The following is a 72,089-nucleotide window of genomic DNA, read 5'->3' as shown; positions in this document are numbered from 1 at the left end:
AAAGCATTTAAAGTTTTTTTACAAATAGGCATTTCAATATTGTTTTGCATCCGGCATTTCCAATTGAGTTATGTTAACATAACACATTTGCAATCGAGTTTATGGTAACATAACATAGAGCGTAATTTTTTCTTTATCTATGGAAGCTCATTTTCTGGTCCATGAGCTTTTAAATAACAATTGTATGTAAAATTACATGTTCATTAAGATTATCTAAGTGATTCAAGTCGATAGACAGTCTGCTTGTTCCTGTATTTTGTCGGAAACCTGTTATGTGCTTTTATTTCAGATCAATTTTGAGATTAAGCTTTGTTATTTCCGTTTTTCCGATACAAGTTGACCTTAAACCTCACATTATTTGTTCTGTACAACTTGAATGGTTCTTGCCAATCCACTAGCTGAGCAAAACTAATGCTCTTTCGTTGGCATTGAATTTCAATCATCAAATTATCATGTGCCATAAATTTATCCTTAGTTTCAGCTAATTACGTATCGCTCCAGCGGACACGACTAATTCAACCCTTGAATCGCTTATCCCAATAATAATGGTTAGGGTTTGAGGTGCAATAGACTTATCAATGCATGAAAAAGCAATATATGTGCATCAAACAACCGTGTATATGCATGAAATAAGTGTTATATGGGCATAAAATAAGGTTATATGTGCATGAAATAAGGTTGTATGTGCATGAAATAAGGTTATATGTGCATTAAAAAGTTCTTCAGTTGCATCTAATTAATGTTGGTTAAGGATATTTTCGGCATAAAATAAGGTTATATGTGCATGAAATAAGGTTGTATGTGCATGAAATAAGGTTCTATGTGCATTAAAAAGTTTTTCAGTAGCGCCAGTTGTTTATATTGTGATACTAATTACTGTTGGTAAAGGACGTTAATTTTATATGTGCATGAAATAAGGTTCTATGTGCCTGAAATAAGGTTCTATGTGCATTAAAAACTTCTTCAGTTGCATTAGTTGGTTATATTATGATACTAATTAGTGTTGGTTAAAGACAATAATTTTATATGGGTATGAAATAAGATTATATGTGCATGAAAAAAAGGTTCTATGTGCATTAAAAAGTTCTTCAGCTGCATCAGTTGGTTATAATATGATATTAATTATTGTTGGTTAAGGACGTTAATTTTCTATGGCATGAAAAGGTTATATGTGCATGAAATAAGGTTCTATGTGCATGAAATAAGGTTCTATGTACATGAAATAAGGGAAATGACCATGGAGGATATTTAATGTGTTTACCGGCCTTTTTTTGTAATTACAAGGCATTTTAGTGTATCTATTACATATCTTACTAATATGTGAGAAACATTTCGTGTACTTATGTCAGTTATTTCGTATTCGTATTTGTTTAGCATATATTTAAAGGCTATTAGCTCAATGGTAGAGCAATGTGCAAATTTTGCACAAAGGTATGGGTTCGAGTCCCATATAGCCTATTAAATTGCAAATCCAATGAGAGAAATGTGTCATGATGCAAGCAATACAGTACAATTATTTAGGAGGCTATAATCATATTCGGAGAATGGCGCGCAGACCTTGATTGGACTGAAGCGAGCAGCAACAATGGCAATGATCGAGCTCGTGAAATAGCTTTGCAATTATCAGGAGTTCAATACAAGCATTTCAAAGACTAACATATATACCAAAACTATTACCATACATGGCATACTTGAATTAAATGGGATTACCAGTTACACTATTTTTCATTCTTAAGAGTAAAAGAAAGATTTGGTATTTCATGGCCAATATGGGAGTCGAACCCACATCTTGTGCATTGCACAATGCTCTCCCATTTGAGCTAATTGGCTTTCAAAATAAGTAAAACGTCAAAGAAAGAAGAGCTTAAGCTTGAGTCAGAGGACTATTTCATCAGAAACGCCAAATCTTGGATGTGACTAAGGGAGGTTCTTTTTCGGGGTCAGCTGTGGAAACAAAGACGTCGATGCCAGGAAGGTCAGACCTGCCCTTGCGGTTGCGAAGATTGAGTCAGCAGTTTTAATCATTCCAATCTCATCCTTTGGTTCTCATGGTAGTGATGCTACCTTTTCCTCCTTGAGTAGGGATTTTGGTTTTACCGACAACAGGTTTGCCTAAAAATGCTGAAGTAGGGTAGATAATTTCGTCCTCAGCTTCCTTAGGTTTCGGTGGTGGAGTGTGTATGCGCTGGTTTATATCCTTGAGGGTCATTCCTCCACTATCACCGCATGGTTTAATAAAATCAAATGGATATGCAACAGAAGAAGGAACTTTTGATGGTGTCCGCATGTAAGATTTCCTGCCTGGATTTCAAAAATGAGAATATAAAAACGGAGTACTACACAAATAATTATACACAATACTCTGACATGGCTCCATGTTTCAAATGGAGCATAGCGGTGGAGGGTCAGAAATGGCTATTTTGTGAAATAAATTAACGTTTCGGCCTAAATAATGCTAGAGCATCAAACATCCAATGTCAGCATTAGTGAGACTAAAACAAAGTAAATTGCACAAGATGGCATAAGGGTACCTTTAAAAATAACATTTCGGGAGCTTCTTACTGGTCTTTGAGCTATATGTGATCCAGAATTTGGTGTGTCATGGCATACTTCTACAGAAATAGGAAGGTCGTTCAGATAACAAACTTGTGAAAGAAAAGAACACAATTTTCCTGCTACTATACCTTTGGAGCCAATCTGCACATCAGATGAGACAGATGCATTCCTGCATTCCAGAGGAGATCCAAATAAGTAAAACTTAACCCTACGCATAAGCAAACTGCAAGTTTCTTCCATATAAAAAACAAGTGAACACTATATCCATCATCGGAGCTGATATTCAAGTAAGTGTCATTGAGACATTCAGCAAGCCAAGCTTCAGATTCTCCAAAGTCCTCGATATTATGAGGAGAAAAATCGTCTGATAAAATCATTTTCACTGTAAGATGACTTAACAATAACTATACAGCCAAATTTCAATCTTGAGACAAGTTAAATCAAAGCAAACCTTGCAAAGATTCATCAACTTCGGGAAGAATAGCACCATCTGCATCAATTCTCTCCTAACAAAGGAAACTAATGTTTTGACGATAATAAAAATTATGTAATTCACGAAATTAAATCGCTGATTTCACGATTTCAACCAATTTAGTAATGTATCAATTTCCCCATCCCTAATTTTCCAGTTCCACGAAATAATTCACGACCCCTTAATTTATCAAACATAATTCATTTTTATGACTATAAACAAATAATCAAACCCTAAATTCAACTAATTTAATCGACAATCAAAAAATTAAAAAATATAAATCCTAATTTCACAAAAATTAATTATCAATATTGAAATTTTACCTCGTCGAAGCATAAGGATCCATTAATCGTCAGGTATGGTTGCGTTAGTATCTGCGATTGAACGTATAAGGCAGATTTAGTGATGTCGAAGGCTTTGATAATCGAAGAGAGAGAAATAAAGATGAGAGATAAAAGGAAAAATGGAAAATGAGTGAAATCTGATTGTTTGGGTACCTGTCGAAGGATTTGAATTTTGGTTGAGTTAATCTCACCTTCCGTAATATTATTAGATCTAAGGGATGTGAGTGGTTCTCATGGTTCTCATTATCTTGGTGGTTCTCACCGGATCCCGACCCTATATATATATAGTTCAGGTACGAACTGAGTTACGGTGCGAACCGTACGAACTAGCTTATTTTGACCTTTTTTTTTTTTTTTTTTTTTTTTTTTTTTTTTTTCAGATACACACTTTGTGTAAAATTGTATAAAATGTATCTAACAGCTTTTAACACATACACTTTTTACACACTAAGATTCTAGATGCACTTTTACACTTTTTTAATACTAATTTTTTTTAGGAGTTTTAAGATTGAGTTCGAGATACATTTTATACTATTTGCGGATACACATATCAGTATTGTCAGATACACATGTCAATAATCCCAGATACGCATATCCCGGATACACATGTCAGTAATCCCAAATACGCATATCAGTACTGCCAGATACACATGTCAATACTTCCAGATACACATATTGTATGCGTATCCATACTTCCAGATACACATATTGTATGTGTATCCAGTAGTATTCATATACGTATCTAGTAGTATTCATACACGTATCCACCTCAAACACTACCACGCACCACCACCACCGACTGTCACCACTACCACCCCATCGCCGCCACAACCCCACCGCCACCACCACCACCAACGTCATCGCCATCACTACACCCCACCATCATCTCGTACACCAGCAGCCACCTCGCTCATCCGCTCCTCAGATCTCGAATCACCACCATCAATTGGAATCGGAGTTAGCTCGCTGGAACAAGTAGCCCACCATGAACACTCCCATAGGACTTAATCTATTGCTTGTGTGGTTAAATTCCAATAAACCATAAGCAGGATTTTATTATGTTGAATGCATTCCATGTATAACAATATACGGAGTAAGTACATACATACATACATTTCTCTACCATTATGACCAAATAAGCCACGAGACTTCCTGAGAAATGGTGATGAACCCCAATGCCTTGTTTTCACATTTATATGCTATCTTATTCTCCGTTGGATTCATTGACCAAAAAAGTAATTCATTTCTCATCTCGGAAATGTTTATACTCACTTGCAGCTTGCAGCCTCCATATACTTCCACCATTTCCACCTTAATCAACCTGTTTGTAAACAAATACCCAGCCCACAATGAACTCACATCACCACCATTGTCGTCGTCGGCCGACCAGACCATCGTCGGTGACTTTTCCGACAATGAACTCAGATCCGCAACACCGGACACACGTCTAGCCCAGCACCTCTCCACTGCCCACCGACCTCGCCATCCGCCGCCGACCTTGTCAGTTCACCGAACCACCGCCGAACCAAAGACACCCAAGGTCCGACACCACCAATAACACCAACGAAGAAATTTCCGACCAAACAATACCTTTTTCGATTTAAAATGTTCCGACAAGATCTATAATGACCTTATTTTTCATCAATTATACACCATTTTTGGTAGATCTGGAAATTGAGAATCGATTTTTTTTCCAAAATACCATTTAATTGTTAGATCTACCAAAAACGAAGTGAATTCATAAAACTAATATTGCCAATGACGGGTCCCGTAAATTTGGAGCCGGAAAATGTTATTTGTGATGTTCTTTGTTATCAGCGAAGGCGTCGAAGGAGATGTTTGCCTGACAATCGAGCTGGTTGCCGGTGGTTCGCCGGCGGCGACATCAGTTGTAGTCGGTGATGAGAGAGGATGGAGAGGGAAGTTAAGTAGGTGGTCGACAACGAAGAAAGAACGAAGAGAAGAAATAAAGGGACGAAAATAGGAGTGATTAGACGGTGAGACTGGAGTTGGGATAGCGCACCGATGAGTTTGATGCCGGATCTCCGGCGACACGACGATGAAGATGGAGTTTGGGTTTGTGGGAATAGAGAGGAGTGATATGAGATAATAGGTGTGATTGAATATAAAAGAGAGTTTGTGTGAGATAGAGGACTGTAATCTTGACGGTTGATTACTTTAATCTAATGGTATGAGTTCAGTTCGTACGGTTCGCACCGTAATTTAGTTCGTACAGGATCCTGATTCTATATATATATATATATATATATATATATATATATATATATATATACATATATATATATATAGAATTAGGATCACATGAGTCCACCCTATCTTTTTGAGTCCGTGAGTCCATGATATAATATCACACGTTATATTAAATAATATCACAGCTTACAGTATCACACGTTATACTAAACAATATCACAGCTGGAAAAAAAACTTTTTGAAAAAAAAAATTGAAAACAAAATGTTTTGTAATACAATATCACACGTTATGCTAAACAATATCACACATTATACTAAACAATATCACAGTTTTCACGAAAAAAAATTGTTAAAAAAAAATTTCGAAAAAAAAAATTTGAAAAAAAATATTTCGTGATATTGTTTTGTAATACACTATCACAAGTTATGCTAAACAATATCACACGTTATACTAAACAATATCACAGCTAACACGAAAAAAAAAATTCGAAACAAAAATTCCCGAAAAAAAAAATTTTCGAAAAAAAAAAATTCGAAAAAAAAAGTTTCGAAAAAAAAAATTTCGAAAAAAAAAGTTTCGAAAAAAAAAATTTCGAAAAAAAAAATTTGAAAAAACAAATTTTTTAAAAAAAAATTTTGAAAAAAAAAAGTTTCGAAAAAAAAAATTTCGAAAAAAGAAATTTTGAAAAAAAAAATTCGTGATATTGTTTTGTATAGTGCGTGATATTGTTTTATGGACTCAAATATTTAGATGGACTCACCGGATCCTACCTCTCTCTCTCTCTCTCTCTATATATATATATATATATATATATATATATATATATATGAGTAATAGAGTATAACTCATATATTTACGGATTGAGGATCAATCTAAGCCATCTAAAGTAATAGATCATACGTCTTATATTTAACACATAGAATTAAGGGCAGTTTGGTAATTTCAATTCTTTGTATATATACCCCTGCTTCCCTAAATTTTATCATCTTTTTCAGTTACATCATCAATTTTCTTTCTCTCTCTAAATTCATCTTCCTCGACCTAGCTTTATCCATGGATTCCTTCTTTCTGCTGCTTATTTCTTGCGCGATTTGTTGATTTCTATTTCTTATGAAGGATTATATTTGTCTTCAATCTAAATCGCTATGTCAGGTACATCTTCTTTCTGCTGCTGCTGATTTCTTCCTTGATTTGTTAATTTCCAGCTTTATTTTGATGTTATTGTTGTTTTTTTCCACATATTCGCTACGTTTATTATGAATTCATGTTTAGATTTTCAATTTTCAGCGTTATTTTTATAAAATTGTTGTTTTTGTTACACATATTTGAATTACTCTTCTTCTTACTGCTTTGTTTCGAATTTATGTCTACCTTCATAATATCCAGCTTTATTTTCATTTACTTGTTGTTTTTGCTACATATATTTGCAATTACTAGTGTTGTTACTTGGTTTCTTATGAATTTGTCTATATTTTCAATTTTCATACGGTTTTATTGGTGTAATGCACGAAATTTCAATTTTCATACTGTTTTTGCTACCTATATTTTCAATTTTCTCTTGAGTTAGCCGTCATTGTAACTTATTGTTTACTTTACATCTGTTATCAGCTGTTGTAATGCATTCTCGTACTATATTCGTTTGCAGACCTTGACACTGCTTTAGCAGTATTACAATAATAACAGATATCCAATATAATATCACACCATATTCAATACAATATCACAACTATTACAATAACAAACTTTGTCATTAGTCTTGGCCCCTTATTGTTTGCTTAATACCTGTTATGTTTTAAATTGCTTCTCATATTGCATTCTTTTCCAGATGCTGATAGTTGTATACCTTCTTCTGGATCCATCTCTCACGATACTAGTGTGTCTCAAATTACTTCTATTCCACGCATTGAAAGTCCTTCCCCACCTACGTCTAATGTTAATCATTTTGCTGAAATTACTTATACTCCATGCATTGAACAACCTCATGTTTCTTATCATGAACATCAATTGTTTTTGGAATCCACACCTGGTGGTACTGAATTGTGGACAAGGAATGTCGCAATTCAGTCTAAACCACAACTTGGTCATATTTTTGAAAAATTGGAAGACGCTATCAGTTTTTATAATGTGTATGCAGAAGCATGTGGTTTTGAACCTAGGAAGTCCTCTAAAAAAAATGTTGATGGTGCCATCTTTTATAAACTTGTTGTCTGTAATCGTGAAGGGTTTAGAGATGGTAAGAAAAGGAAAGCTATTGTTCATGATAGTGTAGTGGAGCAGCCACTTATAAAGTCGTTTGATATTAAGAACAATAAACTAACTAGGATTGGTTGTGATGCTATGATTGAATTTCGCCTTATCAAGGATGTTTATATTGTTGTTCAGTTTCGTGAATGGCATAATCATCGTCTTTGTTCCCTCACAAATCAAGAATTTCAAAGAAAAAAGAGACACCTTCATCTTTTTCATAAAAAAAGCAATTATTGATCATTCAAAAGTTAATTTAGGCCCTACATCGGCATATAGATATTCTAAGGAACATGCAGATGGTTATGAGAATGTTGGTGCTCAATTGATTGAGTTTAAGAACTTTGGAAGGGATATCAAATGTTTCATAGGAGATAAAGATGCTCAATTGTTTATCAATCATTTAGAGGACCTCCGTGAAACCAATCCAGGTTTCTACGTTGCTTATAAAGTGGATTATTTCAAATATTTGGTTCGTGTGTTTTGGTGTGATGCACAGGCATGTCGAAACTACTCTTCCTTTGGTGATTTGGTCACTTTTGATCCAACTTACGGTACAAATAAATATTCTATGATTTTCACTCCTTTTACTGGGGTAGACCACCACAAAAGATCTGTGACTTTTGCGGCTGCATTGTTGTTTCATGAGGATGAAGATTCATTTAAGTGGGTTTTTGAAAAGTTCTTAGATGCTATGGGTCAGCGAGAGCCGCAATGTATAATCACTGACCAATGTCGAGGAATAAAGAAGGTTGTACCCAAAGTTTTCAAGAAGGCTAAGCATAGATATTGCATGTGGCATATTATGCAGAAGGTCCCTGAGAAGATTAGAAGTACAATATCCAAGGAGACTGGTTTTGTGAGTCGTTTGAATGTTGTAGTTTGGGACTCTGACTTGGAACCTTCAGAATTTGAATGCAAGTGGTCAGAGTTAATTGCTGAACATAATTTGCAAGCAAATTCATGGTTGTCATACATGTATAAAAAAAGAAGGAGATGGATCCCGACTTATTATCGTGATATTCCTATGGGATGTCTTCTCCGAACAACTCAACGATCGGAGAGCCAGAATAGCTTTTTCAAGCGTTTTGAAAATATACATGGTACACTTGTTGAGTTTTGGATGCGGTTTCAAAGCGCCATGGATCAACAGCGCCATACTCAAAAGCAACATGATCGAGACAGTGATTATACTGTACCACAGTTAGCTACGTCTCTACACTTGGAAGCTCATGCGTCCAAGGTTTATACCCATTCTATTTTCAAAGATTTTCAACAAGAGGCTGTTTCCTCCATGTGTTCCCTTAGTGTTGGTGGCTTCACACCACCTGTCGACAGTATATAGGTCATTGTTGTTACTGACGCTAGAATGCATAAGACCTATCAAGTAGTGTTCAATTCTACAAGCACCGATGCAGGATGTTCTTGTAAGTTGTTTAATAGGAAGGGCATTATTTGCAGACACATTATTTGGGTTTTCTCTGGGAAACAAGTCAGGACGTTGCCTGATAAGTACATACTTATGCGCTGGACAAAGAATGCACAAAAGATCCCTTTGTATGGTTCACATGGTGAGTTACTTGACGACTTTGATGCCACTAATGTAAGGAAGCTGGAGATGTGCAAATTATGGTCAGAGTTCTACTCAATTATCAGTTTGCTGAGAACTATGCCTAACAATCAGATCACTGATCTTGTTGACACGTTGAAGCAATTGTGGGTCAAAATCAATCCACAAGCACAGCCAATGACAAAAGAGCACGAGTTGGAAATGCTTCTTGGATGTAGTTCCTCAACTGAGGTGAGGATTTTACCGCCTCGTCGGGCAAAGAACAAGGGTAGTGGGAAGAGAATGATATCGACAAAGCAATAATGCATTGCCAAAGCAGAGAAGCCAAAAAGGCTTTGCAAAAATTGCAAACAATTGGCTAACCATGATAAGCGTAACTGCCCTCATCCTTTTGTACCTGACGTCGAGAATCAGGTATGCTACCTAAATAAATATATTCTATTACATTCTTTCTATAAGTAAGATGCCATACGATTCTGTTTATGAGTTTAATTTTTGGAATTGTATATACTATTGATATTGAGCGCTGACGAGTACTCGCGGTGCTGTTTATGATTTTAATTTCTTAAACTGTATCAACTGTGTTTGTTCATTTGCTGACAACTACTTGTTGTGCTGTTTTGTATTTTTCAGGGGAGTTCGGATGATGATTGACTGGTATACTGATTCATGTTCATCAAGGTCATCCAAAACATTTTTTGTGTCGTCGTCTCTTGGTTGGAGGATTCTTTGTTGATGGAGCTCAATATATATAGGATATACATCTTATAGTTTCATTACTATTATAGCAATTACACTCCATACGTTAGGATTTACGCATTGATATAAGCGATCTTATTCGTACATTGTTTGATACTATATTTCATACGCAAAGTATTAAAAATAGTCTTATTTTGCATAGTTAGACGTGTGATATTTCATAGTTAGACGTGTGATATTTCATAGTTAGACGTGTGATATTTCTTCCATACTGCTTTCAAAACAGTATTATCAGAAGTCTTATTTTTAAATGTACATGTCGTGATATTGCATAGTTGGACGTGTGATATTTCTTACATAAAGTTTCCAAAAAAATATTATCAAAAGTCTGATATTTTATTGTACATGTCGTGATATTGCATAGTTAAACGTTTGATATTTCTTAAATAAATCTTTCACAAAGTATTATCAGAAGTCTGATATTTCAATGTACATGTTCTGAAATTGCAGAGTTAAAATGGATGACGGTGGAATATGGATGACGGTGGGATTTTTAAATGTACATATTCTGATATTGCATAGTTAGAACTATGATATTGCATTTGATATGCAATGTGATATCACATTATATCGAATACAATATCACACTTGTCTCAAATAAACACCACACATATCACAATAATTTCAGTATTCTTTACAGTATCACAGTCTATTCAATACAATACCACGCAATATTCAATCCAAAATTTTACTTTTTGGGAAATAATTATTATCCTCGCAGTTTTTACAATATCACATGATATCGAATACAATATCATACTTGTCTTAAATAAATATCACAAGTGGGAATAATTATTATCCTCACAGTTTTTTGCCATACAATATCACAAGATATCGAATACAGTATCATACTTGTCTTAAATAAATACCACAACTATCACACTAATTACAGCATTCTTTACAATATGACAACGTATTTAATACAATACCACATAATTAGACGTGTCATAGGATACAATATCACAACGTATTCAATACAATATCAGCTGTTTTGCTATACAATATCACACTTTCCAAAAAGAGATTTCTCAGTCAAGGGTGAACAATGTTTGTTCAATAAGAGTTACTATATCACATGTTTTTACCTTTTCCAAATAATATATGTCATTTTGAATGCTTTTAAAGTAACAATTTCACCTAATGTTCGATTTAAAGTTTAAATACCACGAATTACATAATACAATCTCGCAATGCATTCATTCCAATATCACACCTGTAAGATAAACCAATTGCTCAACAAATAGATGAATGAACCCTTTTAAAATAGCACATTAACACTAGTTTGATATATCTTCATTACAAAATATTACCAAACGATCTAGATTGTACCATTTTTGTCTATCTATTACAAATCAAACTCCAAACCCATTTTCCTAAGTCAGATTAAACACTTTCTATTTTCCTACATTGCTGCCTCTACCTCGACCTCTACCTCGACCTCTTGGTCTTGCATATTGTGCAACTGTTTTGATCCTCTGACCACCACTTATGTTTTGCCCATTGACAATACCACTGTAATCCCAAATATGTGCACAGATACTCATTAATATATGTCCATAGTCAAATAAAACAAAAACAAATATCTTACAAAGTAATGACATTATTATATCCTATTAGCCATTTTTTTTATTTTTTTTATTTACCTTTTAGGAGAACTACGAAGAACAGGCATTTCAGTATTCACCGGCTTTTGCACATCTTCACCCTTGCCTCCTTTTAAAGGTTTTTTGTTCATCGCTGCATCTCTTTTCAGTTTTAGTTGAGGCCAGACTTCTTCCTTTATTGCTGTGAACTTTGCTGCCCTTTGAATGAGTTGATCCCTAATTCCATTTATGTCAGCCAAGAGTAATGCTGCTGCCATTTCTGCCCAATAGTATCTGTGGCCAACCTTTCCATCAAGATCTGCTTCAAATACTTCTCCCTCATACCTTATCATGTGCAGCATTACAAAGGTGCCTGATTCATTGTTCTTTAGTTCCGGTTTTTGCCATTTGAAGCTTACATTAACAATGTTAAAACCTATTATTTCTTCAGCTTTCGGCCTTTTCTTTGCTTCCAGGTAGTCACTCATGCATGAAGCCTGACACATTTCAAGAAAACGATCGGAATGAAACACACATATATTATCCAACAATTTCTCAGATTTCCATTATCAACTAAAGCATTCAACTTACCACAATATCTGCCAGTTTGTAAACACTTGTATCTTCCCATTTATCATAGGATGTATTGTCTAGGACTTCAACCTTTTCTTTGTTAAAGTTTATACAAACACAAAAGTAATGGTCTTCAAATAGCATTGGTACGAAAACAATCTCAGCTGTCAAGTTGCATGTACCCTTGTTTGGGTAATAAAAGTATCCCAAGATTAAAAAATCCTCAATTTCTGAGTTTCATCCTGACTTTCATCACCTCTTTGTTGATATAATGCGTGAACAGCGTCCTGTTTGCAAATCAGTTGTTTAACAATAACAACACATATTCATTGTAATAATATTAAATTTACAATATTTACAATCAAATATCTAAACTACTTTTAAATAATATTGCATACCATTTGGCGAAGTCCGAGAAAGAGTAAAGTTGTTGTGCTGTGATCCTTGTACTCAATGTCATTCAGTAGGTGTGCTCAACATTCAATCATTTTGCTCGTGACATTCACCGTCTGTTGTATTGATAGTATATCCTCTCTGAGGAGTTTTGCTTCTTCGCCGTAGACAGCAACACATTCACTACAAGCAATGGTATAGGGTGGGCATTAGGCGAAATATTATTTTTATATGCTACTAAATAAATGATGAGCATCAGTTAAAATATTTGAGGATATCATAATAGTTTTCAATCTTACTCTATAGAGAATGTGTGGTCGTCCAATAAGCAGTAGTCAAGTACTTCTTTTCTTACATTCAACAAGCTTGCTAAAAGTGCTTGATTGTTCCTCATAAATTTGGATATAACCAGCACATAACCAGCTTTGCCACAGTTATATGTGCACCCAAGACCATCTGAATTTCCTTTTCGACGGCTACCCAAGACACTAGTATTGCAATCATTGTCGTCTGGTCTTTTCAACCCTAAAGAACAGTTCAGGTGATGCAGTTGTTTTAGTACCAAATACAACTATGTTGTTTAAGAAAAAAATGAGCGCCTAAGTAAAAGTAATTAACCTTTGATTTTTGACTTGGGTGTACAAACTCTCTTCAGACTGACTGCTTTTGCTTTTTCTTCCTCTTCTCTTTTTAGCCTCCTTTTTTCCAACAGGATTGGTTCCAACGATTCCTTTACTGTGTTGAAGTTTGCAACAGTATCCATTGTTTCAGTGCTGGTATGGTTATAATCACTGAAAACCAATGCTGCTGCTATCTCAGCTCGATATAATTTCCTCTTCATTTCATCATTCAAATCACAATCAAATACTTCCCCATTGTAAAACATCATGTGCAGCATCATAAATACCCCACAGTCTAAGTTAAAATCATTTGTTTGCCACTTGAATTTCTTATTAACTAAGGGAAACATTTGCACTTTTTCTCCTTGCTTTATACGTTTGTTGCACATGTAACTCCCAAATGTCTTTGCCTATAAATTTTTGACAATAATTAAGAATCTCATTAATGTAAAGAAAATTTTCTCTAATTTAATAAAACACATCAATTGTAGTTTTGCAGTAAAGTTTGAGTTTACGACTTACAGCCAACTCAGCGAGGTAAAAAAACTCTGATTCTTCGAAGTTGTCATAGAGCCTATTGTCTAAGTAGTCCACTGTCTCGTTTTCAAAGTTGATGCATATGCAGAAATAATGTTCGCTTATCAGCAAAGGCAGGAACACCTAATAAAGTTTGCGTGAAAGAATTTATCAGTTTAATCAGTAAATAAATGGCATAACACAAACAATTGCGACAATGCTAGTGTTTTACCAGATATGAATTTAAGTTCAATGGCTGCCTGCAAACATTTGTCCACGTATCCCATGCTCCAGCTATTTCTTTAGTAAGTGTTTCCGTCTTCTCAAAGACTTCTCCATTTAGCATTAATATTTTTTCTAGAGGTGTCTGTAACATTGCAATAACACAATAGGTTCCTTTCAATATTAATCAATATTACAATAACAACTGTCTTACACTACAATAACACAAACTTTTCAATACAATATCATACTAATTGAAATTTTTTTCCATGTCTACAAATACAATATCACAATATATCCAATACAATATCATAAGATATCCATTTCAATTTCACAACTAGTTTTATATTTCAACCAATACATTATACAATATCACAATGTAATACAATATCACAGCTAGTTGCAATATCACAACATTTACAATACAATATCACACTAATTGAAATAACACAAACTCTTCAATACAATATTAATCAATATTACAATAACAACTGTCTTACGTACAATAACACAAACTCTTCAATACAATATCATACTAATTGAAGTAACAATTGACTTAAATTACAATAACACAAACATTGCATTACAATATCACATATTTTTGAAACAATTTTATCAGTCATGGTTTAAATTTCTTTTGCAGTCCTGGTTTAAAAATATTTTACAATAATACATACTTTTCAATAAAATATCACACTTTTAGGAAATAGAACTTACTGCATGTGCAAGCCCAAATAAAATCCTTTTAGGTGCTGGTGCTTCTTGTTCCTTTTTTGACAACTCATTCATCAAAATTGACCACGATTCAATCACAGACGACTCAATCTTCACATTAGGCAATAATGATTCTATATCTGATCTTGAAATTACATGGTAAGTCCCATATGTTGCTAGTGTTTCTCTGTCGTACATTATCAACCAAATTAAAGATCAATTTACTAATATGCTTAAGAATAGCAGTAAGCCTTTTAAATTTTTTAATGTTTGAAAATGGACTTATGACATGGCTGTCGTGTACCTATCAAAAATAACTAACTAAACTAACTATATAGCTAGGGAAGTCAGGTCGATCTCCTCAGGGAGGCAAGATATTTGTAAGAGTGCGTCTATTTGGTCACAAAATAAGGGGTGTTTAAATTGATTTTCTAAACTAAAAGGTTTAAAGGAAGAGAAGCAGAGAAAAGAGCAATAAAGGCAGAAAAAGATGATAAACTATCAATAAAGAGGGGGCATGTCAGGATTTCGGTTCACTACGGTAGTCCAGTGACTCAACTATAAACAACTTAGACAAATTATTGCGAGACGGATATGGAAAGGTCCTTCCGGTCCACTTTATATCCTAAACTTCCACTAACTTAACTTCCGTCCTCGTCAGGGTAGTCTACTGTTCATAGCAGGTCTATTTAGTCCAATCTTCCGATCCAAGATTAAATTTAACCAGATTAAAAAGGTGACTCAGAAGCGTGCACTCAACTAAGTCGATAGATACAATTATATTGCTATGGTGACAGAATATCACAATTAATCCATCTAACTTATTCACTACATCGTCACATTTCTACCGTAGATCCCCTAATCCCAACATGAAACAGATTTAGCTACTCATATCGCTATTAATACTATCAAAATTAATAACAAAGTATAAACTAACATTCAACATGATAAAACGATGATTAAATTGCATAAAAAGGTAAATAGGGCAGAAATTAAATGAAGCAAAACAAGTAATTAAAATGAACAAATGAAAGATTAATATTAAAGAGGGAGAAAGAGATTACAATCGCAAGAATCCGGCGTAAAGAACAAACGAATCCGAGCTAAATAACCCCGAAAATAAAGTTACAGTGAAAGGAGAAGCAACGCAGTCTTGGAAATGATAGATAAAACTTAGAATAGATGATTACTGAATGCCTAAAAACCTAGTTAACGTATGCTTAAATAGAAAATAAACTAAGTTCAATAACTAAAACAAGTTCACGGGCTAATTAAAGCCCACGAAAACCAAAACCACTCGATCGAGTAGTATAAAACCACTCGATCGAGTAAAACTCCAGATAATCTACTCGATCGAGTAGAATTGTTACTCGATCGAGTAACCTCTCTTTCCAGCTCTTCTTGATCGAGTATAAATCCACTCGATCGATCAACCAAGGCCACAGAAACCACTAGATCGAGTAATAAAACCACTCGATCGAGTATTCTTCCTTCAAATCAGCTCAAACTCGTGCCCGACTGCCTCGTAAACCGTGCCTTCACGCATTCCAATGCAGAAACTCACTCCGGAAAATCTCGTCTCCTCAAAATGCATGCAAAAAGGACGAAAAATGGTACGATTCCACTACTCTCGCGTTCATTTCTACAAAACGGACAAAATGAACCAAAGTAGCCAATTCGGGGGCAAAATACAATATAAACGGTACGAAAGTACATAGAAATACGTGCTAAAATAGGCTAAAAAGACTATATAAAATGCACGTATCAAATCTCCCCAAACCGAACCTTTACTCGTCCTCGAGTAAACTAAAATGCAACTAATGGAACGGAAATGAAAACTCAGAGCTAGCTTAACTTGTCTACTTAAACCAATTTAATGCAACAAAAATTAACAGTCATAGCTAAGCAGTCAAAACGCAAACGAGTTATAAGCTGTTCAAAAATATAGCCAACCTATCGACCTTGCAAGACCAACAAAATCGGACTCTCACGTGGTCACTCTTCTCTCATGAAGCAAAGGGTGAATGTTATATGTAAAAGAGAGAAGGAGAAACAGTCACTCACCTAACTGCGACCTACATAGCATGCATGCAACAAAAATGAAAGACAATTCAAGTACTAATGCACACACTCCAACCAATAATGTCCGTCACAGCCGAGGGCTTACAAATAATATGGGAATAGTGAGGTTCAGGTGAGAAAAGGCAAAACAAGTTATGGTAATGTGGAGGTAAAAGCGTCAAGCTAGTTCCTAACAGGACCATATAAAACCATCCGAATCTCAACTGACTGACAATTAGAGTACAAGTGCCCTTCATTTGGCACACAACTCACTAGTCTCATACACAATCTCCTCAAAAATATGGAATAAGAATGGAGGAGTTAGACGGTCACAAACTTTCCTTTTTTAACACCGTCTAAATGAATTAACTGAAACATATCAAATAAAATTTCCAACTCTTTTTTTTTTCTTTTACGTGAAACACAACTCTTTTTTTTCCATTTTTTTTCAGTTTTTTTTCTTCTTTTCTTTTTCACGTTTTTCTCTTTCTCCTTCTTCCTCTATTTTCACCAACTCCAATCATATACACACGGGCCAAACTGCAGACGGAAAAATGTACCATAAAAGGACATACTAAACTAGCTTGACTAGGCAGGCTCAGTTTGGGATGTAGCTAATGGGTCAAAAAGGCAAGTTTTGGCTTAAGTGGAGCTAAATGGGTGAAAAATATAAGGAAAAGGGAAAATTTGCCAGCACCTCCCTGCATGTGACACCGACCACAAACCCGAATGTGTGCATTTGACAAGAAATCGAATGTCATAAAAGTGCAAAAATGATGAACATGCTATGCAAGGAGTACTACTCTCAATTCCTAATGAACTGGTCATGAATGTCACCAGTTATGGGCTCTAAACCTCAGAAATTGCAAAGTAGGTTGCCAATTTATCAGGTCAAGTCTAAACAGTCAGCTGCATTTGAACAAAAACTCGTAGACTATGCGTATGACAAAGCTAATAACTATCAACAGAAGTGCAAGGCTCAAGTAAAATGACAAGTTATATTGCAATATCATCACGGAAATCAACCGTTCCGACTCAACCTATATGCAAAAATAAACGTGAAAATTTTTGAAATTTGAAAATTTTCTAATTTTTTTGGTTTTTTTTATTTTTAATGAAATAAATAAACAATGCAAGCTGAAATAAATAAACCTGAATGCAAACAAATGCAAAATGCAGACTCAAAAGGATGCAATACCCTCCCCAAACCAAAACGGACAACGCCCTCGTTGTCCTCCAGCATACACCAGCAGATATATACAGGGGAACGGGAATATACAACCAATAAAGAATAAAAAATAATAAAAAAAAAGGAGACAAAAATAAAAGAGTGAGATGGACATACAAAACACGAACTTCCCCAAACCAGCCAGAAAACTGGGGAAGTGAGTAGACTAGCAGCTACTCGTCAGCCTCCTCGTCGTTGTCACGCACGTCCTCCACCGTCGTCGTCAAGTCCGGGTCTACCTCCTGCTCTCTCCTCCTCCTCTACTCAACTCGAGCTCTCTCCACCGCTGCCGCCGTCGGGTCCTCATCCTCCTCCTCCTCCTCCTCAGCAGACTCCGGGTACCCCTCAGCTGGGTACCGGCAAATGGAAGGGTGTGGCCAACCCTCTGGGATCGGACGATGTCGACTCATGTGATACTCGTATAGAGGGAACAAAGTCAAAGCTAAGTCCCGCTTTATACGAGCCTGTCTCTCTGCAATCTCAACTAACAAACCGTCACGGCGCCCTTGGTCAATGACCGAGGACGCCTCAAAGGGTGATGGAGGTACGAAATTATCCGGTAGGACCGGCTATTTCTGTGTCTGGGTCTGGTCGGCGGGTGCGGAGGTAGGAGTAGGTGTAGGGATCGGGATGGGTGTAGGAGTGACCGTGGAAGGCTGGCCGCTCCCAGAAGGTGTGGACCCCTCTCCAGTCTCAAGTCTGCGCTGCTTCTTAGCGGCGGGTACAGTAGTAGGTGGACGGACCTGGAGGTGGTAGTCGGGTAGAGGTGGAAGTCGGGTGCCCCGTACGACAGTAGGCAAAGGGGCTAGACGGGGGGGAGTGTCACAAGGTAGGTCCACAGACAAGGAACCGTCTATCTTCCATGTCCGGTAGTCTGTGGTCAGCCAATGCTGAGAATGCATGGCATCTAGGCTCAGATACCTCTCTCCCTCTAGGTACGGTAAGTCACGAGGACAGACAGGGAAAAGGGAACGGGCAAGAATGGTGGCTATGCCACCGCAGATAATAGATCCCGTGACCTTCTCCCCCTGGGCCTGGAAGTACTGGGCGGTCAGATAGGCGATGTTGAGGGTAAAAGGACCCTCGCAGTCAATGTTCAGGTAACCGCCTAAGATGGAGAGCTCGTTGTTGTTGATGTTGTTTGGCTCCCTACGGCCAAAAATGGTGCTCCCCATCAGTCTAAGAAAGTAACGGGAAGGGGGAAGGTGGACCTGCGCGAGCTTTCGCTCGGGAAAGGTGGTCTGGGCCAAGGTCCGCCAAAGCTGACGAATGACCTTCCTAGGGGCAGCAGTGTCGCCCGTAAGGGAAAGGCCGAGTCTGGTACCAAACTCCTCCAAAGTCATCGAAAAAGTCCGGTTGAACAACCGGAATGACACGGTAAGACTAGTGGGGGAAGCGTCGTGTGCCCCGGAGGAGAAGGTGAAGGAGCTGAGGAACTCAAGACTCAGCTCCAAAAAGGTGTGGCCACTCATAGTGATGAGTCCGGTCATCCCCGATCCCCGTAAAAGCTCACAAACTGACTCGTAGAAGCCGAGTCTCTCAAGTGTCGGCTTGTCTAAGAAGCGGGTAGGTAAAAACTCACAGCCAACGAGGTTATAAAACCTCTTACGATGTACACCATTAACGAAAATTACCTGCGGGTACTCAGGGTGGGAGTCGAGGGAGTCGTCCCCTCGGATGGTAACCGTGCCACCAGGAGTAGCAAAAGTAGAAGTACTAGGGGCTGGCGTAGCACGAGAACGTCCACGACCTTGGCCCCGGCCTCTAGAACCGAAGTAGAAGCCCGTCCAGTGACGGTGCGAGGAACTAGGGCCGCTCTGAAAGCAGCTACAGCTGCAGGTGAGTCCGTCGTGGCTGAAGTAGAGGCTGTGGCTGCTGTGACCACCACTGAGGAAGAAAGACTAGCAGCAGTGCTAGCAGTGGTGGTGGCTGTGACTAAGGTGGCAGCTGAAACAGGGCTAGTAGCAGTGCTAGCAGGCGTGAAAACTGTACCAGCAACAGAGACTAAGAACACAGGGGCTGCGGTACTAACAGAAGTGGAGGCGGTGGTGACAACAGGGACCACCATCTCAGACAAGGATGGACTAGAAGTCGAGCTAGTGGAGGGCAGAGAGCTAGAATCCATCCTGAATAAATAGGGTAGGGGGAATTTGATAAGAAAAAGACATGAAAACAGCGTGAAACGGCATGAAAATTCCCTTAACCAGTCGAAAAATTCGACCTACAGCACGAAAATTCCCAAAATTTCCTCAAAAATTCGAATGACAGCGGGTAAACAGCGATAGGGCGGGGTAGCAAGCATCAATGGCAGCCAATTAAGCAACAATCAAATCGAATTAAGCATATGGAAGCAGCAATTCCCAGTTGACAGTCGAAAATTTCGACTGAAAATAGCCCTAATCACAAATTTCTCGCAAAAATCCGAATTAAACAAGTAAAAATCAATGAGGTATGGGAATAAGCATCAAGTAAGCAAGACTAAGCATTGAATCAAAATTATAGTCGATAATTTCGACCCAAAACAGAAAATCGAAACCCTAGGTCCTAATTCACTTCATAAAAGGCAAAATAAATGAAATTTAAATGCAAAGAAGTGTAAGGATCACTTACTTGATGATTAAGAACTTATAATTTGCAATTAATCGGCAAGAAACAAGCAATAATGGCGATTTTTCACTCGATAAACCGCGGAACCCTAATACCCTTAATAGACCGTGTAAAACAACGAAAATCAGAAGGGGAGTAGAGGGCTTTTGACGATTAATTAACAAGTAACAAAATGTAGGTGACGGCTTTGGCAAATGGGCAAGAAATATGGGGGATTTGTGGTGTTTTTGATCGCAAAAGAGGAAGGGTGTCGAAAAATTAGGGGTAAAATGAAATAACAATCAAAAAGAAGGAAGTTAAAGAAAACTCCCTGCGTGTCTCTTGGAATTTCACTCGATCGAGTGGTTTAGAACTGCTCGATCGAGGACTTTTTGGATTCATCTACTCGATCGAGTAAAAATTTACTCGATCGAGAACTCCCCTTTTCAGCTTTACTCTATCGAGGAATATGGAATCACTCGATCGAACACATTTCACTCGATCGAGTACAAAAAGCACTCGATCGAGCTCTTTTCCTCGTGTAAGCTCTTGAATTCGCCATTATTCCTTTGAATTTGCGTAAAATTCCCCAAACCTGCATAAAAACACTTGCAAAAATATCCCAAAATACCAAATACGCAAAGTAACAGTCTATAGTCTCTAATCTACGCTAAAGATTGTCTAAATTCTAATTGTCCTAATTAAAAGCAATAAATAGAATTCAACGGAAAATTCAAAAATTGTTTATACAAGATGGTACACGGGGCATTTCCCCGATCACTTCCCAAGGCAATTCAGTAGCCCCTTGGAGGGCTCCTGACTGGAGGACATTATCTCAGCAACATTAATCGTCCTCTTCAGTTTCCACGAGCTTGAACTAGAATCGTTAGGAGGAGAATAGTTGACATCCACATATGCGCGAACTTTTCTCGTCCTTACTCCTTTCTCTCCGGTTTTAACATCGTCATTCCCACTTTGACCGACATTAATTACACAATGCCCTTTGACAGCTCCTGCATTATTTTCATCTGTACCTGCAGCAAGGAAAACAGACGAACTTTCCTCCTTTTTGCTCTCAACCTGAGGCGGAGGGGTCACAATAGCCGCACAATATTCCAAATCTTCATTTGGAGTGTCAATAATAGGGTCAGTAGAAGAGAGGGCATTGCAAGGCTAAGCTTGCATGGGAGCCCTTCGGAACTTAGACTGATGGAATATCAATTCCTCGTCCCCAACCTGAAAAGTCAATGTCTTGCCCCCAACGTCTATTACTGCACGGGCAGTAAATAAAAATGGTCTCCCTAAAATAATAGGGGTATGGGCATCTTCGGGGATGTCAAGTACAACGAAGTCAACGAGAATAAAGAACCTCCCGATCTTAACAGGTATGTCTTCTATTACACCTAGTGGCTGTGATATGCTACGGTCGGCCATCTGAACAGTCATGTTTGTGCAATTAAACTTTGTCAAACCAAGTCTCTTAGCCAGAGACAGCGGTAAGACACTCACGCTAGCGCCAAGATCGCATAACGCGTTATCAATCAAATGGGTACCAATATGACACGGAATCGAAAAACTACCCGGGTCTGACTGTTTGGGAGGTAACTTATTCTTAACTAGGGTCGTCCCTACCTCAGTCAAAGCTACCGTCTCATGATCATTAATGTGCCTCTTACATGTTAAAATTTCCTTCATAAATTTAAGGTAAGAGGGTACCTGTGTCAGCAGTTCAGCGAATGGCACAGTGACCTGCAAGCTCTTCAGGAGTTCGGCAAATTTGTCGAATTGTTGATTAGCTTTAGTACTCTGCAAACGCCTCGGGAAGGACACCGTGATGGGTATCTCGAGTCCCTTGTTCCTCTCTTCCAACGTGTCAGCCGGATCAAGCTCCAAATCCTTAGGACGCTTATTTCCTCTCGAACGAGGTCTTTCAGGCGATTTTTCACTCGATCAAGCACAAGCAGGCTCTCGATCGAGCTGTTCTTTATCTGCACTACTCGATCGACCAAAAACACCATTCGATCGAGCTGTTTCTTCAACAAAATCACTCGATCGAGTAGAAAGTTCACTCGATCGAGTAGAAAGTTCACTCGATCGAGCAAGATCTTTTCCCTGTTCACTCGATCGAGTAGCATTTTTACTCGATCGAGCCCTTTCTTCAGCAAAATCACTCGCTCGACCCCCAGTAACTAGTCGATCGAGTACTTTCTTTGTCGTCAGCTCCTTTTCTTCGACAGAACACTGTTCATCAGCAATATTTTCCTTCCTCGGGTCTGATTTCAACATTTCCGGTCCCTCATATGAACGACCACTTCTCAAATTAATTAAATTTACCGTCTCATGTGGATTTTTGTCAGCTTGTGACGGTAAATAACCCGGTTTCCTTGTGGACTGGTTCGCGGCTAACTGGGCAACTTGAGTTTCAAGTGCCTTTATAGATGCATCTTTTTGTTGGTCGCTTAACTTCCATTGCTTTGTCAAAGCCTGCAACATCGTCTTCAACTCACCTATCTCACTTACCCCACCAGAAGATGAGGCACCTTGATTAGGTGTAGGAAAGGAAGGAGGCTTCTGAAAGCCTTGTTGAGTCTTATGTGGAGGGACATATGACTGCTGCTGGTGCGGAGGAGGGGTAGGATTAAGCACATTTTGACTTGTCCACCTCAAATTTGGATGGACTGCCCCTTGGTTGTTATAGTAGGAACCCCCTCCTTGCCTGTATTGTTGAAAAGCAAGGACCTGTTCCTTCTCTGTAAGACAGCCAACAGCAATATGGCCGTCGTTGCTACCACACCTCTCACATGTGACGGTCTCCCCTCTAGTAAGCATATGGACCGTCTGAGGCTCCCCAGCAGAATGCAGCTCCAACTTATCAAACCTAGCATTCATGGCTTCCAGCTGAGCCACAACTTGCTTATCGACTGCATGAACTGTTCTAATACCATCCCTCGGGTTTCCATACTCAGCACAGTGGTTCGCCATCTCTTCAATAAGGGCCCATCTGTAATCCCCTATAAAATCTAGTGCAAAACAGTGGCGGAAACACTGTCGAATGGGATTAAATACACAAAGATAAAAGTTCTAACTGTTATAAATTGAGAATGTATAAAATTCTCAAGGATAAAATTAAATGGTTAAGTCTAAACAAATGCCACTTTTATAAAAAGGGCGAAAATAAAATTCCTCAAAAGTGTTAAAACTAAAAACCATAAAAGAAAGCAGAAAACAGAGTAGGATCTGCAAACTACTCGCTAGCTCACACAGAGAATCCCCAGCAAAGCTAATACCTGTCATGTTATAAACATAACAGCCACAATCAGTGGGGAGTAACTCGACGTTCTCCCAGCCATATCACATGATATAAATGTTACAGATGCAAATAATATATCAAAGTAATTGAAATGTTATAAAACATAAGTAACAAAATATGATTACCAAATCACGTTAACCAACGTGCTGCATGCTTAAAAGCAAAATTCCTCAAATGATAGAATGGAAATAATATAGTTCAGGCTAGATATTCACTTTAGCTATACTCCTTGACACCGCAGCATCTTACACTAGTTTCGGGAACTCAGTGTCACGCAAAGGTGACCAACTCCAAGTTCGCTCACTAGACAACAAGCTATAATAGGACACGTCTTACCACGCAATGCGAAGTCCTAGTCTAAGTACATGTATATGACTCTACGACAATCTGCCGCCGCCCGCAGGATACCCAATCTTATAGCTGTATAAGAACCCGTATGCCTTAGTTTATTATTCTTTGCCTTTACTTTCATTATTCCAAACTTAAAAGTATTCCAAGTGATATAGTATATTATTCAAATGGTTCGTAAGTGAACTACACTTTTATTTTCTTCGAATTAGAAAAGTTAAACTTAAAACCAAAAGTATAAAATTTATTTAAGGACTTTAAATAAATTAAGTTACTGAAATCAAACTTTAAAGACCATCCTTTGACTTAAGGTACTTTAGTAAAGACTTATTACTTAGGCTTTAATGAGACGGAGTTCTACATTAGTTTATAAAACTGAACAGCAGTATTGTAAAATTCATAATTAATTATAGAAAAATCGAAATGACGCAAGGCCAATTTTTCTGGTTTCCTGTAGCTTTTAGCTACAACTTTCATTTTTTGACAAACGTTAAATTACGAAAGTATCAGGGGTCTAAAAATTCATTTATAAAAACTGTCAAAAAACGTCACCCATAATGTTTCAGTTCATAAATCCACTTTTAGAAAACATTTTAAGGCAAGGCATAATTTTAAACATAATTAAACATGATAAATCTTCATTGAGAAAAAGATTAGCTACTGTATCAAAAGCAAAATATCTTTTAAAAAATGAATCTTTGAGAGAAGTCAGAAATGCGTTTTACAGACGAGCTGTTCACAAATAATTTATTCTGACCAAACCGTAAGTCTAAATCTTATGAAAATTTTTATACAGACTCTACACTTTAAAATAACAGGAGTCTATTCTTTACACTTTTGCAAATTCGAAATAAAAACAGGTGATATGAATTTTACAAACAGACGAACATATTTGACAGATTTAACAACGGTTTTCATCAAACTTGTAAAATACACCATAAATCGAAAATAATGATTGAAGACCTACAAATTTATACACAACTTAATACTCCATGTCTCTGCCATATACTAAAATATTGTAAATTTACAATTTTATTTAGTATTTTTAACATAATTAAAACCGAACAGAAACGCTATAATCGCAGAAACTGCGTCAATACTTTAAATTACGAAATAAATACTAAAACTCCAAAATAATTACCACAAAAATTCATGGCATCTTAAAATCAACTATTAATTCCAGAAAAATAATTTACATCTGTTTAAATTATAAAAACGAAATATTAAAACCCTAATATCAAAACAATCGATTTGATCATAAAACTTGTAAATCAACCAAAATAAATTCCTATTGACAAAATAAAATTTATACATAGTCAAAATAGATTATGGATATCAAGAGATCAGAAAGTAAAGGTTTCAAAAATCATATGTATCAATAAATCTTTATAAAACCACAAAAAAAAGCAATAATACATACAACTACAACAATTAATCAATGCAATACCGAGTAACGTCGTAGTTACCTTGTTACGAATCCGAATCCACATATGCTAGCCTTCAATATCTCCTCTACAAACCCTTAGAAAAAGATGAACGGATGATGAGGGAAGGTCGATCGAAATAAAGAAGCAAGAAAGCAAGCACGTACGTAGAATGATTTGTAAAACGTAAATAAGGAAGCAAGAAGGCAAGCACGTACGTAAATTTTATTCTTTAGAAACAGAGAACGGCGGAAGAGGGTTTACGTTCCATATTTTTTTTTTTTTTTGCAAGAGGGATAGATATGTGAATGATAAATGACCTAATGAATGTAGTCATAAAGTAGAGTGTTTAAGAGGGAAAGAATAAATATAAGTAATAAAATCTCCTTGAAAAGCTCTAGAAAAACCAGCCACAAGAGGGAATAAGTCAAAGAAAATACCTTCTAATTTTTATTGTAAAATAATTAGAAGTCGAATAAAAACAATTTATCAAAGACTTAAAGTAAAAGATATAAAAAAAAAGTTTTCAAAATAAATTTTCTAGATATAAAATACACGGTAAAAAAAAAAGTGATGAACCAGAATCGTTTTCCCATTTTATAAAAAAAAAGTGACATATAATTAAAAGTCGGTCCATTTATAAAATAGGACTAAAATTAATAAAAATGGTGTTAAATAAAACACTAAACCAAAATTAGTATAAAAAGAAATAAAAATAAACCTCTTTAACGAAAATCAAATAAATGAGATTTATTAAAATGGTGGGTGTTACAATCTCCCCCACTAAAAGAAAGTTTCGTCCTCGAAACTTAAAAGTAAAAAAAAAAAATTTAAAGAACAAGTTTTTTTTTTTATCATTTCGGTTGACACATAAATTCGAGAAATCATCGTTGAGGTCATACAATTTTTAAACAAGTTTTCAAAATTGAACTATTAAAATCACTTGTCTCATCTCATGGAACAAGAGAATACTGTCGCGAACCAGGATTCTGTCGTCCAAGATAAGGGTAAGTCAACATTGGAAAAATCAAATCTTACAACCATGCATCAGCAAGTACTGAACCAGTCATTAGACGTCTTTAATGACAAGTCCTAGCATCCACCAATGTCGAAATTCAAAAGTAAATGTGCCAATTTAACATAAAACCTTTGAGCAAATCAAATTTTGAAAATACAACACCACTTTTGAAAGTTTCTCAAGGCATCAAAGTATTTGAAAAACAAAATTCGGAAGTATTTTCAAACGAATTTCAAGTCATTTCGAAACAAAACCAAATTTAAATGATAACCCAAAACTAAAAGAGAAAGAGAAGTTCAAAACTTTGAAGCTAGTCATAATTCAAAATTTCCAAGATAATCAATATATCTTTATAAAAGTCAAAATATCTTGTGTAAGATGGAATTTCTCAAAGAAAAAGGTTCACGAGAAATCAAATTCGTATATACAACATAACATTTGAAAGGTTTTTTTTTATGCATTAAATAACTTTATTTGAAACAATTCTGGTATATTTCCAAACGAGATTTAAGACATTTTGAAACAAAACCAAGTTTAGACACTAATCCAGAGTAACATTAACTTTGAAATTAAAATTTTAAATCATAACTCAAAATTAAAATTTCCGAGAACCAAACTTTGTAAAAGCAAAAACTCTTGTATAAAATGGAAATATCCGAGGAAAAAGGTCAACGGTAAATCAAGACAAAATTTTTGAAACTAAAGCAAGGGAGAGAAAGATTTAAGAGTCATATATAACTCTCTCAAGTATTATGAAAGGGGGTAAACATCTCGAGATTCAAAAGAGGGAGTGCAAATTTTACTTAAAATTTTTTTACAAATCGAATTTGTAAATACAACATAACTTTTGAAAGTTTTAGAAGCATCGAAACAAAAATTTTGGAAACAATTCCGAAATACTTTCAAACGAGTTTTAAAAACCATTTGAAGACAAGACAAAATTTAGATACTAACCAAGAGTAAAACGAAAATAGAAGTTTAACACTTTGAAATCATAAGTTTTCAAGATAATCAAAACTTTGGAGTCAGACCTTGTATAAAAAGAAATATTCGAGGAAAAAGGCTAAAGGTAAAAATTTTCAAACTTAAGCCAAGGTTACGGTAGTAACAGATGCTCAGGTGAAGAAGTGAGAGTGAGAGATTCAAGAGCTATACAAAGCTCTCTCAAGGATTACAAAAGAGGTTAAAGATCTCAAGATTCTTGATACGACTCCTCCATGGAACCAAAGCTTTTGCTATTTCCATCGAAAACAACATCAAGGTTATAAAACTCAGGCAACTAAGTTATCAAGCTCAGAATTGCCAAACTTCCTAGTCTACATCCTCCAAAATTATCGATTAACACAACTTCCATCTCAAATCCTTACATGACTGATCATCCTCTCAAAACATCATGGTAAAGAAATCCATCAAGTACTTCAACATCCAACTGACTAATTAAATTCCTCAAGTTATCAAATCCATAAGACTCCTCAAAACACCAGACATAAATCATCGTCTAACAAAGCTCTGATGAGAATTCCTCCGAATGAAAGCAACAATGCCTCTAACATCCACAAGTACAATCTAACGAAGATAAAGCTCTCTTAGAAGTCCATCAAATGAATATAAAGGTCTCTTAGCAGTTCATTAAATTCTCAATCATAACACTGCAACAGCTAGGGGTTAAGAACTCAACCAAGCAACAATTTCGATCATATAAGGTCATCAAACAACGATTTCCTTTAAAGTAATTCAGACCAAAATATTCCTTAGAGAAATACATGTACTAAGGTTAAGACATTAAGATATGATACGTATACATAATTCCTAACTCCGGGTTCATAATTCTTCAAATCAATATAATTAATCCAAACTGCAGTTGGGCTAAGACACTCCTTACTCTTGAGGTTAACACTAAACAACCCAAGTAAAGTTAAGTCACACAACCAAAAGCTCCAAGGTTACAACCTTACATCAGAACTCAACAATCTAAATCCATAAGAATCAAAAGCGAGATTAATCTAGGTCAACCAATAATGACACATGGTTACTATAAAAACCTTAATCACATTTAGACCAAAATATGCAAGCTGCTTATACGTCAAAGCCAACATCTAAGCTAAAATCCTAAATCCATAATCCACTAGCCACCATTCAAATTAATCCTTATGGAAGGAAATCTCTTACAAGATTAGACATTAAAGATAAAACTTACTATCCTCAAACCATAAGTAACAAGACTTTACTAAACCTCAAACACACTTAACTTCCATCAAAGCTCACCAAGGAGAGTCGGTCTATCCAGTGAATCTCAAGGGAATAGATACCAAGGAGGAGGAATCACAAAGAAGGATTAATTCATCAGATTAGGAGATGAAAATTTATAATAAGAACATAGAAAGCAGCTAAGACTGAAAAAGTAAAGGAAGAAGAATCGCAACAAAGATTCATTCATCATGGTGGGAGATAAAGATTTTTAAGAAGCACACATAAGCAGCTAAAGCTGACAAGAGTGAAGGAATAAGAACAATGATCGCAGACTAATAAGGTCTGAGACCAGAGAAGGAATTTCAAGGCTCTAGAGTTGCAAGAGGGCTCACTAGGTCGCACCATCTTCTTGTAGAGAGATAAACACACGAGTCTTGGGTCGCTTCGTCTAACGGATCCACAAAGTGTAATCATCTCTTGGTCTATCGCACCATTGTGAAACTTGAGTCTACTTGGCCAACATGTCTGCAGCTTGAGCAGGGGAAAGAATCGGGCTGAAACTACCATTGTCCCATCAAGTTCTCCACGCGGCCAGCTAGGTTGTGGAGCGAGTTCAATATCACCATCATGATCGCGTTCTGGTCCGGGAAAACACCACGTCCATGTCCACCTTCTTTCATCTTCTTCGTCGGAGGAAATAAAAACAAAACATAGATTCAATGTTAGTCATTGATTTTGCAGGAACACATAAACTAACATTCAAGTCCTTATGGTTTCTACCCATCTCTCACTAAATCATTTATTTAGTCAAATCATTTATTAGGCGTTTTCCTAAAGATCAATGTGTGAGCGTCGGGAGCAGCGATGCTCTGATACCAACTGTAATCCCCTATAAAATCTAGTGCAAAACAGTGGCGGAAACACTGTCGAATGGGATTAAATACACAAAGATAAAAGTTCTAACTGTTATAAATTGAGAATGTATAAAATTCTCAAGGATAAAATTAAATGGTTAAGTCTAAACAAATGCCACTTTTATAAAAAGGGCGAAAATAAAATTCCTCAAAAGTGTTAAAACTAAAAACCATAAAAGAAAGCAGAAAACAGAGTAGGATCTGCAAACTACTCGCTAGCTCACACAGAGAATCCCCAGCAAAGCTAATACCTGTCATGTTATAAACATAACAGCCACAATCAGTGGGGAGTAACTCGACGTTCTCCCAGCCATATCACATGATATAAATGTTACAGATGCAAATAATATATCAAAGTAATTGAAATGTTATAAAACATAAGTAACAAAATATGATTACCAAATCACGTTAACCAACGTCTTTCGCATGCTTAAAAGCAAAATTCCTCAAATGATAGAATGGAAATAATATAGTTCAAAGGCTAGATATTCACTTTAGCTATACTCCTTGACACCGCAGCATCTTACACTAGTTTCGGGAACTCAGTGTCACGCAAAGGTGACCAACTCCAAGTTCGCTCACTAGACAACAAGCTATAATAGGACACGTCTTACCACGCAGTGCGAAGTCCTAGTCTAAGTACATGTACATGACTCTACGACAATCTGTACCGCCCGCAGGATACCCAATCTTATAGCTGTATAAGAACCCGTATGCCTTAGTTTATTATTCTTTGCCTTTACTTTCATTATTCCAAACTTAAAAGTATTCCAAGTGATATAGTATATTATTCAAATGGTTCGTAAGTGAACTACACTTTTATTTTCTTCGAATTAGAAAAGTTAAACTTAAAACCAAAAGTATAAAATTTATTTAAGGACTTTAAATAAATTAAGTTACTGAAATCAAACTTTAAAGACCATCCTTTGACTTAAGGTACTTTAGTAAAGACTTATTACTTAGGCTTTAATGAGACGGAGTTCTACATTAGTTTATAAAACTGAACAGCAGTATTGTAAAATTCATAATTAATTATAGAAAAATCGAAATGACGCAAGGCCAATTTTTCTGGTTTCCTGTAGCTTTTAGCTACAACTTTCATTTTTTGACAAACGTTAAATTACGAAAGTATCAGGGGTCTAAAAATTCATTTATAAAAACTGTCAAAAAACGTCACCCATAATGTTTCAGTTCATAAATCCACTTTTAGAAAACATTTTAAGGCAAGGCATAATTTTAAACATAATTAAACATGATAAATCTTCATTGAGAAAAAGATTAGCTACTGTATCAAAAGCAAAATATCTTTTAAAAAATGAATCTTTGAGAGAAGTCAGAAATGCGTTTTACAGACGAGCTGTTCACAAATAATTTATTCTGACCAAACCGTAAGTCTAAATCTTATGAAAATTTTTATACAGACTCTACACTTTAAAATAACAGGAGTCTATTCTTTACACTTTTGCAAATTCGAAATAAAAACAGGTGATATGAATTTTACAAACAGACGAACATATTTGACAGATTTAACAACGGTTTTCATCAAACTTGTAAAATACACCATAAATCGAAAATAATGATTGAAGACCTACAAATTTATACACAACTTAATACTCCATGTCTCTGCCATATACTAAAATATTGTAAATTTACAATTTTATTTAGTATTTTTAACATAATTAAAACCGAACAGAAACGCTATAATCGTTAAACTGCGTCAATACTTTAAATTACGAAATAAATACTAAAACTCCAAAATAATTACCACAAAAATTCATGGCATCTTAAAATCAACTATTAATTCCAGAAAAATAATTTACATCTGTTTAAATTATAAAAACGAAATATTAAAACCCTAATATCAAAACAATCGATTTGATCATAAAACTTGTAAATCAACCAAAATAAATTCCTATTGACAAAATAAAATTTATACATAGTCAAAATAGATTATGGATATCAAGAGATCAGAAAGTAAAGGTTTCAAAAATCATATGTATCAATAAATCTTTATAAAACCACAAAAAAAAGCAATAATACATACAACTACAACAATTAATCAATGCAATACCGAGTAACGTCGTAGTTACCTTGTTACGAATCCGAATCCACATATGCTAGCCTTCAATATCTCCTCTACAAACCCTTAGAAAAAGATGAACGGATGATGAGGGAAGGTCGATCGAAATAAAGAAGCAAGAAGGCAAGCACGTACGTAGAATGATTTGTAAAACGTAAATAAGGAAGCAAGAAGGCAAGCACGTACGTAAATTTTATTCTTTAGAAACAGAGAACGGCGGAAGAGGGTTTACGTTCCATATTTTTTTTTTTTTGCAAGAGGGATAGATATGTGAATGATAAATGACCTAATGAATGTAGTCATAAAGTAGAGTGTTTAAGAGGGAAAGAATAAATATAAGTAATAAAATCTCCTTGAAAAGCTCTAGAAAAACCAGCCACAAGAGGGAATAAGTCAAAGAAAATACCTTCTAATTTTTATTGTAAAATAATTAGAAGTCGAATAAAAACAATTTATCAAAGACTTAAAGTAAAAGATATAAAAAAAAAGTTTTCAAAATAAATTTTCTAGATATAAAATACACGGTAAAAAAAAAAGTGATGAACCAGAATCGTTTTCCCATTTTATAAAAAAAAAGTGACATATAATTAAAAGTCGGTCCATTTATAAAATAGGACTAAAATTAATAAAAATGGTGTTAAATAAAACACTAAACCAAAATTAGTATAAAAAGAAATAAAAATAAACCTCTTTAACGAAAATCAAATAAATGAGATTTATTAAAATGGTGGGTGTTACACCATCCCTTATCATCGTCAGTGTTCTCTTGGAATCTTCCATTAGATGACGCATCAAGTATGGCTCTGTGATCATCATACAACCCATTGTAGAACTGGTTAGACAGAAACCACGGATCAAAACCATGGTGAGGAATAGACCTCACCAACTTCTTGAAACGGGACCACGCTTCATATAGAGTTTTATCAAGAGCCTGCTTGAAACTTGTGATCTTTGCCCTCAGCTGATTGGTGCGCTGCGGAGGGAAATATCTCTTATAAAAAGCAAGAGCATGGGTCTCCCACTAAGTAACCCCTGCGGCCGTGCGGTCCAAATCAGTCAGCCACTCCCTGGCTGAGTCAGTCAAAGAAAAAGGAAACAGCACCTCCTTAATCTTGTCTTGAGTTACCCTCTTTGTGGCGGGGATAGTAGACCAGTAGTTCGTAAAGACCTCCATGTGCTTCCTCGGGTCTTCACCTGCCATACCTCTATAGAGATTTCTCTCCACCAGATTGATATAGGAAGGACAGATGTGAAATGTATTCCCATCCTCAGTCTGGAGATTGAAACCCTTTGGAATTGATGCTGCTTTAGGCTCCGAGTGACTAGCAATGTTCGGCATCTTTACCGGTTGGTTTACAGAACTGAAAGTGTCTTCTTCAAAAGATGGATTTTCTGCAAATAGAAAATGCTGAAGCTCTGGTTCGAAAGTACTCAAGTCTTCCTTTCGTGATTCTCTTTGCAGACGGAGTCTATGCCTAAATAGTCTTTCTGGCTCAGAATCAGCTGCACCTAACTCAAACCTGTCTGACTTGGGCATACACAACACTGAAAGAAAATAAATAAGAACTGCCTCAAGGAATAAAAATTCCCTGAGACGGATAAAATAAACGAAACAAAGACAGATAGGGCAATTGCCTCCCCGGCAACGGCGCCAAAATTTGACAGGGCTGTCGTGTACCTATAAAAAATAACTAACTAAACTAACTATATAGCTAGGGAAGTCAGGTCGATCTCCTCAGGGAGGCAAGATATCTGTAAGAGTCCGTCTATTTGGTCACAAAATGGGGGGTGTTTAAATTGGTTTTCTAAACTAAAAGGTTTAAAGGAAGAGAAGCAGAGAAAAGAGCAATAAAGGCAGAAAAAGATGATAAACTATCAATAAAGAGGGGGCATGTCAGGATTTCGGTTCACTACGGTAGTCCAGTGACTCAACTGTAAACAACTTAGACAAATTATTGCGAGACGGATATGGAAAGGTCCTTCCGGTCCACTTTCTATCCTAAACTTCCACTAACTTAACTTCCGTCCTCGTCAGGGTAGTCTACTAATCATAGCAGGTCTATTTAGTCCAATCTTCCGATCCAGGATTAAATTTAACCAGATTAAAAAGGTGACTCAGAAGCGTGCACTCAACTAAGTCGATAGATACAATTATATTGCTATGGTGACAGAATCTCACAATTAATTCATCTAAACATCGTCACATTTCTACCGTAGATCCCCTAATCCCAACATGAAACAGATTTAGCTACTCATATCGCTATTAATACTATCAAAATTAATAACAAAGTATAAACTAACATTCAACATGATAAAACGATGATTAAATTGCATAAAAAGGTAATTAGGGCAGAAATTAAATGAAGCAAAAAAAGTAATTAAAGTGAACAAATGAAAGATTAATATTAAAGAGGGAGAAAGAGATTACAATCGCAAGAATCCGGCGTAAAGAACAAACGAATCCGAGCTAAATAACCCCGAAAATAAAGTTACAGTGAAAGGAGAAGCAACGCAGTCTTGGAAATGGTAGATAAAACTTAGAATAGATGATAGACGATTACTGAATGCCTAAAAACCTAGTTAACGTATGCTTAAATAGAAAATAAACTAAGTTCAATAACTAAAACAAGTTCACGGGCTAATTAAAGCCCACGAAAACCAAAACCACTCGATCGAGTAGTATGAAACCACTCGATCGAGTAAAACTCCAGATAATCTACTCGATCGAGTAGAATTGTTACTCGATCGAGTAACCTCTCTTTCCAGCTCTTCTTGATCGAGTATAAATCCACTCGATCGATCAACCAAGGCCACAGAAACCACTCGATCGAGTAATAAAACCACTCGATCGAGTATTCTTCCTTCAAATCAGCTCAAACTCGTGCCTGACTGCCTCGTAAACCGTGCCTTCACGCATCCCAATGCAGAAACTCACTCCGGAAAATCCCGTCTCCTCAAAATGCATGCAAAAAGGACGAAAAATGGTACGATTCCACTACTCTCGCATTCATTTCTACAAAACGGACAAAACGAACCAAAGTAGCCAATTCGGGGGCAAAATGCAATATAAACGGTACGAAAGTACATAGAAATACGTGCTAAAATAGGCTAAAAAGACTATATAAAATGCACGTATCAACTTACGTTTTCTCAATTGTATGATCGTAAATGAAACAATAATCCATCACCTCTTTCCGTTTCTTCAAAACCGGTTCAAACAACTGTCTAATTCCCACCAAGAATTCTGACAGTAGTCTCATTTGCTTATCTGGTTGTCCACATTGTACGGTACAACCTAAGTTCTGAGATACCAACAGTGCACATTCTGGTATAGTCTTTGAGTGGAGCAAATAGTCACTAAGTAAACTCCTTGATTCACTTTTTCCTCCTTTTTGAACAGTTGTTATTTTGCCTTTTTCATTGTTTTCACTTGCATGTGCATCTCTTCTACGGGAATATACGACTTCCTCACTAATTTCTTCATTTTGTACATTCACATCAGCTAATATCTAATCCAAATTAGGCCACTCTTTTATATCCCCTTAAATCATGTCATCAATGATTACTTGAGAATCCGTTTGGAGGTCTTTATCAGTACAACCACCGTAGGACTTGTCCAATTCTTTATACTGAGCTTTCAACATCTCAGTCCATACGTCGAATGATGGCATCCCTTGTGAATAATCATACATTTCTTTTGCCCTCAGTACCAAACCGTCGATAAAGCTATGGTAGAATGGATCTTTCATAAAAGGTAGTGTTTGAGGAATTTTGCTGCCAAATTGACCTTTTTCAGTTGTATTTTCTTCTACCTTATCATCATTGCCATCAACAGTTTTTTCACCAGTCTCTTCTACAATATCTTCCTTGGGAGGACATTCAGCTGCTTCGGTTTTATCACTTCTCAGTTCATATGATTTTGTATAATTTCCAACAGGTTCAGCTATCTTTGAGTTGAACTCTTTCATATTATCAGTGTATCTTTTGTAAAACAATGCTGAATCCCTCGTCATTCTCAAAAAAAATTTATGAATTTCCTAGCATTTTTAAAAATCATAATACAATATTAAGGTCACATCTATAAATTAATATTGTAATACTAGTAATACTAATAAGGTTTAAGAATATCATAAAATATCTGAAAAGATAACACAGTTATAAAGTTTGTCTTACATCTAATGCGCTTCCTCTTATTTCTTCGTCACTTTGTATCCCAGGAGGCAATTTGATCAACATGTATCCCTTTGGTATTTCAGTTTCAGTCTGAGGTTGAGTTTGAGGTCGCTGATCTTCTTGATAACCTGGCTGCTCACAGATAGGGTAAACAATTTTAGACGGGACAACATTCCCCAATGCACCTGTCGCCAACTCGCTTTTAACTCTTTTTGTCAACTCTTTATGATCCAAGTGTCGAATAAGCGGTAGGCTGTGGGCTAACACATCCCCTTTAAAATTCACCCTATGGAAATAGTATATCATTAACACAAGTATGCATCCAGTAATATTACTTGTCTTTTTGGCCCCCTCCTTAAAATTACCAACACCCTCTACCAACTGCTGAAAAACATACAAACTCCAGTCACAATTTTTTATGTTTGGTACATCTTCAACAGCCCTAAGCAATTTGAAATCCAGTGTGTAATTTGTTGTAGGTGCCAAGAAAATAGACATGCTATATAAAACAAACAGCTTCTTGAAATCATCACCCGACTCATTGCAACTCATTAATCTATCATGCACAATGTTCAACTTAATAGGGTCTGCCTTACTCTCTAATCCAAATTTTCTTCGCCACTCAACTTTCAATTCATCGTCAGCAGTAACTTTGCAATTACCAGTCATAGTTTTCTGCACCCTAGCACCAACCCTAGGAAGCAGGAATACATCATGTACATCAGCTTTGCTTAACAAAAACTCGATCTTTTTCACCCTAAACATGTAGCTGGTATGCTTGAAAGCTTTTATAAGCAATTCAATAATCCCTCTAGGAATCTCCTTAATAAGTTTTAAATGCAACAAGCCTCCAAAACCAATTTCTTCCACTGCCTTCTTTTGCTCATCATTAAGCTCACTAATAAGCTCAAACAGCTTGTTTGGCCTACACCTTGTTACAAATTTGTGCTCACTTTCATGTCGACCAGTTGCTTTTTTCCTTTGCTCAATCACGTCCATAATTTGTAAACCATCCTCATTTTTATTTTGCACAATCATTTTGTTTTGATCAGAGGTATCTCCCATCACCACATTTGGAGCTCCCTTTGTTGGTTTGTTTTTTTTGGTGGAGTTTTGTTGGGACTTATTATCACCTATAGCTTTTCTCTTTTTGCAAGGTCTTTTTTAGGAGTTTCTGTGAGTGCCAGCGTGTTCTTGACTGTATTTGTTCAAAAACCTGAGACAAATTACATCAGTACAAATATCGTACAGTACTACTGTTAGGGAAGCTAGGTAAAACTATTTTTGCATAACACGAATAGTTCAATACAACATGAAAATTTTTTCCATGTCTACAAATACAATATCACAATATATCCAATACAATATCACAACATATCCATTACAATTTCACAACTAGTTTTATATTTCAGCCAATACATTATACAATACCAGAATGTAATACAATATCACAGCTAGTTGCAATATCACAACATTTACAATACAATATCACAACTAGTTATAGTATTAGACAGTACACATAATAAAATCTCACAATGCATTCGAAGATACGTTTTTCTCGTGTTCTTCATCTATTATCTGTTATGTTACATCTAAACGCAAATTAAATGAACTAGAGAAATTTTGCGAAGCAGTAATACACACAAACACGATCAATAATATGAAAGTAGATGAAAATTAATCGATTTTATTAATTAATTCATGCGAATATTTTGCATGAAGATGTTAAAATAATTGCACAATATTTCTGAAACCCTAGCATGAACATTTTTCGGATTTTACCCAAATTATATGCATGTCTATGTTATAAAAACATCTGAACAAAGAATCAGACAAAATATATTGAATAGTTAAACCAATTGATCAATTATTTCTGTAAAATATACCTAAAATGGAAAATCGGAAGAATTTAGGGCAAAAATTGTACCTGAGTTCAAAGAAAAATGCAATGACATGCAACAACGATTCGTATTCCTTCGTAATCTTGATTAATTCACCAATTTAATCAGTATTTCCTTCGATTTTTCTTCAATTTTTAGAGAGCGAAAGTTGTAGTAGAAAATGAAATATCAATCGACTAATTTTATGTTTGATGTCGCGCGTTTTTGTTTTTTTGGTTTGATTTTTTGCGCGTGGTATTGTATTGAATAAAGTGTGTTATTTCATACCGTCCTCAATCCTCAAATATATAGCCGTCCTCACGGATCCAAGATATATATATATATATATATATATATATATATATATATATATATATATATATATATATATATATATATATATATATATATATATATATATATATATATATAGAGAGAGAGAGAGAGAGAGAGAGAGAGAGAGAGAGAAAGAGGTGGGATCCGGTGAGAACGACCATTCGGTGAGAACGGATATCTACCCACACCAATTAGTAAGATTAACAACAAATACTACCTGACAATTTAGTCAAATTAAACCCAAACAAAAAACCCATACAAACTAACACGATCTACACCCACATATCACAGTCAGCCACCGCCATAGACATCACCGGCAGCCACCACTGCCGTCAACATCACCGGCCGACATCACTGACAACACCACACACCGCAAACCATTATCACCAATGCACCTCCGACACAAACACAACCAGATCCGCTATTCTCACAAGTCACAACACTCATTCCCCATCACCACCAACCACCTGTCGTCGCCGTCGTCATCAACAACCAGCATGGTAAGCGAGGTCGAACATTCCCGATGACGTCGCAACTCCGGCTACACCATTGAACACCACCAATCTCCAACATTCCTGATTTTCAAAGCCCAAATCTAGTTTCGCCTTCATTCGATTGTTGTCGCCGATGACGACAACCAGTAAAATGGCGAGCCACCGACGAACAACCATAATACTGACGCAACTCCGGCGAGGCCATTGAGCATCACCAATAAATCTGCCTTCATTGGATTGCTCCTTCTTCCCCTTCAACCACCAAATTAGATTATTTATTGATTAATATTGGCATAAATCTACACGTATTATTGATGTATCTACACTAATTTTTGATGTATCTAGGCACTATTTTAATGTATCTAATATATATATACACAAAATTAGTTATTATCAGTAGGAGTACCATACCTGTTTCTTTACCATTTATGTGATATTTGTACAGTTTTTTTTGGGTACCCTGGTCATTTTTTTATTAACCCCGAATTAATATATTTAAGTGGTATTCTAGTAAGTCATGAGTCATGCTGATGGAAGAGGAATGTATATTTGGATCATATAAATGACCATTTCTTTGTTTCCGTCAAACTATACTTTGTAGATGATGGTTGTGAATGTATCTAAAGCAGAGACATTAATAGATGGCTAAAACTGTATGTGTGGGAATTAAATCTACAATGCAAGATGGTATTAACAATTTCTGGAGGGTCCATTTATTACGTTATCTTTGTAACAGGTCGACTAGCCGCTACAAGCATGGAATTGGATTAAGCTATTGGCTGCGAAGAGTATAATAAATGAGTCATTTAAGCTAGAAACTAGCCGCGAGTACATTCATTTTATTCACTGAATGCTCAACTTAAAACTTATAGGTTTGTACTTCTTGGATCGAGTCATCTTTTATCAGCACCGAGTTTCTAAAAGAACAATGCCAATTTTAAGTCGAAACAAGTCACTATTAACTTGGGAAGATGGGAAACAAGTAAAACGTGATCAGATGTTGGTGGTAACAGTTGTCCAAACTTTAACTTAAAAAAAGTATTGATCAGTATTCATCAATAGCGAAGGGCAACCATATTAACTGACCAAATCAAAATGCCAGCACAAATGAAGAAACATGGAAGGGATTCATACAATTGAATTCAATTGATCAACTGATATACTGTATGATTACAACTATCGCTTTCGGTTTTTCAGCACAAATGAACAGCACCAATCTCCAACATTCTTTCAAAACCCAAAACTGGTTTTGCCTTCATTCGATTGTTGCCGCCAATGACGACAACCAATAAGATAGTGAACCACCGACGGACAACCATAATGCTGACGCAACTCCGGCGAGGCCATTGAGTATCACCAACAAATCCGCCTTCATTCGATTGCCCCTTCTTCCCCTTCAACCACCAAATTAGATTACTTACTGATTAATATTGACAGAAATCTACTCGAATTATTGATGTATCTACACTAATATTTGATGTATCTAGGCACTATTTTAATGTATCTAATATAGATACACAAAATTAGTTATTAGGTACATTAAAATTGGTTTGAGATACATCGATAAATAAACTAGATACACTAATTTCGTTTAGCTCCGACAGTGATGGATCCGATGATAGTTGGGCGAAGAAAGTAACTGAGTTTTCTTCGACGAGCGAAACCTTCTTATTTTTTGTAAATCTAAAAAATGGGATATTTCGGTAAAGTTCACAAGTGTTGGATACAGACTGCGGTGAAAAGAAAAAGGAGGGAGGTCGTAGTCGCCTGAGAGCCGCAATAATTAGGGTGATCTCTGTTCGATCTTAATTTAGCTTCCATCAGAAAACTCCGGTCATCAGACGACCAACAATAGGCTCAATGGTGGTGACGGAGTTGTGCCTGCATCAGGGATGTTCGTCGGCGTAGCTAGTGATCGACGTGGGCAGCGATGGTAATAGGTAACGATGAGAAGACGAGGGTGTTTATGTTTTGATGAGAGAGCTGGAAATGGCATAAGGTATCTGATTGAGTCAAGGTTACACCGGCGGCGGTTTCGCTGTGCTCCGGCGAGGTGACCGATGATGGGTTGGGTGGTGTTAAGGAAGAGGGTGATGTTGGGTTTGATTGAAATGTGGGGTTGGGGTAACTGAGTCAGGGAGGTATTGGGTTTTCTTATTGATTTTGGTTGTTATCCGTGAGATTTTAGTTAAGTTAGTTTGTTCTCACCGTTCTCACCGAATGATCGTTCTCACCGGATCCTAAATCTATATATATATATAGAAATAGAAATAGGATCATATGAGTTGAGTTTTTTTGGTGAGTTACCCCTCTAAATCTGAACCACTAATCTAATCTAAGATGGATGGCTGAGATTAGATCTTACTCAACCTACAAATACCCTCTTTTCCCTCAATCTCCCCCATTATTAGAAAAAATCACTCTCTCTCCTCCTTCAACCTCTAAAAACCAGAAAAAAAAAGAATCGATACAAATTATGAAATTCAATCTTCATCAATGTCGTTCAAGTTGCAGCTACAAACTCAGTCTTCATCATACTCGTTCAAATTCGTCATGAATTAAGGAGATTTCGTCGTCACTTTCACCTCATCTTCGTATTTCTCTTCAATTTCACTATAGGTAAGTACTAATTTTGTTTTTCTAGATCTGATTTGTGCGTTTTCATTATCGTTCTTATCTAATATTCGTTTCATTTTCGTTGATTCGTTGTATATCCATTTGTTCTTATGTCTTTGTTGTTAAATTACTTGTTCTCTCGTTGTTTTGCCAATAATTTATAAGGTTTTGAGTTTGAGATGAGAATTCTAAATGATTTTGTGCATTTTCATGTTGTTTGTAAGGTGTTTGAGTAGGTTTATAATATCTCGGATTTTGTGGTTAATCTGTTAATAATAATTATTGTATTACTTTAACCAAGTTAAATGTATTATTCAAACTCAGTTATTGTATTTTGTAGTTACTTCTTGTTTGCTATGTTTGAATATGTTCTGTTAGTAATAGTTATTGTATTACTTTAACCGAGTTATTGTATTATTCAAACTTAGTTATTGTATTGTTTTAACTTAGTTGTTTTAAATTAGAGTTCTTGTAAGATGGTTTATTCTTATATAATCTGTTTATGTTGGTTATAATAATATTACATCTCAATTATTGTATTGTTTTAACTTAGTTATTTTAATTTGGAGTTATTATTGTGGTCTTATATAATATGCTTATAGTCGGTTATATTAATATGCTTTATTTCTCTAAAATATCCAGTTATTTTATAGTGGTTTTACGGTTATTTCAATACTTATAGGTGGTTATTGTATATCAGTTGCTTAGTTATTTATAACTTACCCCCTTTTTGTTTTTATTTCTTTCAGTGAGTTTGTTGTTTGCTGGTTCAACCCTCATCAATCGGCAAGACATGGTTCTCGTTGGGAAGAAATACGGGTGGAAGAACCGTGGAAACAACAACAAGACACGGCTCTCCTTGGAAGAAATATTTTAGACGTTGTATTCGAGAAAAATATATGTAATATTTGAGATGTTACTATTATTAGATGTATTATTTGAAATGTATAGATGCCTTTATGATGATGCTTAGATATAATTTTTTGGAAATATTTAAGTGTAATGTGCTGGAAACAAAATAGTTATATAATGAAAGTAAGTGGTTTTTTTAACCTTGTTATATATATTATTATTTCATTTTTCATATTTACTATTGCATTAACCAATCTCAATTATTGATTGAATGAAAATGATTAGTTATGCAATTAAACAAGATAAACCAACACAAGATAGAAATTTGAATATATTTGAGTTTCATCTCAATACAATAACACGATTTACTCATTACAATAATTGAGTTTCTGCATTACAATAACTACAAATATCAAAGTTTTACATTACAATAACTGAGTTTCTACATTACAATAAATGAGGTTCTACATTGGAATAACTACAAATCTCAGAGTTTCTACATTACAATAACTGAGTTTTGCTACATTACAATAACTGAGTTATTCAATTAAACAAGATGAAAACTAACAAAATAATGACCAAGTATATACATCAAATTTTCCATTGAACGTAAATTATCCGCGTCTATCGTGATTCAACCTGCAAATCACCAAAAGGTAGAATATAACTTAACAGAACACCAAAGAAGTAACTGGATTGTAAAATAACTATAACTGACGAGTCAATAACTTAAACACATATAGAATAACTGACTTTATTCATTACAATAATCGAGTTTCTACATTACAATAACTACAAATACAAGAGTTTCTACATTACAATAACTGAGTTTCTACATTACAATAAATACAAATAACAGAGTTTATACATTACAATAAACTGAGTTTCTACATTACAATAACTGTAAATGCCATGAAACATTATTCTCAGTAAACAACTAAGTTAACTATAAAATAACTACTTTCTTCATTGAAATGACCAAGTATATACGTCAATTTTTCCATTGAACGTCAATTATCCGCATCTACCGTGATTCCACCTGAAAATCACCAAAAAACAGACTATAACTTATCAGAACACCCAAGAAGCAACTATAAAATACAATACATGGGTTTTGATAATACAATAACTGGGTTAAAGTAATACATTAATCGAGATGTAATGTTAGAAAACTAACGAGTGAACATGAAATTTGAACATATTTGAGTTTTATCTCAATACAATAACACAATTTATTTATCAGAATAACCGAGTTTCTACATTACAATAACCGAGTTTCTACATTACAATAACTGAGTTTCTGCATTTGAATCACAACTAAATAACCACGTTTCTTCATTACAATAACTGAGTTTCTAAATTTAACTAGACATTTTAACAAACAGTTGGTATGCTAATCTATATTACCAACAAATTTTCAGGATTATGATAATAAATTATCAATCAAATGTCAAAGGTATGATAAACAAGCATACTAACGGAGTAGCAATTGAAATAACTCGCAAAATAACAGTTATAATCTACGCTTACCTTCGTTTTGTCGATTTGCGCTAGGGTTTCTGCAAATTTTGGGCAAAAACTGACGATTGATGCGTGTATCAATCAAATTGAATGAAGATAATGAATTAATTTCGTATTTTCGACTTGAATTACTCCGGTTTTGTGAAGATTTGATTGGATTATGCCATGAATTTGAAGAAAATAAGAAAAAAGAGGTGAAGAATGAAGAAAGCAGGAGAAAAAAAGGGAAAACGTAAGAATGAGTGGAAGAGAGAGAAAAAAAAAGTCTGTGTATTTTTTTGGGTATAATCTCAGCCCTTGATCTTGTTAGATCCAATGGTATATAAATGCGGGGGTAACTCACGAAAAGTGGCAAACTCACAGGATCTTGCCTATATATATATATATATATATATATATATATATATATATATATATATATATATATATATATATATATATATATATATATATATATATATATTTAGGATCCGGTGAGAACGACTATTTGGTGAGAATAGTGAGAACGACTAGTATCTAAAGAATACAGCTAACATTAATCAAAAATTAAGCGCGCCCAAACCAGTGATATTACAAGTCCCACCCCAAAATTCCCACTAACTGAGAAGAGCCCACCATTCAAGTTCCAACATGTCAGGCTTCCACCACCAACAGACGGCAACCACTACGACCAGCCACCACCACGACCACCAACATACGACGCCGACGACGACACAACTAACATCATCATACGACGGTGAGCCTCTTACTCTCTCATTCCCAACCAGTAACTGTCGCGACTAGATTTGCGGTGCGGCGCGGTGCTTCTCGTGGCAAGGAACCTGATTCGTGACAAACAAGTCGTCGGCGACAAATACTTCAGCATCCTGAAATTCGGCAACAACTGATTTTCATTTGTATGCATTCTCACTCTTTCACCAGCCAACATCTAATGACTACACCACCCATGACACACCTACATTATTTTCCCATCAATTTCAATGTATCTACACTAATTTTCGATACATCTAGCCAGTATTTCAATGTATCTAAGATAAATACTCAAAATTATTTATTAGGCACATCAAAATTGCTCTGAGATACATCAAAATTACTCTGAGATACATCAATATCAAATTTGGTCCGATCTTTAATTTGATGATGAATCTGATGATGGTGACGGAGAAAGCAAAGGTGATGGTAATGAGGAGATCTTTAGTGGTGCGACTTGGCATGACGCTCCTGAGGTTGACGACAGCGATTGTTCTGCTGAAATGCAAGTTCGTCCGGCGAGGATATCGTCGGAGCTCTGGCCGCATACGAGTATAGAAATTAGATTTGTGAAAGAGGATGAATTGTGGCCGGAGCAAAGGAAATTAATGGTGAATTGGGGGAAATTGGATTTGGGATTGATGGATTTAATTGATGAGATTATTGTCGTAGCTCTGATTACATTGCTCTTGTTAAGCTTAATGGTTATCAATGGTGAATTGGGGAAATTAGCAAAGGAATTGGGATTTTCTTGGTTAGTTAAAAGACGGGATTGAAGTTGTAAAATGAAGGAAACATGTGGGGCCTGATGGATATAATTAATAGGTTTAATTCAATACGTAATATCAGCCGTTCGTTTCACTCTCATCTAAGGGAGGAAGATCGTTCTCACCGTTCTCACCGAGTGGTCGTTCTCACGGATCTTACCTATATATATATATATATATATATATATATATATATATATATATATATATATATATATATATATATATATATATATATATATATATATATATATATATATATATATATAAGGGTTCTCATAAGTCCCTTACATCTTATGAGTCCCTAAGTCCTTATAAGGACCTTAGGATGGAAGGGATGGAGGGATGAGATTACATCTTGATGAAGGGCCACAAATTGATCTCCCCTAATTAGCTTCCTAACTCAATTAATCTCCCTTCTTAATCCTCCCCATTCTCATAACCTCCTCTCATCAATTCATTCATTCACCTTTTTCAATAATTCACTCCCTCTCTCCTATTCATTCTCTCCCAACAAAAAAAACCCAAAAACAAAAACCAAACAAATAACAACTATGCCACCACCACCAACTCCCAGCCCCACGCCGCCACCCCCACACGACCGCAACACCCACCACCACCATGCCAATCCTCCTGCCATCCCCGCCACCTCTCCTCCCCGCACCAACATTAAACCTCCACAACCCCTTCCACCGTGACTAACGACAACAACAAATCGACCCCACGACAACCACCATTCCCACCACACGCCTCCCTCCTCCTACCGCACCGACGACCGACAACCAGCAAAGCTCCTGCCGCCCCGACGTACCAGATCTGCTTCCTCTCCCCTTTCTCAAACCGCCACCACCCACGCCTTCCTTTTCGTTTTCAGATTTTTTTTTCCATTTATTTATTTTTTAAAAAAAAAAAATCGGTGGTGTTGATGGTTTTTGTAATGTCGATGTGCTTTCCTCTTGAGATATGCTTTTCTCATTTTTTTTATTATTTTTAAAAATTAGGTGGTGATAATGGTATGTTAATGTTGTTGTTGCTCCTTTTATTTTTTCAGATTTCATTTTTTTATATTTTCAGATTTTTGCTTTTGTTATTGTTAATTGACGGAAATGTTTGTTTTTTGTTATTGCTTTTTTTCAAATCTCCCTGTTTGTTTGTTGTTATTTTACAGATCTCGTTTTTTTAGTTGAATTGTTTTATGTTTATTTTGTTCCTTATTTTGTTCCTTGTTTTTTTTAGTTAATTTACGACTAGTTTTTTTATATATATTTTCAGATTTTTTTTTGTTCATATTTATTAAATTTACGCTATTTATGACTGAGGTTACACTATTTACGGCTAAAGTTATACCCTTTTAACATTAAAGTTACGCAATTTACGACTAAAGTTATACCCTTAAAACATTAAAGTTATACTATTTATGACTAAAGTTATACCCGTAAAACATTAAAGTTATACTATTTACGACTAAAGTTATACCCTTAAAACATTAAAGTTATACTATTTACGACTAAAGTTATACCCTTTTTACATTACTAGTTGTCTCTCCGCGCGCGGTGCGCGCGGAGATCCAAGACGTGTTTCCATTTGTGTTGCAGCGAATCTGTTTATGGCGTAGACTTTGCGAGAATTACTGAATGTATGTTGCTGTAGTTGTGTTTTGTTCTAGTGTCTAGCTTTCTTTTTTACGTGTAATGTTCAATGTAGTTGTCCTAATTTGACGTTTTATTTTCTTATTCTATTGAACCGTCTTCAAATATTTAGCGATACAATTGTCATTTGTGCCCCTTATCAAATCATTCGGTGCACGAAGAAACAATAGAACTAAGTATTCTTTTTACATTTAATGTTGTTCTTTGAACTGATAATTGTGATTAAAACAATTGAACAATTAGTCTATGTTAAATTTGGTGCTTTTACCATAGGATGTTACAATTTGACTATTTCTGTCAAAAGTCTTAAATGTCAGAGGATGTTTCACATTGATACTTGCCTTTCAAATTCTGGAGTTGAAGGTTAAAAATTGGCAATTGATAAATCAATATTCTTGTATAGCTCCTTCGCATCAATCATAAGATATTAGTTTTAATTTGTAAAATTAAAAAATCTTGCAAATTGAAAGATATGGATAGATTTGGATGTTGGCATCAATTAAAACACTGCAAAATGTTTTGCTTTTCTTTTGAAACTATCTAATATAATTTCATCTTATGTTTTCTAGATGAAAAAAAAAATATACAAATTCACTGTAAAACATCATCCGATTTAGGTATTTGTCCATAGCATTTATTCTTTTTATATGCACAAATCGTTATTAAAAGTAAAGATTACTTTATTAGTATATACTCATATACTTTAATAATAATTTTTAAAATGTATTGGTATACACTCACAGTGTACGAGAAAACCAATGTTGAGAAAACTAACATGACGCCTCAATTGTTAAAATTTAATCAGATCAAATCAATACTATAACACGTAAATCAGACAGGCACAATTCCCAGAAATTAATGGATATCTTATAAGCGCGAGTATTACTTCGGAAACACAACTAAAGTTAGTCATCGACTCATCGTAAACAGCATCAGCGTAGTTAGATCAGCGACAGCACGATACCAGTACTCTTAGAAGCTGAGAATCTCTTCCTCCCAATGAGTCCAGATACTGAAATTTCTTGTCCTTCTTATTAAAAACTGCCAAGCACCAATGTACCTCTTTATGTATAGGTATAAATATCTGGCATCGTCCAAATTAGTGGTCAGTAAACATAATAAAAATGCAGAACAGTCAAATTTTTAAGCTAAAAAGCCCAACTTACTTTGTCACACTCACTGAGCTTATACCCAATCTTTCTGAGAGAGGTCCATCTTTTCACAGCTTTATAATCATACCCATTCCTCCCACCTTTTTGCATTCATAAGCCAGGAAGCATTGAATACTACAATCAATCGACAATAAACAAAGAAAGCACAACTTATTGCAGCCATATACTCTGTATGAATATCAGTAGGAAATACAACGATTGCTCTCCTGCGTGCCCGTTTAGCAGCAGGGAGAGAGTCGAGGTTATTAAGCCCCCTTAAGAACCACAAATTGTTTCGTGCATATTGTTTTACCATTCAATTGTGTATCTATTTGACTGAGCTTGCAAAATACTCCTAAATTATCGAATAACTAAGTGATGCAGATAGGAAAAAAAAGCATAAAAATAGTAAGCAAAAAATGTGGTGACAAATTAGATAAGAATGGTACAAGAAGCAACAAAAGCACACGGGAAAAAAAAATTGATTAGTAAATGGAGACCTGTAACTCCGAAATTGAAATCAAAAGACATGATATGCCTAATCCTTCCCTTATCAAAAGATTCTACAAGAGGTCATTGAGTAATGCTAATGCTAAAACATCATATGACATATATTGCCCTTACCCTATTTATTTAGTAAATGTAACCAGTTAAAAGGCTAAAAACTCAACCAAGAATAAGTTTACGTCACAGTTTCGTAAACAATAAGATATATTAGTTTCATATTGACTTATGGTCAAAGTATTCCATGTTGGCTGGCTGGCCGTTTAATTGGGTGCTCCAAACAGGAGTAGAGATGTTTCATAGATAATGCATAGCGAATTAATCCAATGTAACTTATATATAGATGTAGACATAAGCAGATCAACACAAACAAATGACCAAAACCCTACCAATACTCCACATGTGGTGTACACCAATTTGAGTACAGACAAAGTACACTTTAACTGAAAGCAAACAAAAAACAGCATAAATTGAACAGCATAAAACTACCACTAACCTTCTTATAAAAGAATGTGTTAAAGAAATGACAATTCAAATATTTCTTCGGCTCTCGTCTTTCCCTTTCTTTCAGCAATTCCAGATACACATTGATGACCTGATATGGAACAAAAAGGCCAAATTTACAGAGATTAAGAAACAGTCGTCAATAACTACTGGAAGTCATATGGAAATGACTGAAGTTCACCAAGCAAATCACCTCATCGTTCAGCCATGCACCTGGTCGCAGACACTGTAATACTTCACCAGTAATTTGGATATTGGAGTTTTCATGAGTGACCAAAATCTTTCTCCTGTATATGAAGCAAAAGAGAAGTGGTTATACAGGAAAAGCCCAAACCCAACTACTATATACGGAGTACAATCCAGGTTTGAGCCAATACCTGTTAGAATTTGCCATTGCCGGATTAATTTCACTCTCCTCATCCTCAGTAAGGGGCACAAACGGCTCACGCAACAAATCCTACAGTTCAACTACACATTCAGTAATCCAAATATACCCAAATCATGCATTATTATTAACAACGAGGCTCATGTAATGGCACAAGAGAAGAAACAAAAAGATAAGAAAAACAACCTCCTGAGGTTTCTTAAGCTCCTCTTGCTTCTTCTCCTCCCGTTGCTTTCTCCACGACCTCAACGAATGCCACTTGGCCTCATTTGACTTAATTTCAGAACTCAAATATTCCAACTTAGAAGAGTACTTCTTCTCCACGCTCCTGATCAAGTCCTTATACGCCTCACGATCAAGCGACGTCGAATGCAACACATTCCCATCACTCACCATAGCACTCTCCAACCCATTCCTATCCAAATCACGCTCCTCTATCAATAACCCTAACCCTTTCCGTTCATCCAACTTCACCTCATTCCCATCCTCAATAATCACCACCTCACTCGAATCCTCCGATACCACCTCCTCCTTCTCCACCACCTCCTTCCCCACCTGCAAATGCCGCAATGCACCAAATGCAGCAGGGGAGACCCCAAAATCAGGAAGCAGGGGAGACCAGTTCCGAAATCAAATATCACTAAATGGGCAAGTTTGCACAATCCCAATATATAATGAAAGCTGCCCACAAATCTAATTTTGTTAATGAAGTGGCTAACCATAATGTATGGTTAACTGACGCTACTGACCCAATTAAGTAATTTATCCATCCGGTGTTTTGTAAATTAAAAACCATGCAGTAGTAAAACTAACCTTTCCAAGCCCTAGTGATGACCCTCCATCTACCTCCAGACGTGGGATCACAACTTTTACCAAAGCTCGTACAATAAACAAGTATAACAGTAAACCGTCTTGTCAAACAAAATACAATTCATGATCAAGAATGTTACCAGTAACAATCCATAGAAAATTAATTATATAAGAACATCTTTGAGCTCATCGGGATTCACATAGTTAGTTAAACAAATAACCTTTGTGGCGAGACCACTTGGTTTGAGCATCATTTCCTGCAAGGTAAAAGGCATACGGTTAAACGACTTCTCATACAATATTCTGAAAGGAAAGTAGATACTATATACTATGGACTTGCTTAGGTAGCTATAAGGCTATAAGCAAATAGAAGAATGCCCTAACACGATCTCTTCCACTATGCCAACTAATCCAATAACCAGGGCAAAATGGTAAAATCTATGGACCGAACTAAAAGGCTAAAAATACAATATAGAAATGCCCGAGGTGAACTTAGAGGGTCAGCCAGAAATCTCCAAGTTCAAAGGGCTATTATCATCACCATCGTCAAAATCATCATTATCAGAATCCGTCACTGGAGGCATTATTGTCACTTTCTATGTCCCTATGGAACAAGGTGGAGTTCATAGAAGGTGGATTTCTGGCATGGAAAGAGGGTGGGGATGTGGAGTTAACCTTCTGCATTCCGTAGCCTCCTCCCAGAACAGGGTTAACTACAGCTGGTATGACAGGGGTAACAGAATCGATTCTCGGCTTTTTGGGTTTGTTGTCTTGATTATGACCAGGCAAGAAACTCCCTAGCACCACCTGATCACTCAACCCAGACAGACATCAGCATTAAAACATTGGAGTTGCGCACAAAAAATTACGTAAACTATTTCCCTCAAATCGATTTTATCGAATGAAAATGCTTCAAAAGAACAGATAACAAGCAATAAGATTACTCCAGTTGCCCCAAAGGCGGAGCTTAAGGGAGGCTTAATGTGTCTGCAAACAGAGGTTGTTCCTTAACAAGCCATAACAAAAATAGTGACTGTTACTTTAGAATAACCCATAAGCATTTGGCTTCATAGGGAACAAAAAATTTCTTCAACTCCTATAACATATATTCAATGGGAAGGCTAAGGCAAAATAAAGATTTGATTATAAGTTATAACCATACCTGAATAAGGGTAGCGGCAACAAGTAGGCCAGCTAGCCCTCCACCAAAGACACGCCCATCAGGTCCATCAAGTGCATCCACAGTGCTCCCGATCAAGCCTGCTTCTTTCATCTTCTTTTTCTCCTCGACACTTCTCTTCTCTGCTTCCAAGGCAGCATTTTGCTCTTCTTTGTTGAATGGATGATAAACCACCTATAGAGGATTAATCCAAGATAGCCTCGTACTTCAACAAGATTGACTCTACTGAATTATTTGATACAGAGAATTAACATTATGACACGGTTTCTGTAGTTATTTGATACAGAGAATTGTTCGCTTCAAAAACCATACAAATTCATGAAACTTCATAAAGACAGCAGTAGTTGGAGAAACTTGTGGTACCTTGAGTGTAATAGTTCCTCTATCCTTCTTGTCCTTGGTCTTAGACATATCGAGTAGTGAGGTCAATCTCAGTTCGATTTCTGTTGGGAGTATCAGGAACCAAATCTATTAAAGGTAATTTTGCGAATCCTAGGTCCTGTGTCGCCCAATATCCTTGTCACGGACACTGCAACAAGCAAGCAATTAACAAAACATTTTTTTTAATCAAATTATGACACGCCTCGTGTCTGCAGTTGTGAACTCAGACTCACACTCGGACGAAAGTCTTTTGTGGGCTTTTTTTAATGGCTCGAAAAGGAAAATGTAGAAGACGGAATATCTGACTGTTACCATGCTTATGTTAAAACCATCATTTGTTTCCGCTATTACTGTTTCAAGCAATTGGGATCTTCGATTGTCTATGTTTGAAGAGATAAGTGAACTGCTACACTATGTATTATGTAAGAAACAAAAGGAGGAGATAAAATAAATCCAAACCTCAATGATGAGTGACTGTGTCTCCTTATCCTCTGCGATTACATGAAACGTTTCATTCCAAATTGGGTTCAGATTGTCCTCGACGACTTTTGTTTTTACCTTGAAAAGTGGTCTGATATATATGACAGTATAAGGATCTGACTTTCCAAATATCTCCTTGTTCTTTAAATCATTGGCTTTCACAACTGTGACGGTCAATTTGCCTTGGGGTTTAAGCTCCAAGTCACTGCACAATAAAAAGATAAATTAGCAATCGTGACCTAAATAGAGTGAAACATTTGGAAATCGTGCATAGATGCTAAGGCAAACGAATTAGAGATACCTAGTATCAACTGAGGTACTAATAGGTACAACAATCCTGTGAGGCCATTTAAGAGTGTCATTCACAATTGTATCAACCGTGTCCTGCAAAATGGCAAAAAAAAAAAAAAAAAAAAAGCTACATAAAGCTCAGGAACATAATCAGTGGTTTGCACGACGACGTCTAGACTCTATACTCCACCTCAAACATTTGTGTTGGTATTCTACACCCCAAAGGAATATGCATTCTTAGACTAAACTCTGGATCCGTAACTGAGTCTAAAACTTGTTTCCGAGTCAGAGAATCATAAACAAATATCCAAATGTCACAAAAGGATCAAACTATAGAAATTGCTTACGTCAATCATGTCAGAGATGCCAGGAAGAGTCAAGCTTCCCAAGAATCGCTTTTAGAGTATAATCAATCCGAGGGCTTGGCTGGTCATAGAAAAAACACTGTTATAGTCACACATTCAAAAAAGAGATAGCTGCGACAAAATAAAGGAAAAAAGAATAGAAAGGTAGATGTACATCAGCAAGTAGAGCGACCACGACAGTAGAGATGCAAGGAATTTCTTCAGAAAGTTGGAATATAACACGGACGATAGTGAAAACTTGAAGATCTTTTAACTGCAGCCACCAGCCAAGTCTCAACAAAATTACACATACATCAAAGTTCAGGTGTGTGAACAAACACTAAAAAGATATTTAACAAAAACAAAGAGACAAATCAATATGCCAACCTGAATGGGTATTGAAGCAAAACCTGCAGCTTGAACACCCAAAATGATATTGGGGTTACCACCCCATCGAAGATCCATATCCATTATTATTTGACTTTTCTGGAGGCTCTGGACACGGACTACTGCAGTGGTTATGTTAATGCAAACGTAAAAATAACAAAACATAAATGATAAAAGAAGTACTAATGTTGTGCAGTAGATGAGCTTAAACAAACACAGGGCCACTGAGTGGCTCTGAGGCCTCTGACGAGGGTAATCCACACACAAGAATTATTTCTTCAGCGGAAATAACTGATTTACAAAATTCCAGACATCATACAATAGCAATCATGCATACCTGTGAACAATTAAATTAAGGTGGTAAATTAGTCGATGCGTACCCTCAATCTTAAGGGGAACAGTGCCAAGAGTCAGTTTGTTGAATTTCAGTGATGTGATTCCAGGAGGCCGATAGTCCTCCAGAAGAGGCTCAACAGATTCTCGAATTACCAATTCTGCAGCCTAAAAATTTTGAACCAAATGCAACAGAGAACAAGTGGTGTTAAGCAGTATGACTCTAACAAAAGGTGAGATTGAAGATGCTGAACAAAAACTGGCAAATAACATGCAAGTCTCGAGTATTCATACACAAACAGTTTTTGATGGCAAATTGCTAAGTTCAAGACTCAGGAGTGAAAGGAATAATGAGTGTTAACTCATGAAAGGTCATGCACTCATACTGTAAAAGCCTGTGCTGAGAGTAGATTGATAATCATCCGGGCTAAGATGTAAGACCATACTCCTTATGTAAAACCATAGAGTTGACATCGTCATTTATAGGTTTTTAAGATTGACATGTTCGGCGCTTGTGGCCAAGTTAATATACTCACTTATGGGTCTGAGACTCAAGTATATCAAAGTTCCCTCTGGTTTGCAATGACATTCGTTAATAGTAAATATACTCTACTCATTACATTAGTAGAGTCAATTTATTAAGGTATTTGGTCAAGTCCACACCATTAAATTTTATCTACTTTATAAATGGTGGAACACGTGTCCAGTACATTAACGAAGAACTTCATTTCACAGATGCAAGGATTTTTCTCTGAATCTCCACAGTACGCTTCTAAACATCATTGTCAAACCAATTCGGAACATGTAAGCACACAACCAGAAATCATAGACAACCAAACATCCTCCCATTTGCTTCCCTGAATGAAAATACAATAAGTAACACTACAGTACTACACCCGCAGCTTCCAAGCTACTGTGTGCTATCAGTTCAATGACACTCAGCGGAATTGCTACTTTAAGAGGCTAAAGAAGCCGATACTACTAACTTTGGTTAAAATGGTGTCATAACTCATAAATAGAGACCTGCATACTAATCTGAGCAGAAAGATTATCAGGTTGTTCCTTGTTCAGGCTTTACACAGATTAAACATCTTAATTCACATTTGATATCTAAATTTCAATTCTCAAACGACACCACCACATTTTTTTCACCATCCACCATCATTTACACCGTTTCAATTACTACTCTAAATGAATCCAAAGGAATGCAACAATTTCAATTTTGCATTTGCCAATTACCATTCACTACTTCCAACATAAGGTCAGAGCTATTTCAAATCATTCAACATCAATACAAATACAATGAGCACAAGAACCGCCAAAAACAAAAAAGCAATCACAGATCAAAGCTCTCTACCAAAGCAGTAGCAAATATATCTTCAGACTAATACCCAAGAATATTATCATCGATTTAAATAACTAATGACTGACCACGAACCCAGAAAAGAAAGATCAAAATAATAAACAACAAGAAGAAGGAAAAACGATAATTGAAATACGTAAATAAATCAAGGTAAAAGAAAAAAAAACCAGGAAACAAAGCTGAAAATAATTAAGAACGAAAAGAAAGCAGGACGGTAATGGAAATTGACAAACCCACAAAACCAGCCAATCAAATCAGTAGTATAAAAGCACAATAGTGATAATCAAGGTAAAGCAAAACCCTAATTCCACCCAAAGTAGCACAATAGAGAAGAATAGAATACCAAAATACCTAGTTGTTTCCGCCGCCATCATCAGAATCAGCAGCAACGTCGCACATGAACTCCTTACCGTCATCACCAGAGAATGAGTTTGAGATGAGAATATGACTATCTTCGTCACCCAACAATAGGACCACCTCTTTGTCGTTTGAAGGATATGGTTATTGGAGTTGGTAAATAGAGTTTTGTTGTTTGATGAATAAAAAGGGTTACAATAATTGATGATCCAGATTAAATAACTAATCAATATCAATCTGATGAAGAAAAAGGGAAACAATAATTGATGAATCAGATTGAATAATTAATTAAGATCTTAAACAATTTAAAGAATGAGGATGAGATAGGGGTAAGAGGGCGATACTTAGGAATGAGAGGAGGATGAAGGAGCGATGAAGAAGAGCTCTAAATAACCAGGTGAAGAAGAATGAGAGACGAAGAATAAATAGAGAGAGACAATAGAGAGGGAACAATCAGAAAGAAGGGCAAAGAGCAAGAACAGTAGAAAGGCTGTTCATCACGTGAGACGCACGAATAGCACTGCTCTACTGTTCATAAGCAACTTTTTTGGAGAACTTTGGACATTTATAAGGGCTTTAGAAAGTTACACTATTAACATCTAAAGTTATACATTGTATAAATTGAAGTTATACAACCATTCAAGTTTGTTTTGTTGGTTTTTTTGTTTGGTTTGGTTTTGGTTTTTTTGTTTGTTTGTTTTTTTTTTGTTATTTGATTTTTTTTTTGTTATTTGTTTTTTTTTACTTATTGGTTAATTTTTTATTATTGTTATTGAAGTTTTTTTATTGTACTTTTTTGACTTATTGGTTTTTTTTTTCACAATTTATAATGTGTAACTTCACTGGCAATATGTGTAACTTTAATATCATCTTCTTATGTGTTGTTTCAAATCTGAATTTATAGTCCTAAAGTTATACAATTTTGAACTAAAGTTATACAAATTTGGACTAAAGTTATACAAAAAATGACTTAAGTTATACTCTTATGGAATAAAGTTATACAATTTTGGACTAAAATTACACAAATTTGGACTAAAGATATACTAAAAATGACTGAAGTTATACAAATAAGGACTAAAGTTATACAAATAAGGACTAAAGTTATACAATTTTGGACTAAAGTTATACAAATTTGGACTAAAATTATACAAAAAATGACCGAAGTTGTACTCTTATGGAATAAAGTTATACAATTTTGGACTAAAATTACACAAATTTGGACTCAAGTTATACAAAAAATGACTGAAGTTATACAAATAAGGACTAAAGTTATACAAACAAGGACTAAAGTTATACAAAAACTGACTAAAGTTATACAAATATGGACTAAAGTTATGCAAATATGGACTAAAGTTATAAAAAAACTGACTAAAATTATACAAATAAAGACTAAAGTTATACAAATAAGGCCTAAAGTTATACAAAAATGGGCTAAAGTTATACAAAAATTGACTAAAGTTATACAAAAATTGGACTTTAGTCCATTTTTGTATAACGTTAGTCCATTTTTGTATAACTTTAGTCCTTATTTGTATAACTTTAGTCCATATTTGTATAACTTTAGTCAGTTTTTGTATGATTTTAGTCCTTATTTGTATAACTTCAGTCCATTTTTGTATAACATTAGACCATTTTTGTATAACTTTAGTCCTTATTTGTATAACTTTAGTCCATATCTGCATAACTTTAGTCAGTTTTTGTATAATTTTAGTCCTTATTTGTATAATTTCAGTCCATATTTGTATACCTTTAGGCAATTTTTGTATAACTTTAGTCCATTTTTGTATAACTTTAGTCCATAAAAGTAATATTCGTAGCCCTTATTCAGCTTCCATCTTTCGTCTTTCATCTTTGTATTAATTTTGGTTGGTTATGAACATTGTAGGACATGAGTATCGACTATAGTAGTTATTTCAATTTTATTTAAAGCAATGCATGCTGCAGTATTAATTCCGAATGTGTTGTGATTTTCAGGCGGTAACAAGAAAGACAAGGTAATGGCTGAGAATGCATCAAGGTCAAGCGAAGCTGAAAGCTGGTTGCTTATTCCCTTAGAGAGTTTATTGTGCTTAATTAACCTAATTTGAAGTTTTTGCCTACTCAAACTACAAAATACTGAAGATGGAGTAGATAATGTGTACCTTTTATTAAATATGTTTTCCTAATTACCTTCGTAAAAACTAAAAAGGAGAGAAGCCAAACTGATGATTTTCGTTTTAGATTTGTTTTTGTTAACGGTGATGCAATTAATCTCTAATCCACTAAGAGGAAGTAGCATTCAACATGTCATTGCTACAATATCTTTTTCTTACCCACCATGAATGGGTAGTGATATGTGATCCACCATCAGTCGGTTTTATTCTAGGTATCTATTTTTTTGGGTTTAATTCAAATTTTCAAGATTAAAATTAAGAAACTTTGTTCTAATTGTTCAATTTTACTTGATCTTGAAATCAGAAACAAAAGTAACCCATGTAGGATTGGAACCTACATCCATGATCCACCGTATTGTTCCAACTCCTAATTGATTTAATAGGCTTTTATATTCATATCACATGTCCTCAAAATTGATGAAGTAATGAGTTATGACTTATGAGTTATTAAACGTGTTTTAAAGCATGGTCATTATTGGCACGGATCAAATTAATGCAATTCAGAACAATGTTAGAATGTGACTTAAAATTAGCTAGATCAGGCCAGGTCGGGTCATTTAAATCGGGTCACTTTCGGGTCAGGGTGTTTCGGGTCGGGTGGTTTAGCTATCTGGGCCAGTTCGGGTCATTAAAATCGGGTCACTTTCGGATCAAGTGGTTTCGGGTCGGGCGGTTTCGGGTCAAGTGGTTTCGGGTCGAGTGGTTTCGGGCCGGGTCAATTGCGGGCCTAGAAAATCTCGGGTCAAGTTCGGGTCGGGCCGGATTAATTCGAGTTCCGGGTCATGTTCGGGTTCTATAACTCGGGTTATTTTCGGGTCTCGGTTTAGCTTTTACGGGTCGGGTCATTCGGATCGGGTTTATTTTGCCAGGTCTATACACAATTAACACCACCTTTTGTCTTATACTTCAAAGAGTATGAAAATTTTGTTAACATTTTTCCTGTTTCGGTTTTTTTCGTTTTTTTTTTCGAGACAAGTTTTCGACATTTTAGAATTTTACGAGTGTAATTCTAACAGCAAAAAGTGTAATTTTAAGGAATGTTTACGAGAATTTTGTTTTTTACAAGTTTAACTTCAGTCTTTTTCGAGTGATTTTAACGAATAATATTTTGAATTTTTGTAATTTTATCACAAGTTATTGTAATTTAGCATTTTACGAGTGTTATTTTAACGACAAAAAGTGTTATTTTAGTCTAGGTAAGTGTAATTTCAGTCCAATGAGATTGTTATTTTAGTCAAGGAGAATGTAATTTTAGTCCAGAAAAGTGTAATTTTAGTCCAGAAAAGTATAATTTCAGTCCACTGAGAATGTAATTTTAGTCCATTGAGAGTGTAACATTAGTCCAATAAGAATATGAGAATATGACCAAGTCCATTGAGAGTGTAACATTAGTCCAATAGAAGTAAGTGTAATTCTAGCAGAAAAAGTGTAATTTTAGCCGAAAAAAGAGTTATTCTAGCAGAAAAAAATATAATTTTAACAGAAAAAAGTGTAATTTTAATGGAGAAAAGTGTAATTTTAACAGAAAAAGTGTAATTCTAACACCAACAAAAAGTGTAATTTTAACAGAAAAAAGTGCAATTTTAATGGAGAAAAGTGTAATTTTAAAAGAAAAAGGTGTAATTTTAATGGAGAAGTGTAATTTTAACATAAAAAAGTGTAATTTTAATAGCAAAAAGTGTAATTTTAATAAAGAAAAGTGTAACTTTAATAATAGAGAAAAATGTAACTTTACTAGAAAGAGTGTAACTTTAATAGAAAAAAGTGTAATTTTAATAAAAAAAGTGTAATTTTAATGGAAAAAGTGTAATACCTTAAAAATAAGACTATATTTTAAATATATCTAAGATTAAAATCAACAAATAATCTTAGATCTATTTAGTAGATCTAAAACTAAAATAAAAATATCTCACAAAATAAAAATAAGAACTAAGAAAAAAAATATAAAGAAAATATTTCATATTTAGTAGATTTAATATTAAAATCAAAATATAATTTATAATAACACCACCAAAACTGAAAAACAAAAAAAAATACAAAAAAAAAAAATGAAACGAGATCTGAAAAAAGGAGTTCACCCACAACACTGCACCCATACCACCACCGACATCCAACAACAACACCAACATTACCGACAAAAAAAAACGAGCCAAAACTAAAAAAAAAAATGATGAAAAGTAGATCTGACACGGGTGGGTTATTAGCGACACCACCGACAAAAACAAAACAAAAAAAGAAAAAAAAGGACGGAGATCTGGAAAAAAAACGAGTCACCACCACCACCATCGACATCCAACAATAACACCGTCACAATTTAAAAAAAAAAAAGAAAAACGTCAGATCTGCCAGTTTTGAAGAAAGAAAAAAAAAAAGTTAGATCTGCCAGTTTTTGAGAGAGAAAAAAAAAAAGATGGACAACAAGGGAAACGTGAGTTTAGAAGAAGAAAAAAAAAAGAACAAACGGATTTGAATAACTGAACAAAAAAATAAAAAAAATAAAGAAGAACAAAGAACACGGTAGAGGAGGGAGAAGAGGAGTGTGGTGTTGTTCGTCGAGGGAGGCGGCAGAAAGAGGACGGCGGAGGGAGGTGGTGGGCTGGTGGACTGGTGGAGGCGGCGTGCGGCGTGAGCAGGTGGCGGCAGGGTGGAGGTGGGCGACAGATCTGGTTTGTGTGGTGGTTGCGTGAGGGTGGTGGACGGCGGGAGCGGCAAAAAAGGAGAGTAGGGTGGTGGTTGAAGAGGTGACGGAGGTGGTGCGAGGTAGTGGTGGTGCGGGTTCTAGTAGGTTCAGTGCGGTGGTGCGGCGGTGCGTGTGTGCGGGGTGGTTGAGGGAGGGTGGCACGGGAGGCAGATCTGGGGTGGGGAAGAGGGTGGTTTTGGTGTGCGGTGGTTCCGGTGTGGGGGTGAGGGTGTGGGTCGTGAGTGGTGTGGGTGGGTGGTGGGCGAACTGGCCGTGAGGAGGTGGCCGTAGGGAGGTGGCCGCAGGAAAGGAAGGGAGGCGTTTTTTGTTTTGGGGATTTTTAAGTTTTAGAGAGAGGGGAGGAAAAATGAAAGTGTGGGAGATAGAGAGAGAAGTGGTTGAAAGAAACTATATATATTAAATTAGTGATTGATTAAGTTGGTTAGTAATTAATTAGGGTGAGTAGAGAGATAAAGTGTTAATTAGGCTAATAACCACCAATTTTAGCTTCCAATCTCAGCCCTCCATCTTCCTCATCCAAGGGCTCTAAGGAGGACTTATGGACTCAAGAGTAAGAGAAGGACTCATATTATATATATATATATATAAATATATATATATATATATATATATATATATATATATATATATATATATATATATATATATATATATATATATAAGGGTTCTCATAAGTCCCTTACATCTTATGAGTCCCTAAGTCCTTATAAGGACCTTAGGATGGAAGGGATGGAGGGATGAGATTACATCTTGATGAAGGGCCACAAATTGATCTCCCCTAATTAGCTTCCTAACTCAATTAATCTCCCTTCTTAATCCTCCCCATTCTCATAACCTCCTCTCATCAATTCATTCATTCACCTTTTTCAATAATTCACTCCCTCTCTCCTATTCATTCTCTCCCAACAAAAAAAACCCAAAAACAAAAAACAAACAAATAACAACTATGCCACCACCACCAACTCCCAGCCCCACGCCGCCACCCCCACACGACCGCAACACCCACCACCACCATGCCAATCCTCCTGCCGTCCCCGCCACCTCTCCTCCCCGCACCAACATTAAACCTCCACAACCCCTTCCACCGTGACTAACGACAACAACAAATCGACCCCACGACAACCACCATTCCCACCACACGCCTCCCTCCTCCTACCGCACCGACGACCGACAACCAAAGACAAAGCTCCGCCGCCCGACGTACTCAGATCCGCTTCCTCTCCCCTTTCTCAAACCGCCACCACCCACGCCTTCCTTTTCGTTTTCGAATTTTTTTTTTTCCATTTATTTATTTTTTAAAAAAAAAAAATCGGTGGTGTTGATGGTTTTTGTAATGTCGATGTGCTTTCCTCTTGAGATATGCTTTTCTCATTTTTTTTTATTATTTTTAAAAATTAGGTGGTGATAATGGTATGTTAATGTTGTTGTTGCTCCTTTTATTTTTTCAGATTTCATTTTTTTATATTTTCAGATTTTTGCTTTTGTTATTGTTAATTGACGGAAATGTTTGTTTTTTGTTATTGCTTTTTTTCAAATCTCCCTGTTTGTTTGTTGTTATTTTACAGATCTCGTTTTTTTAGTTGAATTGTTTTATGTTTATTTTGTTCCTTGTTTTTTTTAGTTAATTTACGACTAGTTTTTTTATATATATTTTCAGATTTTTTTTTGTTCATATTTATTAAATTTACGCTATTTATGACTGAGGTTACACTATTTACGGCTAAAGTTATACCCTTTTAACATTAAAGTTACGCAATTTACGACTAAAGTTATACCCTTAAAACATTAAAGTTATACTATTTATGACTAAAGTTATACCCGTAAAACATTAAAGTTATACTATTTACGACTAAAGTTATACCCTTAAAACATTAAAGTTATACTATTTACGACTAAAGTTATACCCTTTTTACATTAAAGTTACACTATTAACATCTAAAGTTATACATTGTATAAATTGAAGTTATACAACCATTCAAGTTTGTTTTGTTGGTTTTTTTGTTTGGTTTGGTTTAGGTTTTTTTGTTTGTTTTTTTTTTTTTTTGTTATTTGATTTTTTTTTTGTTATTTGTTTTTTTTACTTATTGGTTAATTTTTTATTATTGTTATTGAAGTTTTTTTATTGTACTTTTTTGACTTATTGGTTTTTTTTTCACAATTTATAATGTGTAACTTCACTGGCAATATGTGTAACTTTAATATCATCTTCTTATGTGTTGTTTCAAATCTGAATTTATAGTCCTAAAGTTATACAATTTTGAACTAAAGTTATACAAATTTGGACTAAAGTTATACAAAAAATGACTTAAGTTATACTCTTATGGAATAAAGTTATACAATTTTGGACTAAAATTACACAAATTTGGACTAAAGATATACTAAAAATGACTGAAGTTATACAAATAAGGACTAAAGTTATAAATAAGGACTAAAGTTATACAATTTTGGACTAAAGTTATACAAATTTGGACTAAAATTATACAAAAAATGACCGAAGTTGTACTCTTATGGAATAAAGTTATACAATTTTGGACTAAAATTACACAAATCTGGACTCAAGTTATACAAAAAATGACTGAAGTTATACAAATAAGGACTAAAGTTATACAAACAAGGACTAAAGTTATACAAAAACTGACTAAAGTTATACAAATATGGACTAAAGTTATGCAAATATGGACTAAAGTTATAAAAAAACTGACTAAAATTATACAAATAAAGACTAAAGTTATACAAATAAGGCCTAAAGTTATACCAAAATGGGCTAAAGTTATACAAAAATTGACTAAAATTATACAAAAATTGGACTTTAGTCCATTTTTGTATAACGTTAGTCTATTTTTGTATAACTTTAGTCCTTATTTGTATAACTTTAGTCCATATTTGTATAACTTTAGTCAGTTTTTGTATGATTTTAGTCCTTATTTGTATAACTTCAGTCCATTTTTGTATAACATTAGACCATTTTTGTATAACTTTAGTCCTTATTTGTATAACTTTAGTCCATATCTGCATAACTTTAGTCAGTTTTTGTATAATTTTAGTCCTTATTTGTATAATTTCAGTCCATATTTGTATACCTTTAGGCAATTTTTGTATAACTTTAGTCCATTTTTGTATAAGTCCATAAAAGTAATATTCGTAGCCCTTATTCAGCTTCCATCTTTCGTCTTTCATCTTTGTATTAATTTTGGTTGGTTATGAACATTGTAGGACATGAGTATCGACTATAGTAGTTATTTCAATTTTATTTAAAGCAATGCATGCTCGATATTAATTCGAATGTGTTGTGATTTTCAGACGGTAACAAGAAAGACAAGGTAATGGCTGAGAATGCATCAAGGTCAAGCGAAGCTGAAAGCTGGTTGCTTATTCCCGTAGAGAGTTTATTGTGCTTAATTAACCTAATTTGAAGTTTTTGCCTACTCAAACTACAAAATACTGAAGATGGAGTAGATAATGTGTACCTTTTATTAAATATGTTTTCCTAATTACCTTCGTAAAAACTAAAAAGGAGAGAAGCCAAACTGGTGATTTTCGTTTTAGATTTGTTTTTGTTAACGGTGATGCAATTAATCTCTAATCCACTAAGAGGAAGTAGCATTCAACATGTCATTGCTACAATATCTTTTTCTTACCCACCATGAATGGGTAGTGATATGTGATCCAACATCGATCGGTTTTATTCTAGGTATCTATTTTTTGGGTTTAATTCAAATTTTCAAGATTAAAATTAAGAAACTTTGTTCTAATTGTTCAATTTTACTTGATCTTGAAATCAGAAACAAAAGTAACCCATGTAGGATTGGAACCTACATCCATGATCCACCGTATTGTTCCAACTCCTAATTGATTTAATAGGCTTTTATATTCATATCACATGTCCTCAAAATTGATGAAGTAATGAGTTATGACTTATGAGTTATTAAACGTGTTTTAAAGCATGGTCATTATTGGCACGGATCAAATTAATGCAATTCAGAACAATGTTAGAATGTGACTTAAAATTAGCTAGATCGAGGCCAGTCGGGTCATTTAAATCGGGTCACTTTCGGGTCGGGGTGTTTCGGGTCGGGTGGTTTAGCTATCTGGGCCAGTTCGGGTCATTAAAATCGGGTCACTTTCGGATCAAGTGGTTTCGGGTAGGGCGGTTTCGGGTCAAGTGGTTTCGGGTCGAGTGGTTTCGGGCCGGGTCAATTGCGGGCCTAGAAAATCTCGGGTCAAGTTCGGGTCGGGCCGGATTAATTCGAGTTCCGGGTCATGTTCGGGTTCTATAACTCGGGTTATTTTCGGGTCTCGGTTTAGCTTTTACGGGTCGGGTCATTCGGATCGGGTTTATTTTGCCAGGTCTATACACAATTAACACCACCTTTTGTCTTATACTTCAAAGATTATGAAAATTTTGTTAACATTTTTCCTGTTTCGGTTTTTTTCGTTTTTTTTTTTCGAGACAAGTTTTCGACATTTTAGAATTTTACGAGTGTAATTCTAACAGCAAAAAGTGTAATTTTAAGGAATGTTTACGAGAATTTTGTTTTTTACAAGTTTAACTTCAGTCTTTTTCGAGTGATTTTAACGAATAATATTTTGAATTTTTGTAATTTTATCACAAGTTATTGTAATTTAGCATTTTATTTAGTGTTATTTTAACGACAAAAAGTGTTATTTTAGTCTAGGTAAGTGTAATTTCAGTCCAATGAGATTGTTATTTTAGTCAAGGAGAATGTAATTTTAGTCCAGAAAAGTGTAATTTTAGTCCAGAAAAGTATAATTTCAGTCCACTGAGAATGTAATTTTAGTCCATTGAGAGTGTAACATTAGTCCAATGAGAATATGAGAATATGACCAAGTCCATTGAGAGTGTAACATTAGTCCAATAGAAGTAAGTGTAATTCTAGAAGAAAAAGTGTAATTTTAGCCGAAAAAAGAGTTATTCTAGCAGAAAAAAGTATAATTTTAACAGAAAAAAGTGTAATTTTAATGGAGAAAAGTGTAATTTTAACAGAAAAAAGTGTAATTCTAACACCAACAAAAAGTGTAATTTTAACAGAAAAAAGTGCAATTTTAATGGAGAAAAGTGTAATTTTAAAAGAAAAAGGTGTAATTTTAATGGAGAAGTGTAATTTTAACATAAAAAAGTGTAATTTTAATAGCAAAAAGTGTAATTTTAATAAAGAAAAGTGTAACTTTAATAATAGAGAAAAATGTAACTTTACTAGAAAGAGTGTAACTTTAATAGAAAAAAGTGTAATTTTAATAAAAAAAGTGTAATTTTAATGGAAAAAGTGTAATACCTTAAAAATAAGACTATATTTTAAATATATCTAAGATTAAAATCAACAAATAATCTTAGATCTATTTAGTAGATCTAAAACTAAAATAAAAATATCTCACAAAATAAAAATAAGAACTAAGAAAAAAAATATAAAGAAAATATTTCATATTTAGTAGATTTAATATTAAAATCAAAATATAATTTATAATAACACCACCAAAACTGAAAAACAAAAAAAAATACAAAAAAAAAATGAAACGAGATCTGAAAAAAGGAGTTCACCCACAACACCCATACCACCACCGACATCCAACAACAACACCAACATTACCGACAAAAAAAACGAGCCAAAACTAAAAAAAAAATGATGAAAAGTAGATCTGACACGGGTGGGTTATTAGCGACACCACCGACAAAAACAAAACAAAAAAAGAAAAAAAAGGACGGAGATCTGGAAAAAAAACGAGTCACCACCACCACCATCGACATCCAACAATAACACCGTCACAATTTAAAAAAAAAAAAAAAAAGAAAAACGTCAGATCTGCCAGTTTTGAAGAAAGAAAAAAAAAGTTAGATCTGCCAGTTTTTGAGAGAGGAAAAAAAAAGATGGACAACAAGGGAAACGTGAGTTTAGAAGAAGAAAAAAAAAAGAACAAACGGATTTGAATAACTGGAACAAAAAAATAAAAAAATAAAGAAGAACAAAGAACACGGTAGAGGAGGGAGAAGAGGAGTGTGGTGTTGTTCGTCGAGGGAGGCGGCAGAAAGAGGACGGCGGGGGGAGGTGGTGGGCTGGTGGACTGGTGGAGGCGGCGTGCGGCGTGAGCAGGTGGCGGCAGGGGGGAGGTGGGCGACAGATCTGGTTTGTGTGGTGGTTGCGTGAGGGTGGTGGACGGCGGGAGCGGCAAAAAAGGAGAGTAGGGTGGTGGTTGAAGAGGTGACGGAGGTGGTGCGAGGTAGTGGTGGTGCGGGTTCTAGTAGGTTCAGTGCGGTGGTGCGGCGGTGCGTGTGTGCGGGGTGGTTGAGGGAGGGTGGCACGGGAGGCAGATCTGGGGTGGGGAAGAGGGTGGTTTTGGTGTGTGGTGGTTCCGGTGTGGGGGTGAGGGTGTGGGTCGTGAGTGGTGTGGGTGGGTGGTGGGCGAACTGGCCGTGAGGAGGTGGCCGTAGAGAGGTGGCCGCAGGGAAGGAAGGGAGGCGTTTTTTGTTTTGGGGATTTTTAAGTTTTAGAGAGAGGGGAGGAAAAATGAAAGTGTGGGAGATAGAGAGAGAAGTGGTTGAAAGAAACTATATATATTAAATTAGTGATTGATTAAGTTGGTTAGTAATTAATTAGGGTGAGTAGAGAGATAAAGTGTTAATTAGGCTAATAACCACCAATTTTAGCTTCCAATCTCAGCCCTCCATCTTCCTCATCCAAGGGCTCTAAGGAGGACTTATGGACTCAAGAGTAAGAGAAGGACTCATATATTATATATATATATATATATATATATATATATATATATAGTGGCGGGATCCCGTGCGAACCAAGTTTTCATACAAACCATACGAACTAAGGCTCTGACACTCTATTTCAAGCAAACAGTTCACACCTATAAAATTAACTCCTTTTCCTTTCCTATTCCATACTCCCCCCGACCTCCCTCCACTCTCCTCTCCCATCACTTATCTCACCTGCTGTCGCCGCCACAGGCGAGATACGATGACGCTGGCGCATCACCGGCGACCAGTGTTGGTGCATCTCGTTCTTTGGTACGTATCTTCGGTCACCATGACCTCCATTTTTCCCTGCCTTTTCTCCACCGGAGAACACCACCACCATCTGATTTTGTTGTCATCGAACCTAATATCTCGGCGACGTTACCCTCACACAGTTGATTCATTTCTGGAGCGAGAAGGGTGACCAACGACGGCGAGGGGATATGAGTTTCATTTTTAGACTTACGGTAAGTAGATCTGAACAATTAATAAACAAAGGTGGTTATGTTATTGGTGGTTGTTTGTATGTTTGATTCTATGGTTGCACTATAAACTTCTCACGCTCAAGTCCCAACTATTTTCTGCAACGACTCATGTTTTAAATTTTTGCAATTGAAGGGTTGCTGATTTGGGTGCTGTGACTGAAGAAAAGAACCTCAAGGTGGATATGGACGAAACCTTTTTTGGGTATGTCCAGACATTTTCACACTTTGTTTGATAGAAGGGGAATCACAATGATCACAATGACAGATTGCTAGATACACCCATTTGAGTTACTAGATACATACTTTTACCTTGCTAGATACACGAAAGCCAGTTTGGTGGTCTAGTTGATATTTAGATCGTGGATACACGAAATACCAGTCCGGATACACATGGTATTGCTACTGGATACACAAATAGATTTGTGTATCTAGTAGTAATAGCATGTGTATCCGGTGGTAATACCATATGTATCTATTGTATCGATTTGTGTATCCGGCTGGTTGTGGGGTTAGTTCAGGGGTGGTGGTGGTGGTGGTGGTGATGGCAGTAGGTGTGGTGGTGGTCAGTTTGGTGGTCTAGTTGATATTTAGATCGTGGATACACGAAATATCAGTCCGGATACACATGGTATTGCTACTGGATACACAAATCGATTTGTGTATCTAGTAGTAATAGCATGTGTATCCGGTGGTAATACCATATGTGTGGACAAGGCCCTCGGGAACTGCGTCCGAGGGATCCACACCCGGCATAATCGACTCGAGGTTCTTTCGAATCGAATTAAGACAAATTAGAGTCGCCACCAAGTTTTTTGGGAACTTGGAACCGTTCAAGTCAACTTTACACCTTTCATCGAAAAGCATAAAGCCAATCGACTACGAGTGATTAAAGATAAAGACTTGTACCCTATATCACTCGATTTGAATGACTCTCGTAATCCAATGGTATTTAGACGGATCCACAAACCATAGATCTTGAGTAAGGGGTGAGGGTACGTGTTGGGAAGCCCATAAGGACACCCAACCCCGCCCGTCAATAACGGCCTCTACTAAGTCAAGTGTCGGATTTCAAACAAGGTCATAGCTACTACGATGTATGATATGCAAACGTTGTTTTAACCCTATCATGTGACAACAATTTCTATGTCGTTTTAGATGCAACTAAACTAACTTTGTCAAAGTTGTAATTTAGCATGTGGGTTGATTAATCTAACAACATACAAAGCAAACAAGGCTTAAAGGGGGAATGGGGGAGCCGTTGGGATCTACCTATTACAAACCAGGCATTTCATGCCGACACAACAACAAATTAAAGATACAACTCGATCTAATTACAATTGCTACATACGACTCAAAACACGACACGAAACACACGGCCATTGGGCCTTGAAAACCGTGCACATGAGGGTGGCCCACGGCTCACATGACCCACGGTCCTTGGGTCACTCCTCGTGTTGCGTGCTCTCACTTAATCTCATCGAATTAGACATAGGGCTACGCACCAAAGCATGCATTAGCATAAACCGGGCCATGTTGCTTTAGACAACACGCGGTTTACTACGCTCCTACAAGCATTGGGAACAACCGTCTAACCAAACAAAACTAAGGTTTTCAGAAAAGGTTTTGACTCAAAAAGGAGAACTAATTACAAACAAATTACAAAACGTGACTCTAAGAAACCTAAATTAATTACAAGTGACAAAACAAATAAAGAACGAACGATGCGAAAACAAACGAAATAGGAAAGGCCAAACACACGGCCAACCACGGCTTAACCACGGCCCAACCAACGGCTAAGACAAAGCCAACCTAGTTCCTAAGTTAGATTCATTGGTTAGATCGAATGATTGCAAAAAGGGATAGGAAACAAGTTAGAAAACGAGTTAAAAACGATGTTGATTGATTGTCGCATGAGGGTGCATTCTACACGGCCCAAAGGGTCTAATTAGATCAAATTCGCTAATTAATTTAACTCATCGAGTGTCAATAAGAAGGTGCTAATCACGCACTCTTATACTAGCGAGAAATTAGGTGAAAGAGAGAGATGCATTCAATTGTTTACAGAATTGTTAGTTGATTTTATAACTTACGCCGAAGCCACCTATCGTGTCTAATTAGATTATTAAATTAAATTAATGTTATCTAAATATGTCGTAGGTTAACAATCAGAGGTTAAACTAACATGCAACGGGTCCTAGGGTCCATCGATTTGGCCGAAACAAAAGGGAGTCGAAAACGAAGAACAAAGTTAGATAATTGTTTTATTTATGCCCTACTTTGAACACGAGGATATGTAAATGAGACGGGGGTGTACGACCGACAGATGTAGCGGTTTCTTTTCCCATCTCAAGTCAACGCGGGTGTTCATAGTGGTACTTTAACTCATACTCGGACTAACTAGTTTCATCGTTAATTTAAAACAATCGATAAACAAACAAAAAACAAACGAAAAACAAACTATAAAAAAAGCATAAAAAAACGAAATAAAAAAGGAAAGAGAAGGGGATTTGATGCACCCTCAACCTACATGTATCGTTGACACCGTCTTGGGTCGTAATCGAAGGTAGATTTTATCTCGAGAGGCCGTCGTCGACGAAGAACAAAGCACACGCGCGTTTTGGAAAGTTTCTGGACAGCGATTTTAAAACAGTGATATCTCCCTCGTTTCACGACGAAAATTCGATTCGAAAGATGTTTTGGAAACTAGAAAGAGAGGAGAATAAGGATCTTAAAGCAACCCCTGCTCGTTTTGGGTTATTGGGCACGAAAAACGAGTACAAACAGAACTGGACAGACAAGAAGAAACGCGAAAAAGAGTGTTATTTCACTCTGTTTTTCGAGGAATTTCGTGTACTCTCAAGGGCAATTTGGCTCGTAATTCTTTGTCTAATGTATAGATGGATGTTATGTGGTTAATTATGAACAAGAAACTCGAATTTTTATGGAGTTTTGATGGAGGAACGAAAGGGTTTTCGAAGAGGACACACAAACAGTTTCAGTTTGTGTGTCGGTTTTTGTTTAGGGTTTTTGAAGGATGTTTAGGGTTTGTTTCTGAGGTTTAAAGCTTGTGGGTGATGGTTGGATGTATGGAGAACTTAGCGGAGTGATTGTATGGTGAAGGGGTGGTATTTATAAGGGTTTAAAATAGGTTAAAAGGGAGGAGAGGCAAATCGGGCTCAATGAACATAGCTGCTGTCCATCGGTTTTGGGAGGGGTTTCTAGGGTTCGTTTTGGGGGATTTCTTGGTGATCAAGCTAGGATAATATGGGTAGGATACTAGGGTATGGGTTAGGGTTAATGGGTACGGGTCTTGGTAGTGTTTGAAGCGGGTTTGGGCTCGGGAATTGGCTCGCAAAACAGGGGACTGTTTGCGGTTTGGGTGCGGGCTGCTTGTGGTTGGTTTTGAACGAGAATTTGGGCCATGGTATGGGGGTTCGAACATGGGTTGATGGGTATTGGTATAGGTGGGTTAGTGTACTCGAGATTCGTGCCAATTCGCAAAGGAAACGGGCTTAAAAACCGAGCTAAAATCGAGCTCAAAACACACGATGCAAAACGAGTTTTTCGCTTTTAAAATTGATTTTTCAAACCAATTAACAAATTGAAATAAATGACTTTTCAAATCAAATATACTTAAAAAATGATTTTTCAAATCAAATATTTATTTTATTTTCAATAAAATAACTTAAGAAAATAAATTCAAAATAAAGCTTTAATTTAAATATCATTTAAACTAAATAAAAATGAATTCACTCAAAAAACACATTAATTTTAAATATCATTTAAAATAACAAAATGAACCCACTAAAAACATTAATTCAAATATCATTTAAATTAACAGAATGAATTCACTAAAAACGTTAATTTAAATATCATTTAAATTAATAAAATACTTCATCGACGACGCCCATTCTACCTCGTAAAACGAGCTCCAAATAATGACAATGACAACTAAAGAATACATGTGTCCTATCATCATCGGGTGTTTGTCGGGTTCTCTATAAATTCCAATATCGACGGATACGGGTATCTACAGAGCCCCCACTTTGACTGAGGCTTGGACAAGGCGAAAGTCAAAGTATACCCCAGGTCCCTTTCGACCTGAGGATTCTTCGGGTCGTTTATAGTCCATTAGACTCGCGGTATATAAGCTCGCCACCATAAGAAGAGATCATACCTGAAACTTCGTTGGGGATTAACTCTTGCTTCTGTTGCGTCGAATTATCATTGTTGGTCATCGACCCATGAATTGCATAAATGGTGGGTTGAGCCTTATCCTTAGGCGCCTACGTATCCGTTTCTGACGGAATCAAACCCGCGTCGTAGTTCGGCACTGCTGACACATGCCTAAAGTTTATCATCTGCTGGCGTATGTCCAAGATTCGTCATCTGCTGACATTTGCCCAAAATTTATCATCTGCTGGCACTTGTCCGAATGGGACGAGACTTTCCAAGGAGGTTGCCGCCGCTTTCATCATTTGCTTTCAGCTACGGAATTCTTCCATTTCATACTCTTGTATTGAATTGAATTCTTGGTGGATGTCATCC

At 35.9% G+C, this 72,089-nt stretch overlaps 3 protein-coding genes and 1 pseudogene across 3 annotated transcripts; 1 reads left to right on the top strand and 3 right to left on the bottom strand.

Moving 5' to 3' along the window:
* Positions 1–2,032: 2,032 nt before the first annotated feature.
* LOC141647736 (protein XRI1-like) lies at positions 2,033–4,767 on the bottom strand. Its single transcript, XM_074456042.1, has 6 exons — positions 4,645–4,767; positions 3,008–3,062; positions 2,822–2,920; positions 2,685–2,726; positions 2,532–2,612; positions 2,033–2,301 (listed from the first exon to the last, which is right to left on the bottom strand). The coding sequence occupies exons 1-6, from the start codon at positions 4,765–4,767 to the stop codon at positions 2,033–2,035; spliced, it is 669 nt and encodes a 222-aa protein (XP_074312143.1).
* Positions 4,768–5,161: 394 nt separating this feature from the next.
* Positions 5,162–9,173, top strand: LOC141647728 (protein FAR1-RELATED SEQUENCE 5-like). The gene is made up of 3 exons (XM_074456031.1): positions 5,162–5,300; positions 7,410–7,875; positions 7,967–9,173. The coding sequence occupies exons 1-3, from the start codon at positions 5,162–5,164 to the stop codon at positions 9,171–9,173; spliced, it is 1,812 nt and encodes a 603-aa protein (XP_074312132.1).
* A 29,638-nt stretch (positions 9,174–38,811) lies between these two features.
* LOC141647721 (ubiquitin-like-specific protease ESD4) lies at positions 38,812–50,146 on the bottom strand (the record flags this gene model as incomplete). Its single annotated transcript, XM_074456019.1, has 8 exons — positions 38,812–39,072; positions 40,029–40,214; positions 47,940–48,059; positions 48,142–48,227; positions 49,120–49,225; positions 49,328–49,421; positions 49,512–49,591; positions 49,706–50,146. Coding segments are annotated over 8 exons (1,374 nt in total), but the record flags the coding sequence as incomplete, so codon positions are not given.
* Positions 50,147–50,493: 347 nt separating this feature from the next.
* Positions 50,494–67,399, bottom strand: LOC141647711 (calcium-dependent lipid-binding protein-like; annotated as a pseudogene).
* Between the last annotated feature and the right edge of the window lie 4,690 nt (positions 67,400–72,089).

This window comes from Silene latifolia, chromosome 1 (genome assembly GCF_048544455.1).
Source record: "Silene latifolia isolate original U9 population chromosome 1, ASM4854445v1, whole genome shotgun sequence".
NCBI lineage: Eukaryota > Viridiplantae > Streptophyta > Magnoliopsida > Caryophyllales > Caryophyllaceae > Silene > Silene latifolia.
The sequence above is the reverse complement of the archived record's forward strand: the minus strand, read 5'-3'. Positions and strand labels throughout refer to the sequence as shown.

Excerpts from the sequence above, each read along its gene's own strand:
- LOC141647728 (XM_074456031.1), top strand. The coding sequence starts at position 5,162 with ATGTTATTTGTGATGTTCTTTGTTATCAGCGAAGGCGTCGAAGGAGAT. Across the intron at positions 5,301-7,409 it reads AGGATGGAGAGGGAAGTTAA|ATGCTGATAGTTGTATACCT; the intron begins GTAGGTGGTCGA and ends ATTCTTTTCCAG. Across the intron at positions 7,876-7,966 it reads GAGCAGCCACTTATAAAGTC|TTTCGTGAATGGCATAATCA; the intron begins GTTTGATATTAA and ends ATTGTTGTTCAG.
- LOC141647736 (XM_074456042.1), bottom strand. The coding sequence starts at position 4,767 with ATGGTCTGGTCGGCCGACGACGACAATGGTGGTGATGTGAGTTCATTG. Across the intron at positions 3,063-4,644 it reads ATGGAGGCTGCAAGCTGCAA|GAGAGAATTGATGCAGATGG; the intron begins GTGAGTATAAAC and ends TTCCTTTGTTAG. Across the intron at positions 2,921-3,007 it reads AGTTGATGAATCTTTGCAAG|ACGATTTTTCTCCTCATAAT; the intron begins GTTTGCTTTGAT and ends TGATTTTATCAG.